We start from the raw sequence: 72,089 nt of genomic DNA, 5'->3' as shown, positions 1-72,089 counted from the left end.
TTAATCTTTAACATAAATAAGATCCTCCATTTTTCCTTTCCATATGTGATAATTGGAACCATTAAGATTAATCATTCTACTAATATTTACTTCCATAACTCAAACTGCTTGATAATTTGTCAACCTGGCTCTGATACCACTTTGTTGGGAGAGATACCAACAAACAACCACAGCGGAATAATTCTTCTCCCTATATGCAAGCAAATGTAGTGTATCTCTACTTTTATACGTGTTGAAAATAATAAAAAAAAAAATAATCAATCACACCAAATCACAAGAACACAAGCAATTTTTTATGCAGAAAACTTCCTCAGTGTGAGGAAAAAAAATCATGGGGCCTAGTTCAGTTAAAACCTCCACTATCAACCAAATAATGGGTACACCAAGTCTTCTCTAATCGCAATTAGAGATTACAAATATATCTCATCAAGATATCAACAATCTTGACAAATACAAAGAGAATTGAAGAGAATATACCAAAATTGTGGTTACTGTTCATGGGAAAAAATCCCAACCCCAAAGCTCAAAATTCAATCTCCACCGTCCAAATTATAGCTCCTTGAGTCATGAACCTCTCCTCCAAATTTCAGTTCGATCGGACCACAGACGAAGCGAGATCGGGGTCTTGATGAAAGTTGGGTAGCATGAGAAAAATCATGTTTTTCTCTCTTTCTTTTGAGAAGTGATGGCTCCTCCCTTCTCCCTTATCTTTTTATAACTTCCATTAAGTTATCATACTAAAGGGCCGGACTTTGGGCTTTTAATAAAGTCTACTTGGGCTTTCCTCCACATGGAAGGAAATAACCCAACAATTATGTGGGTGGATTTAATAGAGGTGTAAATTCATATGAAGTGTAAGATATTTTAATGAGAGCATTTGAGATTAAGTAGAGAAGTATATCATGATCTCATATCGAATGTATGTTAAGGAAATTTCGATAATATAAAATGGTTTGGACAACCTCTTGTAAGTTGGTGCCTTTTATGGAAGAAAATTGGGTCAAAGCAGATAACATCTCTACATGAAAATTTAAATTTTATAGATGTGAATGAAAAATATTAAAATAATATAAAACTCTTTCAAATTTCTCTAAATGCTTGTTTCTTGTATTTGAATTATTCAAAATCTACACACTCCTTTATTTTGCATTGATTTTTCTCTTGGGCAAATCTGGGAAAATTTGGGTTTGTTTAAGCTCAGTACATACTTTGTAGTATATATCAGTTACAAGTAGCTAGAGGAAGAGTGGAGATGTTCATTCCACTTGTAAGTTTGTTGCACATTGAAAAAATAGAAAGGAGGATGCATGCTTACATACATGGTTGGGTCTAAGACCCAATAAATTTATAATTTTGGGTAAAGTTGGTGCTTACCCATATATATCAAGTCCATTTGTGGATTTTCTTGGTGTTAACAAATGGTATCAAAGTCAATGGTTCATAACTTTGGACAATTGACATTGTAAAGTTGAGGTGTGAAACTAATTTTTCTAATGTGCTAATAGTTAGATGATTAAGTGTGTGACCAGGGCTAGTAAGAATCATCCAAACTTAGAAAATGAATTCAAATGGGGTTATGACGTACGAGGTAGAATTGGTTTGGAGGCATATGGAATGTAATTCAAGGCATGCAAAGCGAGACAATTTTTTCTAAAGGGAAAGAGTTTGAGTTGGGTTCGAGTGTTCATGTAAATGTTCTTGTGAATGTAGGCAAGTGGAAGAGGAGTGGTGATGAGTGAACTTTCATGGTTTCATGCTGTAAAGACCCGAAAAATTATAGAAATTAAGTAAATAAAAAAATGAGAGAAAAATGATTTTTCACGCTAACCTCGGGATTCCAACGTGAAATTTTGCATGAAATCCTCTCTCTCTCTAAACCTCATCTCCTCTACCTTCTCTCTTCATTTTCGGCTTCGATTCTTATCGGTTTGATGATCAGAAGCCACCACGTTACTCTTGGGAAGATTCTCTACAAGTCTACTAGAGTAGTTTGTTGGTTAGGCCAACTTGGGCACCAACCTAAAATCTAGGTAAGTTGGACATTTTAAGTTTTATAAGGTATTTAGTGTTTTTGGACTAAGGAAAATGTTTTTAGTAGGATAATGTTGAAGTTTTGTTGGGAAAATTTTAATTTCAGAGTGTTGAGTTGGGAACACCACATGAGTAGGTTTGGTTAAGTTTTTAGACTTTTCAGTAAGTCAGGTAAGGGGATAAATTAAGTCAACCTTTTTCATGAAATTATTTATTATTATACAAAATTTATTTTTTGGAAAATATGTATGTTATAGAACTATGTCTGGGAATACTGTTGTTGAATAGGGAAATGATTTTAACATATTTTATAAGAAAATATGATTTCAAAACAAATTATGAGTTTATGAGGCTACTTACATTTGTGTGGCATGAGTATAATATTTCCATGAAAATTATGTTATATTGAAATATTATGATTTTTCTAAGATAAACATGTTATAGCAGTTTTCAGAAAAACCATAAAAACAATACAAAAACTATGGTTTTAAGAATATTATGTTAACAAGTGCAAGAATTTCATGTACAAGTACGTCATGTCATGTCAGCGCCAGTGTTATGATTTTTACGTTATGATATGACGACATAAAATGCCGTAATTATGCATGTTATGTTAAGATTCAAGAAAATATTATTATGTCATGTTTTACTCTGAAATATGAAACTGTTATGTTCAATATTATGAAATGTATTATATGTTTTCACAATCCGGATAGCTTAGTTTAGTTTCACGAAGCACGGTACCGTAACTGTATGTTCACGTTTACATTAGTGCTACCACACATCTTATGTAGAGTGTGTAAGATGGCAGTTGATGTGACTTTATGGGAGTGTTGTAGTTCCTCTAGTAGTCCGAAACAGGTGGAACAGACCCATCGTACTTACACACCTATGTTTGACTTAACATGGTCCGCCAACCATTGTTAGGTCCCGCCGATAGCTAATTATCTATCTATCTTGGGTAATAATCAAGTATGATATGGTTATATAAGATGATTTTTCCAGTACAGGAAATTAGTATGTTAAACTATGTTATGTTAAATCATATTTTATTCAAATATGATACAATTGTTTATACCGGATATAAATTATGTACTATTTATATATATATATATATATATATATATCACGAAAAATACTCATGTTGCCACACACTGATATTAGTTTATCTCCTTTACTGAGAGGTGTCTCACCCCAGCCATACAAATATTTCAGAAAATCCAAGTAAGAGGGCGGACTGAGCTCTACAGCAGTAGAGATTGGCTGAGCTACCCTATCTGTAGGGTAAGTGGGTGAGCTAGGATCAGATGGATTTTTGGGTTATGATCCTAGGATACTTTTTGGTCTTTTTGGGATGTATATATATATGCATATGATAGATTTAGTAAAACTCTAGTATTGTGACTAGTTGGACGGTATGTATGTAATTTATGTTTTCCATTGTATAGGTATCAGAGATGTATGCCAGGTATTTCATCGATACCCACAGGTCCGAGTTGATCATGATTAGGGCTATTATGTATGTTGTTATATATGAAAAAAAACAATAAAAAAATAGGCAAGTTGTTACACATCCCTTTTCTATAATCATGATAAGTAATGACTTCCGTTCAAAAGGGACTATTTGAAACTCACAAGTGAGGGAGAGATTATTGATAATTTTAATTGTAAATTTTTTCCTAATTGAAAAAATAGAATAGAGGATGGATGCTTATAAATAAGGTTGGATCCTAACCCCAATATACTTAATCTTTTAAAGCCAAATTGATACTTATCTATGTATATCAAGCTAACAATGCGGACTTCTAAAATCTTTGCAATTGTGTGGGAGAAATGTAATGCTTGTACATAGTTTTTTTTAGCGAAGAAGATCACTTGTTTTGCTGTAGAAAAAAATTACTACTTGCTTCTCTCTCTCATGTCTTGCAGTGAGTTTTCTTAAAGGGGAGTCCTTTTATGGTTTCTTATTTTTCCCATTGGAGGATCTTATTCTCCTCTTGCTACATTCTTTCCTCTTTAACTATACTTCTTCTCTATCAAAAAACTAATTTAGTAAAATTCTTTCTTGGGTTCCTAAATGAAAGAATTCATTTGAGAGAGAGAGAGAGAGAGAGAGAGAGAGAGAGAGAGAGAGAGAGAGAGAGAGAGAGAGAGAGAGAGTTAAAAAAAAAAAAGATACGAAAAATACTCAAAAGTTGAAAAGTAAATTGTACATATAAATAGTTTGTGAGAATTATTATAATGTTATAGAAGTAAAAAGTGCAGAATTTGAAACATTATATAATTGTCCCATGAGGGACATATCATAGTTAATTGTGTGGTAATTTTATGCTGAAGGTCTTAGGGTGAAGGGAAGGAGTATGGAGTGAGAGGCTGGTAAATTATTTCATATTGTATAGTTCAATACAATATTCACTTCTAAAGGATTATGAAAAAAAGGAGATAGAAAGAGTTATTTGATATTTTGAACAAAGTCAAAGGAAAGGCGGAAGAAATGAAATGAAAAATGCAAGAGTTGGATATATATATATATATATATATATATATATATATATATATATATTAAAAGAGTCAAAAGATGTAATATATTTCAAAGCAAAAGATGGAAGACCGTAATTTTATAGTCATAAAAAATTAAAGGGCAAAAGACACTTATAGGTTTGACAAAAAGTCAAGAACTTTTCCTAAACCTCAAGAAAAGTTCCTAAAATTCTTAAAACCTTATTTTTAAAATCTTAGGAGAGATTCTTAAAATTTTTGAAACCTTAGGAAATGTCAGTGTCTTTTTATCAAATCTCAGTGGAGTCCAATGTATTTTGCCCAAAATTTAAATTGATTTAAACTTAAAAATAAAAAATAAAAAAAGTTAAGGAAAAACTATGTAAGATAAGCATGTTTCAACCTTAGCCACATATACATAAGCAATCACAACTTCGTGTTACATAAAAAAAAAAAAAAACTACATGGTGATTCTACACATTATAAATTTCTCTTTTAATTATACTATTGCTAAACTTTCATCCACCATTTATTTATATATGATGATATGTTGATCACCTCCAAATATCCAATTGAAAATTCGTATGTGGTTTAGAATAGCTCGACATGCAAAATGTGGGCACGCCATTCAAAACTCACTTGAAACTTTCAACATCTTAATGCTCCGAGCTATCTTTTGATATGTGTCAAATTTTTATTCTATTGACCTAACCCAAGAAGGAAGGAATGAATTGATGTTTTATATGATTGGAATTTAACAATTTAATCAAAAGCAAAATGCGGAAATAAAAATAATTAAACTAATCAAATGCACAACTACACAAATTCATAGTGGTTTAGTCTTTTCTTATGTTCACTCCTCAAGCAAACACATTGTATATTTTAGTATGCCAAACGAAGCATATACTCGTGCACATATGGACTCACAGTCCAGAAATCACAATTCAATTACTAAAGCTAAAATAGCTTTTGGATAATTGTACACAAATCCAACGATCCAATAACTAATAACAAGATCTAAGTAAATAATTATAATATGCATAACTTACATCGCAAGCTTTTATATAATTAACTCAAAATAGTATTTTTAATTAAATTCAATTGATGGGTGAAAAAGTGCATCTTTCAAACCTATTGAAATAAAGTAAAGAAGAATGAAAGTGTAAAAGAATGCTTTTAAGCTTGCCTTCAAAATAACTCACTCTATTTTTGCTCTTGAATGTGAAAAGACTTGGCAAAGCACACTCATATTTTTCTCTTTTTCTTGTATGTTGAAGTACAAGAATAGTGCAATAGTTGTGTGCTATGTTGTTCCAACAAAGAGAAATAGACAAGGCTCCTCTAGCATCTCTCTTATGGAACCTAAAAAGAAAGTTAGTGAGAAGATGTGCACAAAACATCTTACATTCAATCAAGGATTTAATCAATTGATTTGATAATCTAGTTTTCGATTAGATACAAAGGTGAGCGTCACCATATAAGAGAGAATAAAAAGATAAGCGGATTTGAATTTGAGGGAAGAAAATAAAATTTGATTGATGAAGTTTCCTTACAATAACTCCATTTCAAAATTTCAATTCTCTTTCCTAAATACAGTGAAAGATATAAAGATCTTCAATGCAAAGCGATAAGGTAAGTCCAATAAATAGCAAATATATTCATGAGTTCATATTTGAAATTTGTCTAATAAGAATTAAAAGACCGATTGAAGATAAATCATAATATATTAACAATAGAGAATAAATTTAAGAAAATAAAAATCCAACTATAGTTGTAAAAATATTTCAAGGTACTAATGTAATTGCAAAGACAAAACTCATAACAATTCGGCTAGCTTGCATAAGACTCTTAACAAATTGTTTTATTATCATCTTATGACTTGAAATCATTATACCTATATTTATCTTGTGTTTCTAAAACAATATAGCCAATATTTTCGTACATAGAATGTCAGTTTGTGTTTCAAGAATCATCAAAATATGAATATGAAATATATTGAAGCTTTGATAATTCATATTTTAACACATGTTTTTGTGTTGTTGGCAAATTGGTGGCATTACATTATAGGGGTGTAATTGGTTCTAAGTTCGGCTATTGGCAAAACTGATTAAACATTTATGAATTTAAGTATAAATAGGTCTTCAAATTAATATATTGTGATTTGTGACTCATTTCTTGAAATGATTAACGTACACAAGGAGAAGAACATAGTGCAGCATAGAAACATGCTCTCGGTATCACAAACTGTTGACGATTTCAGGAAATATCAGGAAAACCATCTACGATTTTGTTTGTGGGCAGCGAGATTGAAATTCAAAATTTGAATTTGAACATTAAGTTAGTTGGTTTTTTGGGGGAACCTCCGAAGGGAAGTCTATATATTCTGGTCTGAGTGTATTGTGAGACAACATAAATCATTTTGATAAGTGTATTGTGTACCCAAAAATTTCTTAGTGAAATTCTCCTCCGATTGCTCCTGTGAATGTAAGTATTTCCGAACCACGTAAATTCTCGTATTGTTGTTCTTGTTGTTTCTCATTTACTGGTTGTGTTAGATTGTTTGTTGCGTTTTACTTATTTCGTTGTGCTTCCTATATCCGATCAATTTACAACATAATATTATATAAAATTATAGCATACGTATAAGGTTATTTAATTTGTTTATCAATTTGGCACTTTGATTTTCAACTCAAGTCAAAACTAAAAACTGAAAAAAGCAAATTTTTGATAATTTTTGTACCCTCCTAATTATGCACTCATGTTTGTTCTAGCCCCACTTACTGGAGTGGAAAAATATATGACTAATGTAGGAAAGGAGCATTTCCAAGTAGTGAAATGGACTTCTTTGATATTTAGGGGTTACTACAAATGTTTGATTACAGTTTGGGAAGAGTGCCAGTAGAGTGGTTGGTTTCGAAACATTAGTTTGTGTAATCTATAGCCGAAGTGTTATTGGACCACATGTAAACTGTTCCGTGAGAAGAAAGATGTTTACTTTGATGTCTAAGTTATGCAATTAGTGTAGGATGTCTTTTGAAAAACAATCAGGTGTTGAATATTTTTTGAGTAAGAGTTTCCTTCATGATTTGCAAGTGTAATTCAGGCTTTGAGACATGAAAGTATTACGCAATTTGATATCTCAAGACTCTATTCATAATGGATTTCAAGACATGAGTGTGCTTATCAAATTTTTGCTTTTCAAGACTATCATTTTCCATTGAATCATTCAACACCTCATCTTGCCATACCATATATTGTCAAATGTTACAAATGCATAGATTATTTATATGCCGAGCTTAACCATGCATTTATAAAATTTGTTTAACATGCATCACGTTTTCTCATACCTATATGCAGTTATACTACTAAAAGCTCATCAGAGTTAAAGGAAAAAGAGAAAGATCCTCTCCACCCCTACCCCTATCTCTCTATACTCCAAATACATAGCCTATGATTAATTCGTAGGATGAGCTTTTTAGTTCTAGTGTACGTGGGAGGTGGCTACTGCGGCAGAGATGAGGTCGTGGCTGGGATGCCGAGTGTAGAGATTCGAAGAGTTATAGTATTTTAAATAATAAAAGAAGGGTTTGTTGACGAAATCATCGGCAGATTCATTGTACGCCACGTGTCTCGTCGACGAGAAATTACCGAGATGGCTGTTGCAGGGCCTAAAATTCGTCGACGATAAGTAAATGTTCATCAACGAACTCTCCTCTTGGCCTCATTGACGAGGTGACGTGTCTCATCGACAAAGGCTAGTGTATAAATAGGCTCAAATCCATTTCTGTGAGGAAATTTCATGCAAAAACCCTTCTCTCTGTCGCTCTCTCTCTCTCTCTCTCAACTTCGGCTCCCTCTCCTTCTCTCTTCGATTCCGGCTCCATCTTCCGCCGATTCAACGATCCAAAGCTACCACGCTACTCTTGGGAAGATTCTCTTCACATCTACTGGAGTGGATCGTTGATTAGGCATACTTGGGAATCATCCCAAATTTTGGGTAAATTGATTATTTTAATATTTATTAGGGTATTTAGTATTTCTGGGTTGAGGAAGGTATTGGATTGGGTTTATCTTGAAATTTTGTTGGGAGAAATGCAAATTTCAGGGTGTTGAGCTGGGGAACACACAGGTGTGATTTTGGAGTAATTCATAGGTTTTTCGTAAGTCAGGTAAGGGGATAACTAAGTCAGTTTTCTTATGAAAATATATTTATTATTTTATTGCATTTAATATCAGGTAAATATGTATATTGTAAAATTATGTTGGAAATAATGTTGTTGATCAGAAATATAGTTTTCAAGTATAATATCAGAAATATGGTTTTAGAACAGATTTTATGTTTTGAATGTTACCCCTTTTTGTGTGGCATGAGTAACATTTACCATGGGAACTATGATGAAATATTATGTTTTCAGAATAAGCATGATATTACTATTTACAGGAAAATATTAAAAATGATAGAGGGATTTTCAAACTATGAATGTTATATGATATGTTGGTGTAAGGGTCGTGGATTTTATATGATATGCCGGCATAAGGGCCATAGACTTTATATGATATGCCGGCGTAAGGGTTGTGGATTTATATAATATGTTATGTTGGCGTAAGAGCCATGAATTTTACAAGATATGCTCTGCGAGAATTCATGAAAATATTATCCTTATAGATATTATTATGAAACAGTTATGTATCATCATTTGAGATATACTATATGTTATCTGAACCCGGATGGCTTGGTTTAGGCTTTCATGAAGTACGGTACCGTAACTATATGATAACGATCATGTATATGTTAGTGCTACCACTTGTCGTAAGGGGCAGTGGGAGATTGGCAATCGATGTGTTTTTATGGTAGTGCAGGCATCCCTCTAGTGTTCGGACCAAGATGAGCAAACCCATCGTACTTACAGACTTATATTGATATAGCGTGGTCAGCCAGCCATTGCTAGGTCCCTCCTTTGGACCACACAACCCAGTCATGTGGGGTTAAGACATGACACCAGCTAACTATCCATCTAGGGCATTATTTCATGTACAGTTATATGAGATGATTTTTATATATAGAAATTTAGTATTTTTATCATGTTATGATAAATTATGTTTTTTCCAAATATGATGCAAAAAGTTTCATTAAATATGATTTATGTACTGTTATATATATAATACAAAAATACTCATGCTGTCACACACTGATATTAGTTTATTTCTCTTACTAAGAGATGTCTCATTCTAGCTATATAAACATTTCAAGAGCCCAAATAGAAGAGTGGATAGAGCTCTGCAGCGTTAGAGTTCGACTGTTCTACCCAATTCTGAAGGGTAAGTCTTTTTGCTAGGGTTTGACGGATTTTTGGGTGGTGAACCTAGGGCACTTTTTGGATATTTTGGGATATGTGTATGTATATGACAGTTGTAGTAAAACTCTGGTATTGTGTTGGATGGATGATTTGATATGTCTATGATTTTATGTTTCCCATTACTTAGGTATCAGTATTGTATTTCAGGTATATCTCTTATACCTATGAGTTCAAGTTGATTATGATTTGTTAGGATTATGATATTGATTATTATTATGGAAAAAAAAAATTTATGGTAAATTAGGTAGGCCGTTACACCGAGGCTCTAGTACTTGGATAGCTCGGACATGGCGGAGGAGAGGTCGTGCTGGAGCAGGTGGAGCTAGTGTTGCAGGAGGGAGATGACGCTGACGCAGCCGTACATGGGGTCGCGGAGGCGTATGTCTGCCTTGTACCCAAGAGAGTTGAAGGCGTCCTCCCGTTGATGGGGGTGGAGCTTGTTCAGCAGTTTGGTGACATGGCTGGCGTCCAACACTTTGTGGATGTTCGTGAACTTTTGTGGCTGGTTGGGGGGAAAGTACGGCACGAATACGCATTTCGGGTGGCACTTCCGCCAGAGAAACTTAGAGGTGACGCATGAAGAGGTTGAGGGCGACGCCATTCTCACTCTGCAAAGCAAGTTCAAGGGAGGATTGAACTTTCAGCCTATAAGAGCTAGGGTAAACTCGTTAGTTGTGCTAGCTACCTTTTTTGCCTATGATTAATTCGTAGGATTTACAGGGGCTAAACTAGCTAGAGTTCTCTTGATAAGTCCCTGTCACTTGGGTTAAAAATTCTGATAGAGTTATTTCTTGCCTTAGACTTTTCTGCCATAGGCTGGGCTTGCATGTACTAGACCACCTATATTAGTTTGCACATCCTAATGAATTAATGTAGAGCAGTCCATCTACAATACATGGATAAGCTCAGCATATAAACATGGTTAGACACATGTTTACTTGCATAAGTTATGCAATTAGTGTAGGATGTCTTTTGAAAAACCATCAAGTGTAAGATTTTTTGAGTGAGAGTTTCCTTCATGATTTGAAAGTGTAATTCTGTCTTTGAGACATGAAAGTATTATGCAACTTGATCTCTCAAGACTCTCCATTCACAATGGATTTCAAGACATGATAACACACTTATCAAATTTTTGCATTTCAAGACTGTCATTTTCCATTGAATCGTTCCACACCTCATCTTGTAATGCCATATATTGTTAAATGTTACAAATGCATAGATTATTTATATGCTGAGTGTCACGGGCCGCCAATTTCAACCTAACTAACGAGTCGCACGACACTCATCGAGGCTCACCCTCGATAGAGTCAGCCAATAACACACATTCAATACGATTGTCATGAACACGCAAGAGGTTTTTGAAAGCCATCATAAGCATGAAAAATCAGTTCCAACAATAATGAATTCATGAAGACAAGTGACCTTTATACTTGATGACATATGGAACTAGATGTTATATTCAATCACCAAGACAACCAAACAAACCATCATCCGAGTAATTCAACATCTAGTATAAAAATCACTGGTGAGAGCAAGTGAAGAAATCTCTCCTCCCCATTTAACCGAGGTCACACTATCAACCCCTAACATTCTCCCCCACTCACTCTATCAACGACCTCATCGATGTATTTGTAAGAAGACTTCCTACTTTTGTTGTTGATGACCTTCGTCATTGACTACATGTATGCTAGGTTATACCCTACATATTTTATCTTGACTCTGTACAACTCATCCATGGCATAAAAGAAATACAACCCCCGACTTGTAAAGAACTAAAAAAGGGACACAACTCTACCCACTATGTGAAATAACTACTACAAAACTAGTAAAGAATTGAAAAAGGATGGGACTCATTGATTGTGTAAGATAACTACGACAACAAACAATTAAGGATCTGAAAAATGATATGACTCATCAATTATGTGAAGTATCTACAACTACCGACTAGTAAAGAAATGAAAAGGGTGTACGACTCATCCATTCCAGTTGGTGTCTTTTGGGTATTGAAATCTATCGAATCTCGCATCAAATCATCGTTCAAGTCATCAGAGGCTTGCAATTATCTATCCTAACTTGGTCAGAGCGAGCAGCGTTCACCCTGCCTACCCCTTTTTGCGCATATGGCGTGTCACCCTGCCTACTCTCCTAGTTACTTGGTGGGAACCATTATCCTATCTCTGCCATACCAACCGAAGCATGCATCATTTACCCTGCCAACCCTTTTGTGCTTGGTGTGACACTGTACCTACTTTCTCGGGCGCTTGGTGTGAACCATTACCCTTTCTCTACCATGTTGACTTACAGAGCGTGCAACATTCACGTTACCTTCCCTTTTGCACTTTTTGGTGGCACCTTGCCTACTTTATTGCGTGCTTGGTGTGAATCATTGCCTTCTCTCTGTAGTCTTACTGGAGGTCCTCTACTCACTTACCCATCAAATTGAAATGGATTCTCTTCCCATACTTTGTATGGGCAATATAGCAACGATCTCAATTAACTTTCGTAGGGTGGCTTCAAACTCTATTGGCACAAACCCATGGGATTCTAGATTGCATTCGACCTTGATGTATTTCAGCCCATTCAAGGCTTCCGATAGCTCAATATTCTCAGATAGACCTCAAACTCTATTAGTCTGTTTCTCGTAGGGAGGCCTCAAGCTCTTTTGGCTCTACCCTTTGGAACCATGGATGGCATCACACCCTCGATAAGTTTCAGTCTACTTAAGGCTTCCAATAACTCAATATTCTTTGGCAGACCTCAAGCTCTATTGGCATTACCCTTAGGGATTATGTATGTCATAGCACCCTCGCTAAGTTTCCAACTGCCCAATCCTCCTTTGAATTCCGCAAGCTCTGTTTGTCTTTCTCTTTCACGATATGAGAGATGGCATCATGCCCTTGATGTATTTCAACCTATCCTCGAGGCTTACAACTACTCCATACCATGGATTTTCATACATGGAGTGACTTATTCTAGTTCCATGATTGTATTTCAAAACCAATTTTCTCTTGAGTCATCCCTTGCCTTACATGCCTTCACATTGTTTTGTTTTACAAAATTTTAAATTCTCATTTTCCAACTCATAGTGTTCACGCCCACCGACCTCACGCAAACCATGCTCTGATACCAATTGTCACGAACCGCCAATTTAAACCCAATTAATGGGCCGCGCGACACTCATTAAGGCTCACCCTCGACAAAGTCAACCAATAACACACATTCAATCCGGTTGTCATGAACACGCAAGAGGTTTCCGAAAGCCATCATAGGCATAAAATATTAGTTCCAACAATAATGAATTCATGAAGACAAGCGACCTTCATACTCAATGACATGTGGAACTAGTTGTTATATTCAATCACCAAGACAACCACACAAGCCATCATCCGAGTAATTCAATATCCAGCGAGATTTAAATGGCAACCCAATCGAGTGTTGACGCATGGCAAGCAAATCTCGTTGCTTAGTCGAGAGAGATTTCCCTAGGAAATAAGCTGGTCCTGACGTGTGGAAAATCTCGCTAGACCAAGTAGCAAGATTATGTGAGCGTCATTCTGGGAATAATTTTTTCGAACAGAGTATTATTTAATATATTATTATAAATTAATAATAAACTGGAAAAAAACTCCAAAAAAGCCCCTCTTTCTCCCTCACATCATTTCACCCACAGTTATTAGTCTCTCTCTCTCTCTCTCTCTCTCTCTCTCTCTCTCTCTCTCTCTCTCTCTCTCTCTCTCTCTCTCTCTCTCTCTAAGCTTTTGGTGCTTCCACAACAGTCATGGGAAGTTGTGGAATTGGAACACTAATGGCAAAAGTAGGCACAGACCCGTTGTTTATTTCATTCTTCCACAGTTCATGATCATGAGTACTGTCATTATTTGCAGCTTCAATGTCGATGTCTTCAATCATGATCGGCATCAACGTCGACCACCCCATCTCTCCGCCACTCTATCTCACTGGTTTTGACATCACTTCGACTTCCTTCTCTTTGTACTCCTTGTATTTTCCCCATAGCACCAAGTATAGTCCTACTAATATTATAACATAGTAATGTGTGTGTGTGTGTGTGTGTGTGTGTGTGAGAGAGAGAGAGAGAGAGAGAGAGAGAGAGAGAGAGAGAGTAAAAGAATCTTCTCATTAATCTTGAATTTACAATCTGATATTCTCTGTATATATAACCAAAGAATGGAAAAGAAAAAAGAAAAAAGAAAAACAGAAACCATGATCTGAACAACAGACTTAACTATAAATAAAGAACAAACTAACTAAACTAACTATGAGCTGTAATAGTCCCCCTCAAGATGATGTGTAAATGTTATGCACATTCATTTTGGACAAAAGATTATTGAATGACTTAGAACCCAACAGAAGATACATGTAAAGTAGTAATCAGGCCCTCGTGCAAATTCTCACGCACTAATTGGCAATCTATTTCAATGTGCTTAGTGCATTCATGGTATACTGGGTAACGACTAGCTCAATTTTTTTTTAAAAAAAAATATAAACTAAAGTTCACACTGCTCTGATACCTGCTAATTTAATTCTAACTACAGCCTAAGCAGCGAGAAGCTAAATTCACATAATCCACAACCACATATATACAATACAATACCAGAGTGCTAGATTATTCTCAAATTACACGTATATAACTGAATTAGGCTACACAACAGTACTCCCTTCCCCAAAAAGACTCACCCTACTGATAGGCTTGCACTGTAACCCCCTCTATCTGCGAGCCTGATCTACTCGCTTACCTGGATCACCAGAAAAATATCAATTTATTGGGATGAGTCGATGCTCAGTAAGACGAAATATGCTATTGCTGGTGTGTGGCAAGTGAGCTACATGCTAGTAAAATCTAACTTAGAAAATACCATAAATAACAAAGTTGAGTCAAACCTGTATACCTGTTGCAATATAAATCATACCTATGTTACTTAACATAAACTAATTTTCCTGAATATTTATTCATAATACTACTAATATCTATAGGTATGACTATTTTCTATAAATCTGATCATACATATATATAATAACTGAAAAGATTACCTGGATGGATAACTGAAAGTCATGATTTAACCCCTCATGACAGGGTTGTGCGGCCCGAAGGCAAGACCTAACTTGGCTGGCCGACCAGGGTAAGTCAACTGAAAGTCCGATAGTCAAATCAGCCCCCTCAACCCATATATGATGGGGAGCCTGTCCACAACATAGACACAATCGACTTCTGAATACCATATACTATCTGAGTAGTGGTTGCACTCTGAATTGAATATAACTACGGTACCGTGCTCTACTGGCTGAATATGGTCCATCAGGGTCTGATACTATATATAAATAACTGATATTTCTAAAATACTGTTTTTACCATGATTTTGTAACAACTAAAATAACCATAACATTATATAAACTGATCTGAATAAACTATAATAACTAAATATCTAAGGTATCTGCATAACTAAATAACTGAAATATCTTATTAATTGCGATAACTGAATGTTATGGTTTTGAAATTGGTATATCATAATATTCTGAGAATGCTGTAAAATACAGGTTTCTGTATATATACTATAAATCATGGTATTCTAAAAATTATATAAACCCTGTGCTGATCTAATATTAAATTCATGCCACACAACTAAATATCAATATTATCAGGCTCTGAAAACTGTATATATGGTCTGAATAATATTTTGCTAAAACATATGATTTGTACTGAATCATAATTGAATTACCTAGCATAACATATTTCTCTTACCTGATTCTTGCTAAAATCCCCTACTGTGACGGATTCTACTCCCGCAGGGTTCCCCACTCAACACCCTAAAAACAATATTTACCAGAAAAAAATATCACTATTTCTTTGACTACTACATTTCCTACAACTGCTGGAAAGCCAAATATTGTATAAAAGACCTTACCCTGAATTTGGGATGAAATTCAATTTCGTCCCACCAACGATCTGCTATGGCAGACTTGGAGAGAACTTTCCGAGGAGCGTCGCGGTGGCCTCAGATCGCCGATCTGGTGACTAACGCAGCTAGAATCAAAGAGAGAAGAGGGAAGAACCGTGGAGGAGAGAGAGAGAGAGAAGGTTTCGCTGATAATTTTGCATAAAATCCAAGTTTAATACTATTTATACGTTGGGCTTCATCGACGAGGTCAAGAAGGAGATTCGTCGACGAATGCCTTCTCCTCATCAACGAAATTCAAAACTTGGAAAAGCAGTCACTTGGTATTTCCTCATCGACAAAGCATGTCTTCGTCGACGAGATCCTCTATACCCTCGTCAATGAGTCCCCTGTATTCATCGACGAGGTCTTGATTAAATTCCTTGGGTTATTACATACTGGGTTGGCTACAATGTGAAGAGCAGCTCAGTTATCACATAATAAGAGAGTTGGTTGGGGATGATGTTGATGCAAATTAGTAAGGAGAGCTTTAATCCAAATAATTTCACAAATGAGAAGACCATTGATCTATACTCAGCCTTAGCTGAAGATCTTGATACTGTGTGCTTCTTCTTGGATTTCCATGAAACAAGAGAATCTCCAATAAAAATACAATAACCATTGATTAATCTGTGAGTATCCATACAGCTAGCCCAATCAAAATCTGAGAAGGCTTTGATATGAACCGTCGATGAGGATGGGAAAAATAAACCTTGGCCAAGAGCAGATTTGAGATAATGCAAAATTCTCATAGCAGCTTGTAAATGAGGCATTCGAGGACTATCTAAGAATTGGAAAAGATGATGGATAGCAAATGTAATGTCAGGTCTAGTGTGAGTCGAGTATAATAACCTACCAATTAACCTTCTATAAGCTGAAACATCATCCACTAATGCACCATCATCTTTAGATAACTTCGTATGAGTATCCATAGGAAAAGAAACTGGCTTAGGAGCAAGTAAACTAGAATCTTAAATAAGCTCTAAGCAATATTTTATTTGAGACAAAGAGATGCCCTTTTTTGATCAGGCTATTTCATACCAAGAAAAAACTTTGCTGGTCCCAAATCCTTCAACTGAAATTCAGTACTCAAAGAACTTTTAATACTTTCAATGGCAGATATATCACTACTAGCTAGTAGGATGTCATCAACAAATAACAACGAGACAACAAAAGTGCTACCTTCTTTCTTAGTAAACAATGAATAGTCAGCCTAGGATTTTGAAAAACCCATGGCAAACAGCACAGAGATAAATTTCGAATTCCATTGTCTTAAAGTTTGCTTCAAGCCATATAAAGACCTTTACAATTTACATACTCTTGTGTCCCCTTTAATAATATAACCTGGAGGAAGTTTCATATAAACTTCTTTATCTAATTCTCCATACAAGAAAGCATTGTTAACATCAAGATGAAGAATATGCCAATTGTATATGGCAGCAAGTGACAGGACACACCTCACAGTAACCATCTTTGCAACAGGTGAAAAAGTCTCAAAAAAATCTAAGCCTTCCATTTGAGTATACCCTTTCGCAACAAGTCTTGCCTTGTGTCTCTCTATGGAACCATCAGAGTTGTATTTAATTTTATAGACCCACTTACAACCTATAGCAATTTTATGAGATGATAATGGAGTAAGGATCCAATTATCATTCTTTTCTAATGCAGATAATTCTGCAAACATAGAAGCTCTCCAATGAGCATGCTTGACAGCTTGATGATAAAAGGAAGGTTCTAAATCAGAATAAATAGCAGCTGAGAAAGCTTTATGTGATTCAAATAATTTGGAATAAGAAAGAACATCAGATATGCTATATTTTGTACCTGAATTAAGAATAGGATCTCTGTTAGATGATTGAGAAGCAGAAGTTGCTAAGTTGCAATGATAATGTTGCAAATAACCAAGCCTCTTGTGCTGTCGAGTTGATTTTCTCAAAGAAGGAAATTGATTGGTATCATGTAATGATAAATCTGAAGGAGGTTCAAATTGTAATGGTACAGAATAGCTAACATTTTCAGTGGAATCTGAGATTGGTTTAGGAAGAATTGCAATAGAATTTTCTGAAATGAAATTTGACTGAAATGAATTATCAGTCATAGAATATGGATCCAAAGAGAATAATAAAAGAAATAAGGATTCATGAAATGTGACATCTTTGGAGATAAAAAAAAAAATTTCTATTCCAAATCATAAAGTTAATTTGTAACCCTTTATACCAAAAGGATATCCTACAAACATGCATTTTCTTGCTCTTGGGGAAAATTTGGATCTGTTTTTGGCAAGAGTGGATGCATAACATAAACACCCAAAGACCTTTAAATGATGATATGTGGGGATTGAATGATACAAAACTTCATATGGAGATTTGTTACTCAAAATTAAAGATAAAATTCTATTGATAAGATATGTTGCAGCAAGTATGCATTCTCCCCAAAAAATCAAAGGTATGTTGGATTGAAATCGTAAGGCTCTTGTTACATTTAAAAGATGTTGGTGTTTTCTTTTAACTATAGAATTTTGTTGAGGTGTCTCTACATATGACACTTGATGTAAAATTCCTTTTGAATGAAAAAAATTTGTCATTTTGAATTCTAAACCATTGTCAGATCTCGGGCATTTTATTTTTGTGCCAAACTGTGTTTCAACCAGATTATAAAAGGTAATGAAAATATTTTTGACTTCAGACTTTGTTTTCATTAAGTCCAAGTAAATCTTGAATGATCATCCACCAAGGTTAGAAAGTAGTTAGAACCATTATGAGTTGAAATAGAAAAAGGTCCCCATATATCAGCATGAATAAGATTGAAAGAAGGACTTTTATTATAAGAATGAGTCTCAAAAGGAAACCTTTTATGTTTGGCAAGATGACAAATTGTACTATGACTATCAGGTTTGTCTGAAAAAATTATATTTGGTACATTCCGTGAAAGAAAATACAATCGAGATATGGAAGGATGGCCTAATCTGCTATGGCAAATTTTGGAAGTTGTGACAAAATTCACAGTGGTTGATGTTTATGGAGACTCAACAGCATAAGCACCTGATTGTTACAAAATGTATAGCACAGCAGTCTTTCTTGCAATCCCAATCATCCTCCATGGGGTAAATTCCTGAATAAAACAAACATTGGGTAAGAATATGAAAATGCATTGCTGAGATGAAGTAAATTTGTTAAATGAAAGCAAATCGTATGAAAAAGATGGTACACAAAGTACATCTTTAAGAATTAATCTTTTAGATAAATTTACTGTTCCAAGATGAGTAACTGGTACATTGTTGCCATTGGGAAGCATAACAGAAGTGTTTGAGAACTTTGTTATGGACATAAAAAAATCATTGGAATGAATTATATGGTTTGTAGCACCAGTATCTATTATCCAATTATTCTGAGATATTGAAGATACTGAATGGCTCGGAGGAAAGCTGGAAAGAATCATACCTTGAGTTTTTTGTGAAGGAATGTTAGAAACAATATTGGCTGCTTGGTGAGTGATTGGTTTCATTTGATTGAGAGTGGATTAAAGCTAACAACTTCTGACAATCCTCATGAGAGAAAGGTAATTGATTTACAGACTCAAAGGGTGTATCAAGAGGTTGGCTTATAACTTTATTTGCTGATGAAGACTTTCCTTTTTTGTCGAGGGTTGTTAAACTTGAATCATGGAGGATAGCCATGTATTTTGTAGCATTTAACAAATGTATGATTATTTAATCCACAATGAATACAAACCAATTTTGTTTTCCTTTGTTGCTAATTTCCAGAAGTAAATTTTTGGCCTGAAGAATTTGAGTCTTGCATTTTACTCAAAAAAACCATAGTATCAGTTGCTCCAGTTCTGCCAATTTCCCTCTATTTCTCTTCTTGAACAATTAAAGAAAATACTTTGTTGATCTCTGGTAGAGGTTCCATCATCAGAATTTGACCTCTAACATGAGAAAAATATTCATTCAATCTTATCAAGAATTGAATAACATGTTGTCTATCTTGATATTTCAAGAACTGCTGAATGGCATCACATGTGCAAGTTCTTAAAATTCCACAAGAACATGTGGAAATCTGATTGTCATCAGCCAATTCATCCCACCAAGATTTGAATTTTGTATAGTAATCCCTTACCGACATATGCTCTTGAACCAGCATTGATAAATCTTTCTGAAGTTGAAAAATTCTGGGTCCATTTCCTTGTATAAACCTGTTCTTGAGGTCTTGCCACATATCTTTTGTAGTATGTGAGCAGATGATACTTGCTCCATTTTCTCTTGACACAGAACTGATAATCCAAGAGCATACCATATTGTTGCATCTTTCCCATAAAGCAATCAAAGGATCTATTGAAGGTGGTTGAACAATTGATCCATCTACAAAACCAATTTTGTTTTTCACCTTCAAGGTCATCATCATCGACCTGCTCCATGTATGATAATTTTCACCATGATGAATCACCATTCTGTAAATGGTATGGCCTATTCTCTACATTTGTGTTGGACATAGAAGTAATGCAGAGGAAGGAGGGATGGACATTGTGGCATACCCTTCTTAAGATCATTTCTCTGATACCATGTAACAAGTAATGAGAGAACAATAGAGAGAGAGAGAAGAAGAATAATATTCTCAAATTTACAATCTGATATTCTCTGTATATATAACAAGAGAATGGAAGAAAACAGAAATCATGAGGTGAACAACAGACTTAACTTAAAATAAAGAACAAACTAACTAAACTAACTATGACCTGTAATAACAATCACGACGGCGCCCCACCTACCTTCTCCTGTGCCATGAGCAACATGCTTCCTGCAATGACATTCCTGATGGCAGTTCTGTGCAAAATGGAGAAGGTTGGCATCAAGAAGGTGAGATGTCAAGCGAAGGTGGTGGGAACAGTGGTGACGGTAGGCGGAGCCATGCTGATGACTCTGTACAAGGGAGACGTGGTGAACATGGTGTGGTCTAGCCACATCCATCCTCCTACATCACATTCACCGACGACTGTTGCTGCCGCCGGTAATACAGACAGAGACTGGCTTAAGGCTCCATTCTCTTCATCATTGCCACCCTCGCATGGGCTTCTTTCTTCATCCTTCATGCCATGACGCTGAGGAGGTACTCTGCTCAGTTCTCCCTCACTGCCCTCGTCTGCTTTACGGGCACCCTGCAGTCCATTGCTGTAGTATAGAATATAGTGTTTAATATTGACCCACAGAAGCAGAGACCTACCCCCACCTCATAAAAGTTATATAAAGAAAAAACAGAGGTGATTGAGATTGAATATTGATTTCTGAGGACAAAAAATTGGGGGAAATATAAAATGAAATACCTGTTCTTTTTTCTTTTCGTTCCGGCGAAGCCTATCATCTGGCTCGCGTTATCTACCTTCTGTTCCACAAGAAATAATAAGAGGAAAATCAATAACTCATGTGACACAAAGGTGACAGAGTCTCTGTTCTGGGTCAATTTTCCCTTTGTTTTTTTTGTTTTCTTATGAAACAAAGAAATCACTTATACACAGATTCAGAATGGGAGAATGAATTATTCATTCGATTAAACAGGGATATGCTCTCTAAAGATCAGGAAGAAAAAACCAAGAAATTGACATACCCTTTTGTGCGAGATGCTTATCTTGGAGTGACTCGGATGGTGTTCAGACTCTTTGGAGGGGAACAAGAGCGGCGTATCAGGGCTGGTACGGGTGGACTCGGCGGCCGTCGACGGAGTCGATGAAGTGTTGGCACTGGCACGCAAGGCGGATCTCGGCTTCTTGCCGCCCCACGAGAAGGATGCGGCGTCGTCAAATTCCAAAATTCGGTGAGTGATTTCCAGCAATATGCTGGCGACAGCGAGAAATCACTCTCCGGATTTTGGGATTTGACGACGCCGTATCCTTCTCGTGGGGCGGCAAGAAGCCGAGATCCGCCTTGCGTGCCGGTACCAACACTTCATCGTCTCCGTCGACGGCCGCCGAGTCCACCCAGAGTGACAGCCATGGACTGCAGGGTGCCCGTAAAGCAGACGAGGGCAGTGAGGGAGAGCTGAGCAGAGTACCTCCTCAGCGTAATGGCCTGAAGGATGAAGTTTAAATCTTGAATTTGATTTGTGCGGATGCGATGGGTGAGAGCATTAAAGACTGAGCGCAGATTGCAGAAGAAAGGATGGAGGGATTCAAACGTAGTAAAAAACAATGCATGGCAACGATGACGTACAATGATGGCAGGCAGAAGAGAGCAAAACAGAAGAGACGGTCTCTCCTTCGCCATGGTCCCCGCCCTGTTGTCGGGACATTGCGTTTTTGACTTTTCACTTTCCTTCCGTGAAACCACTGTGCGACGGGAGTAGCTGTGTGTATCTCATCTTGGCGATGAGGTATGTTTTGCTTTCGGTTCATTTATTGTTTAGGGCAACAAGAAATCAGACATACTTTATTTACGCATTTGGATTTAAAAAAAGAAACTTATTTTTTATTATATTTTTTCCTTTGTATAAAATACTATTTAAAAAAAGAGAATTTTTTTTATTCAAAATTGAGGAAAATTGAAAGTAAATAGTGTATAAAATCAAATTTTTGTCCGCTTGAAATATTTTTTTATTTTTTATTTTTTGTTTCCTTGATAACAAAACATGAGAAATTGGATTCCTTTATATTTTTCATGTTCAATATAAATATTTTCATCATTTTCTATACACTTTCCATCATCTCATAATAGTACATATCATATTTCACGAATTTTCATATTTCTCAAAATACTCATATCAGTAATTTGTACAATCTCATTTTTCATGCAAATAATTTCTATTCACGTATAAATATCACATTTTATTATTTTCTACTAATCACATCAATCATTCTCATTTCAATATTTTCTTAGAAAATACATATCGTTATATTTCATATTTTTCAACACATGTCATGTGTCACACAATTTTCATCTAATATTTATAATATATTAATTTTATACTGCAAAGCATCACAATTTAGTATTACTCAAATGTCACACAATTTATCTAATATTTATATCATAATAGCTTTCAGGTAAAATATCATATACTCATTTTCACATATTAATTTAAACAGTAATTCTAAAAATGCTACTATAATTTATTTCCCTTACCTGGCTTACTGAGAGTCTTGTTAGAACCCCAAATCCTACGCGCTTGGCGCCCGAAACTCAAATCCTACAATTTACATTTTTCCATATTAATTAATTTATTTTCCTAAAATACTACCCATCTAACCTTCTCTAGGCCTCATGTACTCCAAATTAACATTTAAACTAATATTTGATACCCCCACTTAATTTTCTGAATTTTGCCTGCGAGTCCCAAAATTACACCCGCGGCGCTCACTCAGGTCCTAAATTTCAAAAATTTTACTTCAACTCCAGATGCTCAACATTTTAGTATTTCTAAATTAATCCTAATTAATTAAAAATAAACCCCTTATAACCTTCGTACCCCAAATTTAGGGTTTTACCCACGACGACCCCATGAGAATTCCGTCCCACTAGACTTGTAGAGAATCATCCCTAAATTCTCGTGGTGGTGTTCGTTCGTCAATCGGACTTATAATTTGCAAGAAATGAGGTAAAAAGGGAGATTTGGCTTATCCCATGAGATACGTCTACGCCGCTCCTACCACCGATCCGCTCTGGTAGAAATTACGGCAGCGGGGAATGGAGTTCAACGGTATCTACTAATTCTCGAATCGGCCGAGAATCCGTCATGTAACTGAGGAGAGAGGGAGAGAGAGAGACTGCGCAGGTCTCTGGAATGAAGAAGAAGAAGAAGAAGAAGCTTCAGGATAATAATAATAATAATAATAATAATAATAATAATAATATATTTTATTAATAAAATAAAAAAATTAATTATTTTATTTTATTTTTCTTTTCTTTTTTAAATTTAATTAATTATTATTTTTATTTTTTTTTGAAATCACTCCACTAATCTTCTATAACTCTTTTTAGGGTTATTACAAAATATGTACTTAAAAAAAATTTCGTCAAATTATTTTAAGTAATCAAATAAGATTACAAAAAAAAAGACTATTTTTTCCTGATGCACATGAATTGGTATTACAGTGATTGATCAGTCTACACTTTTATAAGGAGATTACATGTTTATTATCTAGATATTTGGCTAATATTTATGCTATTTTATGTGTACCTTGGGCAAAATATTCAGTTTTTTGAATTTAAATTGGCTATTTATGCTATTTAATTGACGATAGGGCTATAAGTATACCAAAAAACGTATATTAAGGATGAGAAATTATACAGGGGACCTCCCCCTTCACATGTCTATGTGCCTATTTCCTTAATTATATACTTACTGAAAATGGGTCCCTCTTTGATATTAATGAATGTATAACTAATTTGTCACATGTCTAATATTAAGAAAACAGACACGCAGACACGTGGAGAGAAAGGTCCCTTGTATAATTTATCCATATGAAGAAAAGCATATTGAATTTTAAAAATCTCAAAACGAGTGCATGTCTTTTTAGCAAAACTAAGAGTGGTTATATAGTGTTTTTGCTTTTAGTTATTTTTATGAATTTATTTTATAAAAAATGTATTCTAAGGTTGAAATATGATTTGTTCTTATTTAATCAAATTTTTCCTGGTATACATACACATAATGTAAGAAAATATTGGCATTAATCAATTAATTTGATACTGTAGTTTTCGATTAGATGCAAAGATGAGTGTCGCCGTACAAGAGAGGGTAAAAAGATAAGCTGATTCAAATTTGAGAGAAGAAAATGAAAATTGATTGATGAAGTTTCCTTACCATAACTCCATTTCAAAATTTCAAATCTCCTTCCTAAATACAGCGAAAGATATAAAGATCTTCAATTCAAAGCGATAAGGTAAGTCCAATCAATAGCAAATATATTCATGAGTTCATATTTGAAATTTGTCTAATAAGAATTAAAGGACCGATTGAAGATAAATCATAATATCTTAACAATAGAGAATAAATTTAAGAATATAAAAATCCAACTATAGTTGTAAAAATATTTCAAGGTACTAATGTAATTGCAAAGACAAAACTCATAACAATTCGGCTAGCATGCATAAGGCTCTTAACAAATCGTTTTATTATCATCCTATGACTTGAAATCATTATACCTATATTTATCTTGCATTTCTAAAACAATATAGCCAATATTTTCATACATAGAATGTCAATTTGTGTTTCAAGAATCATCAAAATATGAATATGAAATATATTGAAGCTTTGATAATTCATATTTTAACACATGCTTTAATTTGTGTTGTTGGCAAATTGATAGCATTACATTACAGGGGTGTAATTGGTTCTTAGTTCGGCTATTGGCAAAACCGATTAAACATTTATGAATTTAAGTATACAATGTCTTCAAATTAATATTATATAAAATTATAACATACATATAAGGTTATTTAATCTGCGATTTGTTTTTTTCAACTCAAGCCAAAACTAAAAACTAAAAAAAAAAGTAAATTTTCTCTAATTTTTGTACACCAAATTATGCACCCATGTTTGCTCTAGCCCCACTTAGTGTAGTGGAAAAATATATGATTAATGTAGGACAGGAGCATTTCCAAAGTAGTGAAATGAACTTCTTTGATATTAATGAACTTCTTTGATATTTAGGGGTTACTACAAATGTTTGATTACAGTTTGGGAAGAGTACTAGTAGAGTGGTTGGTTTTGAAACATCAGTTTGGATCATCTATAGCGCGAAGTGCTATTGGACCATATGTCAATTGTTCCACGAGGGGACAGATGTTTTACTTTGATGCCGGAGTTATGCAATTAGAATAGGATGTCTTTTGAATAACCATCGGGTGTTGAAGATTTTTTGAATGAGTTCCCTTCATGATCTGCTAGTGTAATTCAGGTTTTGAGACATGAAAGTATTATGCAATTTGATCTCCCAAAGACTCTCAATTCACAATGGATTTCAAGACATGATAACACATTTATCAATTTTTTGCATTTCAAGACTCATTTTCCATTGAATCATTCCACACCTCATCTTGCAGTACCATGGTCTACAATCTACATTCATTACAATTCATTTTTGGGTATCCTGTTAACCAAATTCAAGAAATCAAAATTCAAGTCTCTCTCTCTCTCTCTCTCTCTCTCTCTCACACACACACATACATATATATATATATATATATATATATATATATAATGCCAATAATTTTACCTTACAAGCAATCTTTGCAATAGTAATATGCATTATAGTCATTAAGAAAAAATGGTACGTAAAGACATTCTTGTTTCTACTTCATAAATTTTTTTTTTTTTTTCCAAATTTCTTAGTTATTGCCTTTTCTTATGGTTCTTTCAATTTTCTATTTAAGATGGTGTAGTGATAAGCACGAATCACTGAGCAATGTAACCCCATTTTAGTTCACATGGTACAATTTTAGTGGAGGACAGTACCCAACGACGCCTAATGGTGCCTATGATGTATTTGTGTTGGTTTTTTATTTCTGATTTCTTAGAATATGAAATCACAGTGCAGAAATGCGTGTAGTTGTATTTGATTTGGGCGGATGCGATAGGTGAGAGCATTAAAGGCTGAGAGTAAAATAGGCATTGCAGAAAAGAAGATGGGCATTGCAGAAAAGAAGAAAGGATTCAAACGTAGTAAAAAATAATGCATGGTCCCCGCCCTGTTGTAGGGACGTGTGCATGATATGGATATGCATGACATTGACAATCATCTTTTCCCCTTGCGTTTTTGACTTTTCACTTTTCAGATGAAACCACTGTGCGACAGGAGTAATTGTTTTTATCGGTTCATTTATTTGATTTCCTAACAGACTAATAATAAAATTACAATACAAAATCTAAATGCTTTCTTCCAGATGGTAACATCATGAAATAATAATAATAATAATAATAACAGAAACAAACTATTGGAAAACAATTCATTAGAACTCCTATGGATACGGTTGTTTTTACAGTGGCCATCCACAGGCCTCTATATGGTGCGGGCCACAAGAGTATTGTCTCATTAGGAGAATGCAGGGATGTAGCCTTCTGAAAATCTATAAGGACGGGCTTCCCACTAATGCAAGGAAAAGCACAGGAGGCAGCTTCAACGCGCAACAGGAATAGGAAAATGTTCAGCAGAGCATCCCAAGTAGGATTATCCCAATGTCTTCATGAACTCACATATGAACAGGAGAAAATATTAGAGCTGATAACAATCAGAAACTCTGAAATTGGTTTCTTCCTGTGCACATTCCCAACCACAAGGAAAGTTCCCAGAGAGCATCAATGTTTGAAATAGGATAGTAGCTTCAAACTAAGTGGGAAAAAAAAAAAAAAAAAAAGGAGCATAGTGGCTTCAAATATCAGCTTTGGACATATATTTGTATTTGCATATTTCAGTTTTTTTTTTTAAATAAGAATAATAAAGTTTACTTTAAGGAATATTCAGTAAGATTAGAGCATTTAATCTATACAAAAAAAAACTATACAATGATTCCCTGAAGTTTGAAAATAAAATCTCACCAGCGCAAGATGGCCACAGTTTTCAAATAGATGGATCTACTGCAGTTCATATCGTGATACCAACTTTCAAATGTGGCCACTTGTACTGCCAGTTGATTACTTCTTGAGAAAATACATTCCATCTCTGAATTCCAACTTCTCTTCTGAGACGAGACCTGATAAGAAGCTTTGCAGCTGTTGGAGTGATTTGTCATAAGTAGGATCCGCCACACAATAAATCTGCAGCAATAAGTAGTCTTCATTAAGTATTTGAGCAGTCTTGGTACCTCATTAATCATGATTACGGAGCACAATGAAATGATATTACCTTGAGAGTGTTATGAATCTTTTTCAATGCCATGCTTCCATAATTGGTAAGCATCCCCAAGATAAATTTCTACAATTAAACCAAAATGAAATCAGTCAGCACCGCCAGATGAATTTCCACAGAAAAACCAAGTGCCATTAGGAATCCAAATGAGGAACAGAACCGTCATTTAGCATTCACATAACCAGCAATTTTTCTTGGGAGGAAAAGTGGAGCAATTACATAGATACCAGCAAATTATATGCCTGAATATGATTTTTCTAACAGCGCACACATGAACAGCACTGCGGGTGGTGGTGGAATGATTACATTTTAGCTCTTAAACACTTTTTTTTTTTTTGGGGGGGGGGGGGGGGGTGGGTGGTGGAAGGATGCAATTTTTTTGTGCTCTCCAACTGATAAAAGAGGATCACGTTCAAACTCAGAAATTCCAAGCCTGACCTGACTCCACCCAGAGTGAGCCTTTACCAGGAAATCATCAAACCAATTGAATCATTTGATTGGCACTTGGTGATGAACTGCTTATAGTTTGTGTTTTTGCTATTTTATTCTCCTTTGTTTTTTATGTCCACTATCATCAGTCACAGAGGCGGACAAACTCCAGCCGAAATTTTTTTTGATAAACCTCCAGCAGGAAATTTAAAGTTGACAAGATAGAATGACAGCACTTGATACATGTTGCCAACTGATCACCAATAAAAAGAAGCCGAACTTCAATTATTCAATTGTGTAAAAAAATAACTTAGATCACAAAAATACAGTGAAAAAAGCCATTAAAGTAAATTTTAATTGATCATAAACAAAATAATTAGCCTTAAAAAGTTCTGCTTTGTAAAAACATACCTCATATACAGTCATCTCTTTATGTAATTGATCCTCAACAGAGGCTACAGATCTCTCTCTTTCCTCATCACCTGCCAGTAGCTCCTCACAGCTTGCGTCATTAGCAACATTTTTGTTAGCATCAATCATGCCATCCACAAGGGTGAATATGTGGTTACTGGAATCTGCCCCAAGTGATTCTGCAACAATTCCCTGGGCAAAACAAAGATGCATGGTGGCCATAAGATTAGTATAATGTTCCTTAAACTCTAGCTTGAAAAGACTTCTGCATCAGAAACTAAAACTGCAAAGGAATCTATTTTGAACAAAATTTATACCTATTTGAATAATTTGAACTAGTCCTTGCAAATAAAAAGATAGTCAAAATTTGAACCATTAATTGTGCAAATATTATGCAAGTGAATAAATCAAGACCATCGCCAATGTGGCTCTGCAATAAAGAAGCAAATAAGAATATATAAATCATCAAATTGGCAATGGTTTGACTGCTCTAGAGAGGGTGCCAAATGCTAACTTGAACCAAGTGCTGAACTCTAAAACCAGTAAACAAATGGTATTATGGTACAATATCCTTCAACAATATATGAGCAACCACAATAAGGGTTCGTCTAACTATAAAAGAATGCGTCAAGCGAACATGATTCTCTCTCAATTTAAAAATAAATCATCTGAACAAAGTGTAAAAGTAAAACCAAAAAATTTTTGAGAGTTGGCTAAATATACCTTGCTTATCCAGAAATTTATCCTACGGTTGAGTGTGTCCACGGGTACCCCAACAGCAGATGCAAGATTTTGGGAGGTCCAACTGCAAGCAAAAAACATTAACTGTTGTTACAATGAGTTAGAATAACAATATATAAAGATACTTTTTTAGGTTACCTTTTTTGATCTTGAAACTGCATAATAATTGCTGCATGCACAGGAGCCACTGTGAACTGCACTGATCTATCTTCAAATTGCAACTCCAACTAAAACAGATGGACATGACACAAAATTACATGTTTATCAAGTGGGGTAGGGATATTAGAAATAGAAAATTAAACAGAGAGACCCTGAGAAAACTTAAATGAATATTCATGAGCAGAAAAGGCCATGGAATACATAGTACAAATTTTTGAAGTGACAAACCTTGACAGTACCGAGATTTTTCTTCCATAGGAGCTTACGAGGGGTTTTAATTTCATTAAACCTTCTTGCATAGTCAGAAAGCAGGTTGTCCACAGGCCCAGTTATGTTAAGGTCCTCATCCTGCAATTTCTCTTCAGGGTCATTTAAGGCACAGTACAAGCTTGTCACTAAGAAGCAAACTACTCTGAAAAATATTTTGAGCAGGAAATATAGAGAGGGTCCGAGGACCATAGTTATAGAGTAGTCAATAATAACAGGATCTACTAGTTCCACATGAATTTTCAACTTCATTCAAAACTAAACCAAGCCCAACTAGCTGAAACCACAAAAACAAGTGGTAAATGTGAGTGCGTGCGTCTACATCTTTCAGGCAAATAGGAGAAAATTAAAATTCTGTAAAAAATTATGCAACATATTTAAGATAATCTAGGAAGCACCAACACTCATTTAAACTCCCAAGTGTCAGCATCCAACACGTGTTGGAAATTAAGAGGTCGTTTGATATTGTTGCTGTTTTTTGTTTTTTGTTTCTGTTTTTGCAGTGAAGAAACATATTATAAAAATGCATTTGTTTACATTGACACTTGACAGTTTTTCTATTTCTATTATTAGTTTTCAGTTCGCAAAAAAACTGAAAACCAGATTTTATGGTATGGTTTTCGGTTGTTTTGGCAACCTGTTGCTAGAAATTTAAATATTCAGAAATAAATTTTTTTTTTCAGATTAAATCATTCATTTTATACACTTTTAAATTAAAATTAAAATTAAACGATCATATGAATTTAAATATAATTAAAATAAAAATATACATACATTTTAAAAATGATGGAAAATAAAGCCAATTTAAAATATTTTTACTATTTTTTAATTTTCATGCACAATAAAATTTATTTCTATTATAAAAAAAATTTTAATACATATTCTTCTGCAATTTTATCATTTTAACCATGTTTTTATAATATTATTTGATTTAAAGACGAAAATGAGCACTTTTTAATTAAGCTTATAATTTGTTTTAGTTTTATAAATAATAACCAAATAGGCTGTTGGTTTCTGGTTTTTACTTTATGTTTTGGGTTTTTGGTTTTCATTTCTGATTTTTGTTTTCATAATTTTTTATAGTGATACCAAACGGCCCCTAATTTTATTGTTTTCATTTTTCGACACATTTGATACGTGGTTGGAACGTGTCTTGAACGTAAATGGTTGCATTTTGTCCTCTCTTCAACACAGTAGGTGTAACCTGAGGTAAAAAAAAATTGAGTTGAGAGATGTAGTCGATAGAGTTTGAGCCCTAGCTCCTTGCACCATTGGGCCTCCCAAGCTTCCGTTGCACCACTGGACCAGCAACAACAAGAGTAGAAGCGACGGACCAAAGGCAAAGGAATTTGTTAGAAGAAGCCTTCCCTTCTTCAGTTCAAGCCAACTACTATGTTGGGCTTCTCTTTTTTCCCTCCCTCCCTCCCTCGTTCCCTTTCCACTCACAACCCTCTCCCCTCCCAACACCCTCCAACACCCCCCCCCCCCCCCGCCTCCCCCCTCAAAAAGAAAAAAAAAAAATCCAGCCATTAGCTGCTTTTTGTTTATTTATTAAAATTTCTTGATAAGCCATTGCCTACCATTAGCTATGTGAGACAAATCAAAGCCTCTCGGCTATCATCAGCTATGTGAGAAAGAACAGAGCCTCTTGGCTATCTGCCCGATTGTTTCTCTATGTTCCTTATCTTTTTTCTTTTCTTCCCCCTTCCCTTGGATCCAGGTTTCAATGTTGATTATTCTCTACTATGAATGTAGCTAATGAATGTATAATCGTAGTTTGCACATGGAATTTATTTGTAGAATGTGCATGAATGATTCTTGAAAATCACCTCAATACTTTTCATTCAAAAGGAAAAACATACCTAAACATACATAATATCACATTGATTGATTAACATGCACAGCTGTGTCTTACTGCATTTTTTTCCCCCAAAATCTTTGCCATCTCTATAATGTATCATGTCGTATATGCTCGCATGTTGGTAACGCTGCTTCTTCTAAGTAAATAAATTTTCTTGTCGATGAGTTATATAATAGACCAAAAACCTTTAGTTATTCCAATCCTTTGTAATGCAACAGGGTTTTGAGGAGATATAAACTTCTTGAAGCCACCTAAAAAGTAGAAACTGGAAGATAAGGGTCAGCATAAGTTTAGCTAATTTGAATTCTTTTATTAGTTATGCTGGCAAGGCGTTCTCTCAACAGTGTCTTCCTCAAGACTCCAACTCGAGGCATAAAGAGCCAGTTACCAGGTGTCATCAACTATCCATCTTCTAACTAGAGTTGGCACGCTTTGCCCTCTTCCACTAGCTTTAGAAGGTTTTAGGCAACTAGATCTTTGGTAAGATTCTCCTTAATGTGCCCCAGCATTGTTGTGGTAACCTTACTTATTGTTGAGTGTGTTATTGTTTGTAAGGCCACAAGCTCAGCCTTTCTACTTAGTGTATCTGCGACTTGGTTCATCCACCCCGACTTGTGCTCAAATAAGAAATCTAACTCCACTAGGAATTCTTGCCAACAAGCCTTTTTTGGTAATAACTTTGGTTGTGTAAAGAAGTGCCTAACAGTCGAGTTATCTGTTTTCACCATAAACTTTGACCCAATTAGGTAACGCCACCACACTAAAAGCAATGTATCATTGTTATCATCTCCTTCTCTTCAACTATGTACTTCCACTCCGCTTCATTAAGCTTGTGGTTCCCATACGTAACAGGATGCCCCACCTATGACAAGACTCCCCCAAGGGCATAGTCTGATACATCTATATGTACCTCAAATGATGTAGGACGGTTCTAAGTAACCCTAGTCCTACGGTTGACCCTCTTTGTAGCGCACACACAATATCACAATCTATGGGAAGAATTGAACTAACCAAGCATGAACATCACAAACATATTCTAATGATCACAAGTTGTTAAGATTTTGAAAACGTATATGATTTGGTTTAAAAGCCCTTAGTTGATCATTTCATTCAAGTAATCAAGTTCACTTTAAAAGATGTTATATTAGAAGTCCTAGATCAAAAGTCCTAGCATACAAATCATATATCCCTAAGCACAGTACTAGCAAGCATGTTCATGTTGAAAATCTAGGAAGAGTCAAAGAGAATGAACAAGGTTTTTCAATCAAGGATTCGGGTAGAGTTTCAAGGCTTACAAGGTACTTTTAGGGGCTCACAAACAAGGAATTGAAATGAGCTTACCAAAAGGTTCGTAATGACAAACACCCAAGACACACGAGTACTCGATCACACCACAAACAAGCTTGTTGATCTTTAGGAATCTAGAGACAAGGATGAAACTTGAGGGGGGTTGTGGCTATGAGCTATAAAAGAGGAGTAGGTGTATAGTGTTGATGATGACGTTGATGTTTTCGTGGTCTCTCACCACCCAATCTTCGGGGAGACGTCACAGTACTCACTCACAAGGGGAGGAACAAGATTCGCAAGTTCAAGCAAAGGCTTCCTTTTCAATTGAAAATGCAAAGATCCCTTTTACAATACAAGTAATGGTATATTATAGACTTACATGAGCATGCGCATGACTTGCACATGGCAAGAAAATAAAAAAGTAAAATAAAACATTTAAAACAAAGGTAATGAGGTTCCTAGGAAATAGTTTGTCATAGGAAATAGGTGCCTAGGAACTTAAAACTAAATAAATACTTTTTGAAAAACCAAGACTCTTTAACTTGCAAGTTGTCATTCTCTTTCCAAACTAGCTTCCAAGAGAAGCTTCACTTGTTGTAAATAAAGTTCACATCCAATGATGGACCTTGGATGGTCGTCCACATGTCACAATATCCGTGAAAGATACTCGAAGTGCATGTCGATCCCCATCATCAATGGGTTTCATGATGTCCAAAAAAGCAAGCATTGAATCTTGCACATTGGCACCCTTCAAGTTGTCAAAGGCTCCTTGGCACTTCTCTATCCAGTTCTACCTATGACCGTTCTTCAATAGTTCTGTTAAGGGGCAGTTCTCCTTGCGTACCCCTCCACAAACTCTCAATAATAGTTGGCAAGTCCAAGAAAGGCACATAGCTCCTTCATTGTTGTTGGGATCTTCCAATCTTGAATAGCTCCTTCTTTAAGGAATTTGATGCTCCACTGAGCGAAAGAGCACTTCTCTCTTCACATAAAAGGTTGTTCTCCTTTAGTCTATTGAACACCTTCTACAGATACTCTTTATGTTACTTAAAAGTAGAACTGTATACAACAGTGTCATCTAACTATACCATGGGTACTCATGAAATACCTAGTTCATCAAGGTGCAAAATGTCACTGGCACATTTGTTGACTCGAAAGGCATCACCAAGAAATTCATATACCCTATACCGTGTCAGACAAGTAGTCTTCGACTCATCACCATCTACTATCCTTACCTAATAGCAGCCTAACCACAAGTCAAGTTTGGTGAAGTACTTGGCAGGATTTGGCTAATCAAACAAATCAATAATCAACGGAATGGGATACTTTTTGCACATAGTCACCGTATTGAGCGCACAATAGTCCACACACATCTGCATGCTCCCATTATGTTTCCTCCGAAACAATAGCGGTGCTCTAAACGATGTTTTGGAATGATGTATATAACTCAATTCCACTAACTAATCAAGTTGCTTTATTAAATCTACTAACTTTGGAGACACTATCCAATATGGCCCTTTAGTGAGTAGCTTCATCCATGGTAACAACTGGATTTCATGCTCCACATCTGGTCGTGGTGGTAAGTTATAAGGTAGTTTATCTAGCATCACAACTTTATACTCATCCAGCACAACTTGGATAGTAGTAAGCACCCACTCTACCACCAGTGCGGCATGTCTGTTCACCCCTTCTCAAACCCTTCTTGAGTTGCATGGCTGAGAGGAACTTCTTATCGTCCCCTTTCTTCGCAATGACTTGCACCAAGCAAGGGTGGTCACCCAGCAAACAAAGGGAACTAGAAAATGACATCAATACTAACTTAGACTCCCTTAAGAATTCTATTCCAAGTATCACTTGGAAATCATCCATCGACACTACTGTGAAATTCGCATGTCTCGCCCATTGTTCAAACTTCATAATGACTTGCTTGGCTACTCCCAAAGTAGGCTGAGCTACAAAGTTAACCGTTTTCATATGTCCTGAATCCTCTAAGTTCAAATTGAGTATTTGCACTTCTTCCTATGAGACAAAGTTATGGGTAGCTCCAATATCAACTATAGCACATATGCTCTTGTTGATCCTTAGATCCACATACATCAACCCTTTAGCTTGGATAATTTTTGATTCTTTCGTCTACCTCTCCAATGCATTGAGTAACCACATTGCACCCATCCTCAAGATTTTCTCATCCTCATCATCTTGCAGTGCCCCCTCTACAATGGAAGCTTGTAAGACTTATAAGGGCATTTAGCAACTTTATGAGGGCCTTGACATAAGAAGCATGTCATCTTACCCTCACCACTGGGCATGTTAAATGATTGAGAAGACAAAACTTCCTTTGAAGTTGATGTCTTGGTGTCAGCTTTCCCATTTTTGAGTTTGACTTTCTTAAAAGACTTTCCGTTGTTTCCACCCATGCCACTCTCTTTGAACATTGTGGAACCCTCGCAAGTGCAGTTAGTCAAGTGTTTCACAGCAGCTTGTGCAGCAAACAAGTCTAAAACTTTTTGTCAGTGAAGTTCTGCCATTGCCCATAGTTTCGATCCCTCAAGAAAATAAAACAACTTTTCCTTCTCTAACATGTCCTAGGTATCTAACATCAAAGCAAAGAATTGTTTGACATACTCCTTGATTGTATCAATGTGCTTAAGTTATTACAACTTACATTGAACATTGTATTCAACATTCTCAAGAAAGAATTGGGCGTTGAGCTCTCTTCAAGTCTGCCCAACAATCATTATACAATGTCCATTTTCTATCTCATCATACTTGGTACACCACCACAGCTTAGTGTCACCTCTCAAATACATTGTTGCCATGGATACTTTCTCCTGCTCTAAGTCAATCCTCATTGCACAAAAGTATTGCTCCATGTCAAATAAGTTCTCCAACTCCTTAGCATCATAGGCAGCCCCATATGTTCTAGGTTTTGGCACATTTGTTCTTCCATACTCCATTTCAGTAGTGCCGGAATTTCCTATAATAGTAGCCATCAAGCTCATCTTTGCATTCAGATCAGCCATCTGGGCTTGTAAAGTTTCTACTATCGCATGGAGGTCCTCTCACATCTCCACCATAGCAACCTATTGATGTTTTTGTGATCCCTTCAATGCATCAATTTGTCAACAAATTCAAACATGTCCATGGACATGTTATTGGTTGTCTAAGCCTGCACCTCTAGTGCCTCAATTCTCTCGATATTGGTTGCATAGTCTTCTATTGAAGCTTCACACAATCCCACTATATGAAGCAATTGAATTCACATAGCAATTAACCAAGCTCTGATACCAACTATCATGCACCAAACACTTCACATCTTGTGCAGGGCCATGCAACACTAACTAAAGCACTCCTATTTAACTAGTCAGCTGAAGTATACCACAGTTTACCACAAGACTCTCACATCAATTGAATGGAAAGTAAGCGGAAGTAGTAAGCAATTCATGGAAGCAAATGACAAGCATGCGGTAAACACTAAAGCAACGTAATTCATTAACACCACCTTTGTAGGCAACGTGTGTTTAAGGAGGGAGGTAAGTAGATTAAATATGTTTACAGAAGCTAGTGAGTTTTACAAGAATGATGGATGCTCATCCTCATCTAAAGATCTTTATATGCTACTTTAGCTTTGGCACTAGGAAACATCAAAATGTCCTAGGAGTCGTACTCCCATTAGACACAAAGGCATTGACACACTTTCATTTAAAAACCTATACTAGTATTTACATGATGATAACTCATCCCATGCACACAAGACTAGGGGTGTGCATAATTCGGTGAAAACCGAATTAATTGAAATAACTGACTAAATTTGGTTGATTCGGTTTGGTTTTATATTTGGGTAAAATAGGTTATTTGGTTTTCAGTTTGTGATGGAGAAATGTAATTTCAATTAACCAATTTAACCAATTTATATAACTAATTAATAATTAAATATAAATTATATACTTTATTGTTAAGTTAAACATTTTAACAGTTTAAGTTTAAGTGTTTAACCGATAACCCAGTTAACTTAACCCAAGTTACCAACCTACCCACTCCACAGCCCACACTCGATAGTCGGCACTCCACTCTTGCTCATTCCAGTTCCACAAACAACAATCCACATTCAAAATCCACGATACCAGTTCCAATGTTCCACACTTTGCCTTGGGGAATCAGGGTTCCCAACTTCCCATTTGGCCATTCCAAATTTCCAAGTTCTAGGCTTCCAACCTCCAGTAGTCCATCCTCCTGTAGTCCAGCCTCCAGGTTTCCACCCACCAAACTCCAATCCAGCCGTCCAACGTTCATCACTCCATCGAGTCTTCGAGAATCGAGACTTCGAGCCATCAGAGTCCAGGCCCTCCACCCTCTAGCATCCAACCATCCAGCTCTGGCTAGCATCCACGCGATCGCTGACCAACCAGCTTCCGCCCTCCAGCAAGTCAACGACCACACCAACCAGCCAACCTCCGGCCCTTCAAATCCAACTTCAGCAACCACTCTGTCAATCCATTGTGCTCACTACTCACCCCTACTCCAAATCCAAACTTCCATCTCACCGTTCGACTAATTGGCTTCGATATTGAGAGTAGAAACTTCGAGAGTTTGAGTCGCCTCGCCCTTGGCCCCTCGTCGTCGCCAATCACCATGTTGTTGCCCTAGCCCTAGCCGTGAGCTCGTGACCGTTGCCCTAGCCCTTGTTATGGCCGTCACCTGAGCGCCTCTCAGACTCGGAGTTTCGAGTTGTTACAAGTCATTAGATTTGAGATTTATGCCATTTCTGCATTCTGTATAATTAATCTTTGTCGCATATGGATAACCTAAGAACTGGTAGTTGTGATTTTTGAATCTTGTGCTGATTTTTGTTTCAAGCTGCTTTAATATTTGTTATCCTAGTTGGATGAAAAGTTTCAAGTATACTTTAGTAGTGTTTTGAATTATGTGTGATTTGTGTGAACACTGGTTGTTGTTTAGTAGCTGCACTAAGTCTAATGACAAAGAAGAGCACTGTGAATTGTGATAATCTAAAAAATTTCCAATACATCAAGGGTTTGTTTTAAATCTTCCCCTCATGTGTAGTTATAATTGAGTTCAAGGGAGCTGTCTCAAGAATTTAGCATCCATCCTTGCACAAAAGTGGCTACAATCTTTCCCATTAGGAAGTTAATCTTTTTAGAATTTTTGAAATCAAGATCTAGAGTTAACTTGGCTTGTAAGAGAATATTTGGGATGATAATCTTGGGATAGAGTTTCTCATGAAAACTAGTGGAGATTCATATCATGGATTTCACCCATTTTCTTTCTCTATATTGAGTATAAGGAGTGGCTCTTGGTCCTCTTGGATTCATTTTTTGACTTAATTTTTGGGTTGGAGAATATTGTTTTTTGCGCTAAATTCCTTCTTATAAGGATTGTTTTTATTAGGTTTTCACTTTTGCTCGCACCACAATGATATGGGGTGCAAAAGAGCTTTCTTTGCTTCTTAATTTGTTAGATCCTTTTTAACCTTTGTACGAAGTGGAGGTTAGCATCTAGACTTTGGATGTCTTTGTCTTATTGTCCCATAAATTTTTTATTCTCATTTGCTTTGTTCTCCATATCATTTTTCTCTTACTAAGTGTTTGCAAAAACCGGAAAATACCAACTACAATCAAGGTTTTTGTATAAATTATTATTCTTATTGAGGTAAACAATCTACTGTGAACTTAAAGGACTTACAAGGCTTTATATGCAATCAAGGTTTTGTATGAATTAGCATCCATAGTGATTGTACTTAGCACTCTTCTTTTTCATTAGACTTAGTGCAGCTAAGTCAATTTGAATTTGATTTTGTTTTAACCCATTTGAGAGTTCTTATTTATGATTGCGCTTTACTTTTTTTCTTTTTTTTTTTTCCAGATATTATATCAAAGGAAAAATGAGTAATGACTTGCCTATGGAGGTGGAGGTGTTAGAGGATGCAAAAACTACACAAGAGGCTTCCCAACATCAACCTTCAAATCCAAGCATGACAAGTGATAGTGATACTAATCATCCCACTGAATCTAATCAAAAAATGAGGAAGTGAATGAGACCAAGATTTGAAGTGTGGGATCACTTCACTAAATTTGTGACCGAGTCCGGAGAAACTAAGGGTAAGTGTCATTATTGTCATATTGATTACTGTGTTGATCCTAAAAAGAATGGTACGTGCACACTTAGATATCATATGGTTAGATGTCCACAAAATCCATATTTTGAAGAAAAAAAACAGACAACTAAATTATCAACTAGCCTCAAAAAATGCAGAGGGCTCAGAGGCAACTCTTACAAATTGGAAGTTTGACCAAGAAGCAATTCGAAAGGCATTATCTTATATGGTTATTGCTGATGAATTGCCATTTAAATTTGCAGAGAATATGGAGTTCAAACATCATATGAAAGTAACATGCCCTCGTTTTCAAATTCCATCAAGATGGATAATTTCTAGGGAATGTTATGACCTTTACATGGAAAAGGGGTTAAAGTTGAAAAAAATTTTGAAATCCTCCTCTCAAAGGGTTAGTTTCACAACTAACACATGGACTTCCTTGCAAAAGATGAATTATATGTGTTTGACCGCACACTTCATAGATGATGACTAGAAATTAAACAAAAAACCCCTTAACTTTCATCCAATTTCTAGTCATAGAGGCAAGGAGATAGGTATGGCTATTGAAAGGTGTTTGCTTGACTGGGGAGTTGACAATGTGTTTACTTTGACAGTAGATAATGCAAGTTCAAATGATGGTACAGTAGCCTACATAAATAAATAAAAAATCAAAATTGGAGAAAAGACATTCTAGGGGGAAAATTCATTCACATGAGATGCATTGCACATGTAATTAACCTAGTTGTGCAAGATGGTTTGAAAGAAATGGGGGATTCAGTTGCTCATGTTAGGGATGCAGTCAAATATGTTAGGCATTCACCAGCTAGGTCGAAAAATTTCAAGCATTGTGAAAATAGAAAAAGTAGAATGCAAAAAGATGTTATGCCTAGATGTTAGCACTCTATGGAATTCTACTTATATGATGCTAGACACAGCTCAAAGATATGAAATAGCTTTTGATAGGTTTAGGGATGAAGATCCATTTTTTAGAACTGAGCTTGAGGCTAGAGCACACCAAGTAGATTTGATTGGGAAAAAGTTTGAAAGTTTGTCATGTTTTTGGAACACTTCTATGACCTCACTTTACGAGTTTCAAGTTCTTTGTATGTTACAATAATACATTTTTTTATGAAATTAGTGGGATTGATTGTCTTCTAAAAGAGTGGGAAAGCAATGATGACTTGGAGTTGAGTTTAATGAGTACAAAAATGAAGGAAAAATACAACAAGTACTGGGGAAACATTTATAAAATGAATAGGTTAATTTTTGTTGCATCCATTCTTGACCCTTGAAATTTGTGCAACATGCTCTTTCTATGATGTATGAAGGTGACAAAGGTTTATTGATGGGGAAAAAGGTTAAGGATACCACATTTGAATTGTTTGTTGAGTATAAGAAGTTGTCACAATCTAAAAATGAAGAATCAAACAGAAGTGAAACTTCAAGCTCCACTGGTCAAGGGGAAGCACAACAAAAGTTCAAAGTTTTGTATTAAAAGTTCAAGACTCAAATTGGAGATGGAGATAACACATCAGACTTTGATAGGTATTTAGGGAAGGATTGTGAAAAGGACGTGGAGGGCTTTGATATTTTGGAGTGGTGGAAGGTAAATAGTACAAGGTTTCCCGTCCTTTCACATATGGCTCATGACATCTTAGCAGTACTTATCTCCATAGTTGCTTCAGAGTCTGCTTTCAGCACCGGGGGGCGTGTTCTTGATGCCTTTAGGAGTTCTTTGACTCCTAAAATTCTGCAAGTTCTTATATGCACGCAAGATTGGATCTGGGGTTCATCTAGTCCAATAAAGGTTGAAGAAGACTTAAATGACCTTGGAAATCTAGAAAAAGGTAATATTATATTTATATACATATAAATATATATATATATATATATATATTGTCAAAAATTTTCATTTGTTCATTGAATGATTAGTTATTATAGCATACAAGTGCTTCTATACAATTTTTTAGAGTTGTCAAGGTTGCATTGGAGTCCACAATTGGTGAATAATCAAAGAAAGACAAAGGGTTAGTTTCACATTGAGATTATGCTTAAGTAAGAGTTTTGTCATAGAAATTACATGCTATCAATTATCATTATTGACATAATATAATTTATTATTGTGGTTTATTGTTGAAAACTTGGAATTTTAATGGTTTGTCATTTTCATATATTTATAGCACAGGAGCTGAGGAGTGGGAGTTTGTGAGATAAGAAGCCATGAAGTGGTAGCTGATGTCTGAAGCCATTTCAATTTTTCTTCCAGCTTTTGTTTTAATTTTTCAGAAACAATTTAGAATTCATGTTGTTTTTTGTTTTAATTTGTATAAACATTTTAAATTTCATGTTTGATCTGTAATATAATAGTAGGGACTTTGAACTCTTGAGAGTCGAGCACAATATAGACTTTGGGCCTTCGAGAGTTGAGCACAATATGGACTATGGACTCTAGACCCGCAAGAGTCAAGAGAATTTTATGGATTTATGTTGACAATGCTTGAACTAGGAATATGGATTTATTAAATAATTTATATTTATATGCTCAAAGTCAAGAAGATGATAAACTAGCAACTCAGTAAATTTTTTTCAAAGTGAATTTGAGTGTTTGACGATTTATATGCAGGAGAATTTGAATTTGAGTGAATTTTGGTTGATTTTATTAAATGTTAAAGACTTACATGAGTTACATCTTAGTATCTTGAGTGTTTAGCATGTATTAATAATTGATTGATATAATAAAAGTAAAAATAAATTTTATAAAAAGATAACATGGATGTAATAGAAATGATTTTTGAAAATTATCATGTTGAATTTTGAAAACATACAATCATAATTTTTTTCTCCAACATTAATTGCAATTTGGTTCGGTTAAATTTGGTTAACCGAATTAACCAAAAATTCGATTCAGTCGGGTAACGGTCGGGTAAGAAGGGTAATTCGGTCGGTTCGGTTATGATGAATAGTTAACTGAATTTTTTTCGGTTAATTTGGTTAATCGACCCAATTGGCTAAACTGGCCAATTGCACACCCCTACACAAGACAAATGGTCACAAGCAAGCATATAATGCCTTGAACAAGCATTGCTCATGATAGAAAGCATGTAAGATTTTAGTTATTTTTTAATTTGTAATTGAAGTGAATGTTAATGTTTTTTTCCCTTCTTGTATCTCCTTTCCTTCCTCCTCTTCCTTATCCCTTTCTTCTTCTTCTTCTTTTTCATCGTCTTCTTCTCTTCTTTACTCTTTTTCTCCGAAATTTTCTTCTTGGTTATAATTCCTTTATGCAATTCTGCATCTTCGGCATAAGAGCCTAAATTCCTCATTTCCCCTATCACTTCATTTTTCTTCTTCCTCTTTTCTATGCTCAATTCGAGCTTTTCATTTTTTCCTATGCAGCAATAAAATTCCAGCAGGATTCTTGAACCAAAACTTCTCTTCTTACATCTCTTATTCTCTCCAGTCATCAGCCTCCCTCTCTGTCTATCTCTCATCTCAAAACCGACCATGTAATCAATTAGCAATCCTAATTTCAGCCCTTTTAGAAATCTTCTCTGCTATAAAATTTCAGTCAGGGAAAAAAAAAAACCACCTGCAACTTCCATCCAAAATTACAGTCTTGCCACTCATATTCAAGCCCCACATTGCCGTAAGATTCTCAAGACACCTCCGCCACTACTAGAACCAAAGATTGAGGAATAGCCCTTCCCCAAAAATAGATCACTGTCCGACCATATGTGCAGTCCTACATGCCATCAGAAAACTTTGCAGCCATCAGCCTTCCAAAAACCATAGCTACCTTTGTATTTTTTTTCTTTTCATTGCACCACTGGTCCACCACTACCACTGAACTTGCCACCCTCTGATCTACCACTGTGCCAAATTTCCTCATCAGAAAGTAGCCACCAGTGACTCACGCCTCATGCGCCAGCGACACACATGTGGGAAAAACTTCACTGCTATGCAACTTCCAAAACCGAGCATATTAGCTTCCAGCCATTTTATTTTGATATTTTCCTACAAAACCTGCAGCTTTGTGAAGTTGTTTAATAGAAAGGTTGACTGTTTGAGTTTGGGCCACATTTGAGGGATCCTTCAATTTTCTAAATGAATTGTTCAATTTCTGGATGATATTCAAGGAAAAAGGTGAATTGAAGATAGTTCTTGAGAAATTGGGGTTAAAGTTAATTGTTTTGCACGAGTAGACTGAAACTTGTGGGCAAATTGTGTTAAGGGCTTTTGTTGATACACAGCTGCAGTTTATATATAAATTTATAAATATATATATATATGGAGAGAGAGAGAGATAGAATGCTCTCTCCTATCGTCTCCTTCCTTTGAGCATCCGAAAATACCAGCCTTCTCTGCCCTTATTCTAAACCCCTACCCCTAGAAACCTCTTTTCAATGATTTCCCATTGCTCTACCATCTATATCCATCGCCAATCACTCCATTTTTGTACTAAGTTGTGGCTCGTTCAATGATATTGCAGACGAGTGTAATGGGAGGTCATTCTACCTTCAAAGTTGAAAGGAAGGCGTTCAACCTGAATCATCTTAATCTTTCGATGTTCCGCATCTTGGAATTTACAGGTACGCATGTGTCTTTTGTCATGCTGAAGAAGGATGAATTTTTCTGTCTTTTGAGGATGATAGATGTATTGTGCGAAGGAAACTGACGTCTTGAGGTGTCTTGAGGTTTCTTTTTTTTAGTAGCAAAAGAAGAGACTTCATTAGCAGGAGAAGAATTTACAAAAAGGAGAATAAGACATCTCCCAAAAAAAATTTTTAACAAACCAGAAGGAAAGTACTAAAGACCAACAAAAATAGAAATGGAAAAATCAAGTCAAAGGATTCCTCCAATCTAAATGAACCTCCAGGAAAGCTAGCTCCCTTCAAAAATCCAAACCCAAGGCACCATAAAGAGGCTCAGTAGTGAATCTTTTCCCAAAACAGCTAACAGTTCAATTTTTCCCCCAAAAAGAACCATGCATTACGCCCCAACCATAAACCCCACAACACAGCAAAAAGTCCCCATTTGCATAACACAGCCCTCATCCTTCCTTCTTCCAAAACCCTCAAATGAAGTACCAACAGTTACTCCACTGATACAGGAGAAACCCTATTTTCTCCCGAAACACCAAATAACTCACTCCAAATCCTTAAAGCAAAATCACAGTGCCAAAAGAGAAGCAATGCTGTCTCATAATTCTTATAACAGAGCACACAAACGTATGGAAATAGAGCCTTCAAAGGTCTCATGATCTGCAACAAGTTATTGGCATCGAATTTACTAAGCACAATCAACCAAATTAAAGCCTCAATTTTGGGGGTGCTTTGGCCTTCAAAATAAATGAATGTTGAGGGAAAAAAGAATGGAAACAGATCAAGAACTCATAAATGATTTGCAAGAATAAACCCCCGAATGATCCAAAGACCAAGATTGAACATCCCTCCCTGAGGAGAGATGACAATTATCCAATAAAGACAAGGAGGATGATAACTCCACCAGCTCTCTGTCGTTAAGTGATCTCCTGAAATGAAAATTCCAAGAGACCAAGGGGCCAACTGAATCAACCGCAAGGGGCCAACTGAATCAACCGCACAAGAGGAAATAACACTAATCTGCCCTGGGCTCAATTGGAAGAGATGAGGAAAAGATGCGGATAAGATATAATTCCCCAACCATATGTCTTTATAGAAACAAATTCAAGAACCCCTCCCCACGACAAATTTAGTGAGGAGTGAACAAGGGATAAATCTGAGAGAGAGACCTCCAGAGACTCTCTAAAGAATATCTTAAACTAACACTAGTATACCAACCATTCTCACTCAACCCAAAGTAACATCTAGTAACTCTATGCCAAAGGGAAGAATCTTCTAGGGGAAAACACCACAACCATTTAGCTAAGAGAGTAGCGTTTTTAGACACCAACATTCCAAGACCCAAACCTCCCTCCATTTTAGACCTACAAACCTCTTCCCAACTTACTAAATGATCCCTGAGACGCCCCTGACTCCAGACCACAAGAAGTCTCTCATAATTTTCTTAATCTTACTAGCCATCCTCACAGGACATTAAAAGTAGACAAATAATACAACGGAATACTGAGCAAACAAGCTTGAACAAAGTCTGATTCTACCCCCAAAAGAAAAAGTGCCCCCTTCCAGGTTCTAGCCATCTAAACCCTTTGCTGCACTTTCCCCTACTGGACTCCAAAAGCCTGTGATTTGCAATTAACCCCCTAAGGGTTCCCTAAATAAGTCAAAGGACAATCCAATAATCCACACCCCACATCAAAGGACCACCCACTAGCGTGCTCAATAGGCACATTTATAGTTGCTAAACAAGTTTTGCCCATGTTAATTTTAACCCCTAAGACTCTCAAAAACCTGGAGAATACCAAAATACTCCTGAAAGAAGGGCTTAATCATCTAAAAAGAAACAGTGTCGTTAGCAAACTGAAGATGAGAAATCACCATTCCCTCTCTCCCCATTGGCAACCCTTTCACCAACCCCTGATCCACTACCCTATCCGCCATTCTGCCCAAAACATCAGATACTAGGATAAACGAAAAGAGTGAAAGTGGGTCTCCTTGTCTAATACCTCTCAACGCCTTAAACCATGACTTAGGTTTACCATGCACAAGTACAAAGAACCAAACATTAGACAAGAGCCCCTTATCTTCTGGTGCTAATGCTCAACAAAACCCTTTCTTAAAAAGACTTACTCCAAGAAAGTAAGAAACTCCAACTAACTCTATCATAGGCTTTCTCAAAATCCAATTTCAAAATGAACCCCCCTCTTCTTTCTCCTATGAATATCCTCCACCACCTCATTAGCCACCAAAATAACATCCACTATTTTTCCCCCCCCCCCCCCCCCCCACCCACGCCCCAAATGCACTTTGAGCATTAGATCTAGTCTTATCTAGCACTACACTCTGAGTATTAGCTAGTACTTCGGTGAAAATCTTATAAACACTAAAGACTAGACTAATAGTTCTAAAGTCCTCTACCGTAATAAATCGAGACTTCTTAGGCACCAAAGCTAAAAAAGTGGAATTAATAATCCTGTTCAAAATCCCATTCCCATAAAATTCAATAAAGACTTTAAACAACCACCCTTAACGACATCCTAGCAATCTTTAAGAAAAAAAAAAAGAGATAAAATTTTAGTCATCCGAACATGGATCCTTATCCCTCTCCATCGCAAAAACAAACCCCTCACCTCCTCCTCATCAAAAAGTCTCTCTAACAATCGCAACTAATCTCCATAAATGGGATTCCACTCCAACCCCTCAGCCATCGATCTACAAAAATCCTCCTCAGAATACAAATTATCAAAGAAATTAGTGACCGCAGAGGCAAGCCAACTAGAATCAATGATAATTCCCCTTCCCCCCCCCCCCCCCCCCAAAACCCAATTCCCCAATCAAATCCTTTCTCATTTTCCTATTTGCTAGCCTATGAAAGAAACCAAAATTACAATCACCATCTCCAGCCCATTCAAATTTGGTCTTTTGCCTCCAACTCCTCATTTCCTTTAAAATCACCTCTTCCAATTCATTCTTCAAAGAAATCCATTTTGCCTCACTCTCCGAGAGATTGATCTCCTCTTCCTTTCTATCGAAAGAATACAACTCACTTGAAATGCTGGATTTTCTAATTCTAACATCACCCAATACCTCCTTATTCCATACTTTCAATTTCCCCTTAACACGTTTTAACTTCTTCATGAACTTGAGCCCTTCCCAACCTCTCTCCAACTCCTCTTGCCAAGAACTCCTCACCATTAGCCTAAAAGTCACGGGACCCCAAGAAACCCTTCTTGCTTCCAATATAATAGGGAATTGATCAAAAGTACGTCTTGGGAGAACAGCTTGGGAGATGTTAGAAAATCCGCCCTCCCACTCATTACAGAATCGAAACCTATCAAGCATGCTAGCAACCCCCCCCCCCCCCCTCAGCGGGGGAGGGGGGGGGCTTGGGAACCAAGTAAATATAGCATTCCCCAAAGAGGGATCTCTTATATGGCACTCCCCAAATAAGCAGGTCAACTTGCTGCATACAAGTAGTTAACCCTCCCCATCTTCTCCCCCAAAAACCTCAACGCATTAAAATCTCCAAACACACAATCCACCTAGGGGGAGCAAAAATCATAAACATAATAAAGCTCATCTTAGAAAGAACTCCTAAGGGTTGGTATATAAAGACCATACATGAAGGAGACCCACCATTGACCTCTACCTCTCACTTCAACTAAACCAGAAAAGGGAAATACACATAGGAGAACCCCAAGAAGGTAAAAAGGTCCCATTCCCTACAACGACCACCCCAAATGCTTTTGACAATCCCCTATTTATCATTTCCAATTTAGTTTCTTGGATCAGAACAATATTCAAGGAATACCTAGACAAAACTTCCTTAACAAAGCTCCTCTTCTCCTCTTCCTAACACCACCTAGACCTCGCGTATTCCAACTAATAATCTTCGTAATTTAACATGCACCACCCTTACCATCCTCATAATTAATCGAACGAAACCAGACTTTCTATAGTCTTTTGCATTTTCTTCTTCTTTCTCTCATTAGTTAGAGGGTTTAAACCCAACCTCACCTCCTTACCTATGGGATCTACTAATTTCAAGCCTAGGTCTTCTAGGAGTTCTTGCAAGTCTTTATAGTCTCTCTCAACTCCCCTAGAGCTAAACCCACAGCCCTCCCTCCTAAGAGAATCCTCTTTCTGGCATAAAGTAACATAAGGAAGAAGAAAATGAGCAAGAAGGGGAAGGATAACACTCAAGGAACACGGATCCTCCATAGGAAAGTCTACCTTAATAAAATTAACCCCTCGGACACCCAAAGAAGGTACAACTACATCATCCGCTAAAAGATATTAAGCTCAAGGTCAAAAGGCAAAGACCGCTTATCACTTAAGGCCATCATCTTATCAAAACAGTGATCAAAAAAATCTTACCTGCTTACACAAATTCAGAATTCTAATGTTTACAATCTTTCTCCAACTATTGAGTATTATTTTCAACATTTACATTTTGACCCAAGCCTACCTCATCTTCATCTCCAATCTTCCATTCAAAGAAGTTGTATCAATCTATTCTCTTCTGCAAGTTCAAAAATGTCTCTCCACTAACCAACTAGAAATTCCTTCTCAGACTCACAAATATTGCTCAACTGGCCTTGCAAATTGAAAGAAGAATCGTAGTCTTGTTCCCATTCTGGCAAAGCCTTTTGTTTCTCCTCAAGAACTAAGTGTAAGGGAGAAAAATGATTGATTAAGGTGAAATTGAAATCCCATGGAGCATGCTGAGAGTCCCTACCTAAAATGTTAGTTTCCTCCCCATTGTTTGAAGAAGTGACATTCGTTGGGCACTTAGCATCTGTTTTAACTCCATCAATGGTGACTTTAAACTTCCGTCCAACATTATTATCCAACCTAGTATTAGGAAGGCCTAGAACTCCCCCCTTGGTTTTGCCAATGCCATAGCTTTGATTGGGCTCAAGTCTCAACCCATATGAACTTGGGTTTCTTTAACCCATAAAAAATGGGCTTTTGAGCTAAAGATCCACCAACTCCCAAGCCTTTAAACCACTAGAAGATTTAAAATTTAAAAAACCACCTTCGTTATCTGTTAGCCGCTTTAAACATGGAGTTGTTTAGGAAACAATCCCCTAAATCCTTACGACTACAAGAATTGATCTCCTCTACTTGAGCCAACTTTGTCACCGAAGCACCTCTGAGCACGTCGGCAAAGGAGACACTTGTTGAGAGCCTCTGGAACACCTTTGGCTTGCTGTCACATTCCCTTAACCTTTGTATGTCTGTGGATCCACACTTGAAGCACCTAATCTAACCCTATGGATGTCTACAACTTCATTCTTGGCCATTTGACACGTACAGAAAGGCTACAAGGAAAGCCCTCCACCCCAAGATTTGCTCTCTCATAAAGATGCGCACTTCTTGCCTCCTCCCTTCTATATTGTCCTTCTTCAATCGTCCAAATTTGCCTTTGCAGTTTGAAAGAATCTACAGACTCACAGAGCGAACCTCATCTCTGAAGATAGGAGCCCTTTGACCCCTCAATTCCTCCACTCACTTCGCACAATATCATCACCCAAACAAACTCCTCCTTCCCCGGCACGATGAAGGAAACATGCCTACCTGCAAAAAGAACAAACATCCCCCTCCAAAGAAGATCACAATTATTCAATAAGAAAAAAAGGATGACAACTCCACCAACTCCCTATCGTTAAGAGGTCTCCTGGAATGGAGATTCCAAGAACGAAAGGACTACTCAAATCACCAGCAAAGAAAGAAATGGCTCTATTCTACTCTCAACTCAATCAAAAGATTCAAGGGAAAGATGTGGAAAATGAAGCACTCCCCAACCATGGGTCTTTCCAGAAACGAATCCAAGACCCCCCCCCCCCCCAAAAACCTCAAATTTAGTGCGAGTGTTAAAGGGATAAATAGACCCCCATGGACTCCATAAGAACATCTTAAACTAGCATTGGCTATCCCACCCATTCCCTTCCAACCCAACCTTTCTTATTACTTTATGTCAAAGGGAAGAATCTTATGGGGGAAGCACCATAACCATTCAACTAAAAGAGTAGTGTTTCTAGACACCAACTTACCAACCCCCTCCTTTTTAGACCTACATACCTCTCCCCAACTCACTAAGTGGTCCTATGACCCCCCACATCAAACCACAAGAATTTTCTCATAATTCTCTCGAGCTTACTAGCAATCTCCACTAGAATCTTAAAAACAAACAAGAAAAAAACAAAACGCTAAAAAGACAAGCCTGAATAAGAGTGATTCTTACCCCCAAAAGAGAAAAGAGCCCCCTTCCAACTGTCTAATCTCTGAGTCACCTTTCTCACTACTAGATTCCAAAAATCCACAGCCCTAAGATTCCCCTCTAAAGAACCCCTAAGTAGTCAAAGGCCAACCCAATAAACCAAACCCCAAATCAGAAGCCCACTCACTAGCAGGCTCAACAAGCACATTTATAGATGCTAAACCACTTTTCTCTATATTAATTTTAACCTCAGACACCCTCTTGAATATTTGAAGAATACCTAAGATTCTCCTGAAAGAAAGGCTATGATCATCTAGAAAGAATATAGTGTCATCAACAAACTGAAAATGAAACCATCACTCCCTCTCTCCCCACTTCTAATCCTCTCACCAACCCCCTATCTACCATCCTACTCAATACATTAGCTACTAGGACAAGCAAAAAGGGGGACAAAAGATCCTTGTCTAATGTCCCTCGAAGCACTAAACCAAGTTTTGGGCTCACCATTCATAATCATTGAAAAACACACATTAGACAAACAACCTATAATCCACTGATGCCACCACTCACCAAACCCTTTCTTGCAAAGACTATATCCAAGAAGCTCCAACTGACTCTATCATAAGCTTTCTCAAAATCTAATTTGAAAACAAACCCCCTCTTCCTATTTCTATGAATATCCTCCACCACCTTATTAGCCACCAGAACAACACCCACCATTTGCGTCCCCCACTCAAAGGAAACAAATGAACTTTGAGCACTAGAGATAGTCTCATTAAGCACCATACTCAACCTAATACTAAAACTTCAGAGATAATCTTACAAACACCAAAGGCAAGACTAATATATCTAAAATCCTCTATCTTGATAGATCTGGATTTCTTAAGCACCAACACTTAAAAAAAAAGGAATTAATGCTCTTGCTCAAGATACCATTCCAGTAAAAATCAGTAAAGACTTTCAACAAATCATCCTTAATAACCTCCCAACAGTCTAGGAAGAAACTAATATTAAAATGAGACCTGAGGCTTTATCCCTTTCCATCCCAAAAACCACCCTCTTTACTTCCTCCTCATCGAAAGGTCTCTCTCACCAACCCATTTTTTCTTCGGTTATGGGATTCCACTTTAACCACTCTTATCATCGGTGGACAATAGTCCTCCTCTAAATGCTTTATGAAATAAATTAGTAATCATAGATACAATCTGATAATGGTCATTAATGACTCTCTCAACCCCTACATCCAACTCCATAATCAAGTTTTTACTCTTTTTCCCATTAGTCGGCCTATGAAAAAATTTAAAAAAAAAAAAAAAGCAAAGTTTACAATCACCTTCTTTGACCCATTTATATTTGGTCTTTTGCCTCCAACTCCTCCTTTCCTTAAGATCGCCTCTTCCAGATCATTCTTTAGAGAAACTCTTCTTGCCTCCTTGCTTTTTGAGAGATTAATCTCCTCCTCCGTCCTACTCAAGGAAGAAAACCCACTCAAAAGGCTAGATTTTCTAATTCTAACATCACCAAACACCTCCTTATTCCAAACTTCCAATTTCTCCTTCAAACGCTTCAATTTCCTCATGAATCTAAACCCTTCCCAACCCCTCTTCATTCCCTCTCCCGAAGTATCCCTAACCAAAGGCTTAAGGTCGCATGGTCCAACCACAAATTCTTGAACCTAGAAGGAGTAGGGACCCAAAGACACCTTACTAGATTCCAACAAAATAGGGTAATGATAGGAAGTAGTCCTTGGGAAAACACCTCGGAAAAGATTATGAAATTCATCCTACCACTTCTACAAAACAAGAATCTATCCAATCTGCTAGCTACTGCTCTAGCCCCACTTACAAACCAAGTTAAAGAAGCATTCCCTAAGGGGAGATCTCTCAAACCACAATCCTTCATTAACAAATAAAAATTCTGCACACTAGCAGTAACTCTAACCTCACCACCCCCCCCCCCCCAAAAAAAAAAAAAAACTCAAAAACCTCACGACATTAAAATCACCACCAACAATCCACCTAAGGAGTAAAAACCAAAAACATAATTGAGCCCTTCCAAAAAAAAGCTCCTAAAGGTTGGCTTAGAAGGGACCCATACCCTAAAATGACACACCACTGACACCTCCCCCTCACTTCAACTAACAAGAAAGGGAGAAAAAAAACCCATCAAAGTATATCCACTCCAAAAACAGGCTGAGAATTCCACATGGCAAGGATACCCATTGAGGCTCCTCGCAAGGGTAGGAATTCTCATTTCCTAAAGTAACCACCCAACTGCTCCTAACAACAACACCCCCCCCCCCCCCCCCCCCCTCTCAATTCCAATTTAGTTTCCTAGATAAGGATGATATTATGGGACTACTTGTCCAAGAAATCCTTAATGAAGCTCCTCTTCCTAATACCCCCTAACCCTTTAACATGCCAACTAACTATCATCATAGCTTTACCAAATTTTATGGGAATGGGATTTTGAGCAAGAGTATCAATTCCAACTTTATTGCTTTGGTGCCTAAGAAGTCTAGATCTATTAGAGGACTTTTGACCTATTAGTCTAAGTTCTATTGTATATAAGATTATCACCAAAGTACTAGCTAATAGGTTTTGAGTGTGGTGCTTCAAAATACTATCTCTAGAGCTCAAAATGCATTTGTGGGGGGAAACAAATAGTGGATGCTATCTTAGTAGCTAAGAGATAATGGAGGATATTCGTAGGAGAAAGAAAGAGAGAGTTCACTTTTGAATTGGATTTTGAGAAAGCTTATGAAAAAGGTAGTCGTAGTTTCTTGAATAAAAATTTTGTGAGAAAGGGTTGTGGAAAGACATAGCATAGGTGGATAAGGGATTTTTTGTCTAATGTGTGGTTCTCAATAATTGTGAATGGTGAACCTAAATCTTGATTTAATGCCTCGAGAGGTATAAGCCAACGACACCCACTTTCCCCTTTTTGTTTGTCCTAGTCACTAATGTTTTGAGTAGGATGGTGGATAGGGCAGTGGATCGGGGGTTGGTTAAAGGGTTGGTAGTGGGGAGAGAGGGAGTGGTGGTTTCTTAGCTTCAATTTGCTTATGGCACCATTTTATTTTTAGATGATCATAACCATGCTTTCAAAAATATTTTAGGTATTTTCCATGTTTTTGAGAGAGTGTTTGGGGTTAAAATTAACATGGGGAAAAGTGATTTAACAACAGATAATGTGCATGTTGAGCGCACTAGTGAGTGGTCCTCTGTTGTGGGGGTGGTTTACTGGATAGGCTTTTGACTTATTTAGGGGTCCTTTTGAGGGTAATCCCAAATTTGCAGACTTTTGGAATCTAATCGTGCAAAGGGTGGCAAAGCATTTAGATGGTTGGAAGGGGGCTTTTTTCTCTCTTGGGGGTAGAATCACTTTTGTTTAGGTTTACCTGTCTAGTATCTCATTGTAATACTTGTCTATTTTTAAGATTCCAATGGGGATTGCTAGTAATATTGAGAGAGTATTAGAGATTTCTTATGGCCTAGAGTCAGGGGTCATAGGGATCATTTAGTGAGTTGGGAAGAAGGGTGCAGGTCTAAATTAGAGGATGTGTTGGGTCTTGGAAAGTTGGTATCTAAAAACACTGCTCTCTTAGCTAAATGGCTTTACCATTTTTTCCCTAGAAAATTCTTCCCTTTGTCATAGAGTTATTAGAAGTAAGTTGCGCTGAGTGAGAACAGTTGGGACACCAATTCCAGTTTAAGATGTTCTTCGGAGAGTCCATGGAGATCTATCTCTCATATTTATCCCTTACAATAAATTTGAGGTGGGGAGGGGTTCTTAGATTTGTTTTTGGAAATACATGTGGTTGAGGAATGGTCGCTTATCCAAATCTTTTCCTCGTCTCTTTTTATTAAGCCTAGGGCAAAATAGTTTTTCCTTTCTTTACCAATGATTCAGTTTGTCCTTCGGCTTCTTGGAATTTTCATTTCACTTCAAGAAGTCTCTTGATGATAGAGAGCTAGTGGAGCTATCTTGCTTGTTGACTTTGTAGAATAATGGTCATCTTTTTTCAAGAAAGGGATGTTCGTACCTAGTTTATTCTTGTAAATCATTTTATGAGTTCTTGATTCATTCCAATTCTTTTCTTTTCTTTTTTCTTTTTCCTCTCTATTATATTATTTGGAAGGCCAAAGTAATCCCAAAAATTAAGGCTTTTATTTGGTTGGTCGTGCTTGATAGAATCAATACCAATAACTTGTTACAAATCAAGAGACCTTCGAAGGCTCTTTCTCAAGTGCTATAATAATTTTAAGACAGCATGTCATCTTTTTTGGCATTTTGATTTTTCTTGGGAGGGTTTGGAACAAGAAAGTTGGGTTTGTCCTATATCGGTAGAGGAATTTTTGGCTACTTCACTGTGGGTTTTAGAAGGAGGAAGGATAGGGCTGCCTTATGGAAACGTCGCATCTTTGAGGAGTGTGGGGGTTATGGTTGGAGCATAATGCACAGATCTTTTGGGGGAAGAAGTTGAATTGGATGCTGGCTTTGGAAAAGATTCACTATATGGCCTCTTTGTGGTGTATTGGCTTTGGGTTTTTCAAAGGAGTAAGCTTTCCAAAAGTTCAGCGAGATTGGAGGAATCTATTGTCTTGATTTTTCCTTTTCTTTCTTTGTTGTTTTTTAGTTTTTCCCTTCTTTTTTGTTCCAGATATTTCGGGAGATGTCTTATTCTCCTTTTTAAAAATTCTTCTCCTATTTTATGAAATATTTTCTTTTGCTATCTATATATATATCCAACAACATGGTGACAAATTAATAAGGAATGGCTTTTGTCATACGCAGGGCAAAATATCAAGCCATTTCATACCTTTCTCAATTGTAGAAAAAATGTTTGCAAAATCATCATTGATGGAAGATGCCTTATGAATATGGTTTCAAGAAATGGTGTCACTTGTATGTAGCTTCATCCAAAGCACCACCTAGAGCCTTATGAGATATCTTGGGTTAACACTACATGTTTGTGAAAGATATTCACTTCCTATCCAAATAGGTAATTATTTGATAATGTTTTGGGTGACATCATACCCATAAATATTGGTCACATACTCCTTGGTTTTCCTGGTTGAATGATTTGAGTTTGATTCAAGGACATGAGACACGTCTTCACAATAATGGTGAGAAGATTATTTTGAAGCCCACTCTACCAGCCATCCAAGACAAAGGATTTGACAATAATCATCATATCAGAGTTACTCAACTGAAAGATACTAAAAGCAAGGAAAGGCATGTGTGAAGACATCCAAAGTCTTCAAAACACTCCTATTATAGAGTTTGTCATTCCTGAGGTGTTCATTGATGTCAATTCTCAACTCAACTCTCTTTTTTCTTTGGTGCTACTAAATAAACAAGGTTTCTTGCATCACTTAGGCACTATCAAAGAGGCTAAGTTCATTTCTTCTTAATTTCAATCCTTCAACATTTCAAGATTTGGGCCACATTTTTTCCAACTGGGGGAGATTTGATGTAGGATAAGAAATTTGACTATGGCAGACCTTTGTTGGTGACTAATTCATAAATATCGCATCAAGGGATTGTTGTGTTTAATTAATTAGTTTATTGTATTGTAATTTAATTAGTTGTAGGATAAAGTTTTGGGGGTTTGTTTGTGATATATGCATATCTTAGATATTTATTTTGTAATATTATGTATTTGTTGAATAATTGGGTAAAATGGAAGACCTACCATTGACACGTTTCTCCCTCTATTTATAACATATGTCAAGTACATGCCAATGACCATATACCCTTACTAACATAACTCTAGTGCATACAAATAATGCAAAATGACCAAATAACCATAATCACTCCCCCTCAAGCTGCAGCATCTATATCATATGCTCCTAGCTTGTTACATATATAAATTCCACATGAACACCTCCCAAGGCTGTAGTGAATAAATCAGCAAGCTGAAAATCAGATTTCACATAAGTGGTTGTACTACGCTTCTGTACAAGTTTCTTCCGAACAAAGTGGCAATCAACTTCAATGTACTTTGTAGTTTGTCCACTCATGAAAAACCGAGTTGAAGGCAATATGAATTGCAACTCGATTATCACACATCAACTACATAAGCTGAGAATGTGAAAAACCCAGCTCTTCCAAAATGTTCTTCAACCAAACAAGTTCACATGTAATGTGAGCCATAGATCTATACTCTAACTCAACACTTGACCTAACCTCCACAGTTTGTTTCTTACTCTTCCAAGAAACCAAATTACCACCAACAAAGACACAGTACCCGGTTGTGGATCTTCTAGTAGAAGGCAACCCAGCCCAATCTGCATTTGTATATCCTGAAGAAAGGTGTGACCTCAATCCTAATACAAGAGACCTCTCCCTGGTGCACCTTTTGGGTATCTCAAGATGCGAATTATTGCATCCTAGTGACTTGTTGGAGAAGCAAGAAACTAACTCACAACACTAGTTGCCAAATATATGTCTAATTGAGTGACTAAGATAATTCAACTTCCCAACAAGTCTTCGGTACTATCCTAGATTAGGCAACAAATCACCCATATCTAGCACTAATTGTTAAGATCCATGGGTGTATTAACAAGTTTGGGTCCCAACAACCCAATCTCATCTAAAAGATCAAGAACATACTTTCTTTGTGACAAGACTGTCCCAGACTAGATCTCGACACTTCTACCCAAGAAGTACTTCAATGTCTCGAATCATTGGTCTAAAATTTATTATGTAGGAAAAACTTTTGATCCTAGATGCCTTGATCATCATCTCTAGCAATCACAATATCCACATACTCAATAAGAAAAATCCTGCAAAATGGAGTATGACAATAAAATACAGAGTGATCTACTGCACACTGTCAAAAGCCAAACTCAAGTATTACAATACTAAATCAACCAAACCATGATCTGGAGACTATTTTAGACTATATAATGATTTCTTAAGCAAACATACTAAACCTAACTCCCCCCTGAGCAACAAACCCAAGTGGTTGCTCCATATAGACCTCCTCTTAAAGATCACCATGTAGGAAAGCATTCTTCACAACTAACTGATGTAGAGGAAAATGACAAGCAATGGCTAAGGAGATGAACAAATGCATTGAAGCAAGTTTAGCAACAGGAGTGATTGTGTCTGAATAATCCAAACCATGCACTTGAGTATATCCCTTAGCAACAAAGCGGTCCTTCAATCGAGCCGCAAAACCTTCTAGATTTGATCTTCAAGGTATACACCCAGCGACAACTAACCATAGAATTATCAAAAGGAAGATGTACCAACTCCCAAGTATCACTATCATATAGTGCATGCAACTCTTCAATCATTACATTCCTCCACCCATAATGGGACAAGGCTTCAGAAATAGATTTTGGAAGAGCAACAAAAGACCAAGTACAAACAAAATAGTGATATAAGGGTGACAAGAAACCATAACAAACAAAATTCGAGATTGGATGTTGGGTACAAATGCGTTTACCTTTCCGAACAGCAATAGGAAGATCAGCATCTTGGGGATTAGGATCATTTGAGGGGGGGAAGTAAAAGCATAGAGGTGGAAGCTAAAGGAGGATCTCCTCCCTTAAGTCATCGTGTGTATACCTACAAGTTGGGATGATCCAAGCAAATCACGATGAGGAGGATTCAAACTGGATGAAGATGTAGGAGGATTGGGCACAAATATTAGGTTAGGATCTAGAAAGCAAGGTGGAGGAAGGGACTCATCAAGGTCAAGAAAACTCAAGAAATCATAGTAGTATTGTGTAGACTCAAAAAAGTGACATCAACAAAGACAAAAAAATCGATGTAAAGTAGCAATATAACATCGATATCCCCTTTGAGTATAGGAATGCCCAAAAAATATATTTGATAGCACAGAGATCCAACAATTTATCCGTTCCAGGAGTTAAATGATGGACAAAAGACACAACCAAACATACAAGGAGGAAGGGAGAACAAAGGAGCCTTAGGGAAGATAACTGAATATGGGATTTTACTGCCAAGGACAGAGGATGGCATTTTATTGATGAGAGAGCAAGTAGGGAGCATGACATCACTCCAAAAAACTTTGGGGACATTCATTTGATTCAACAAGGTACAAGTGACTTCGGGAATGTGTTTGTTAACTCCACTTTGTTGTGGAGTTTGGGCACAAGATGACTACTAGATCATACCATAATTAATCATATAGGCATTGAATTGGGTACTGATGCACTCCTTAACATTATCACTACGAAATATCTTGACCGGCATGTCAAACTAAGTCTTTATTTGAGAACGTAAGGCACAAAAAATATCAAAAAACTCAAAAGATCTTTCACTAAATACAACCAAGTCATCCAAGAGTAGTCATCAACAAATGTGACAAAGTACCAAAACCCCGACACGACTAGGACCCCAAACATCAAAATGGACTAGCATGAAAGGACTAGCGGCCCATTTGTTGACCCGAAAAGCAAAGTGAACACGATGTTGTTTTCCCAACTGATAAGACTAACACTTAATCCTAGACAAAGAACTCAAGGTAGGAACTAGTTGTTTCAACTTCTCCAAGGAAAGATGACCAAGACGACAATGAATTTGAAATGGTGTAGCAGCAGCTGTGCAGGCAATGGGAGGAGAGAGCAACTCAAAGTAGTAAAGTCACAAGCCTCACATCCTACACCAATTGTCTTCCTCGTCTTGAGATCTTTAATAACCATAGAATCAAAAAAGAAGACTACAGAACAATTGAGTGACTTTGTAAGCTTATTAACTAACATGAGACTAAAAGGGGACCTAAGAATGTATAAAATAGAAGAAAGAGAGATGTAGGTAAATTGTTCCTATCCCCTTAACTGTAGCACTGGACCCATTAGAAAGGGTTACTTGAGGTAGATTTTTAGGATACTAGAGGGCAAAAAAGGGGTTGATTACACTTGTCATAAGGTCAATAACAGTAGAGTCAATAATTCGAAGGACTAGTGGGAGAGGTACCAAATGACATATAGACTATAAGATTACCCTTCTGAGCAAAAGTTGTGGATGCCTGATATTGTAGAAACCTTGAATACTCTTCCTCCAAGACAATTATAGCATGTTGTTCACCTAAACAAGTGCCTAATGAGGGAAACACACTTTTGGGATTTGAGGATGCCATCCCAACACACATACAACCTCAATACAGCAGCATATCAGAAATACACAGCGAATATAATGCTCTTGGAATTCCTAAAGTGAGCTTATGGACCAACCAAAACAACCACAAGTGTCAATCATTGATTCAACCATGAATGAATCACTAACAACCTAATATAACACTGCCATAGCCCCCACAAAATCAATATCCACTGCTCTAAGAGACTTGCCATTGGACTTTACTAATACCAAACAGCAACAGCAGATTGCCATGAGTGCATGGTCAAAAAAGGTTGAATTTTTTAACAAAAAAACATGCCCAATAGCTTGATATTATGGTCTGCGAAAGTAATCAAGACATTCTGCAGAAAAAATGCAGAAAAAGGTGTCTGGAAATTGTCTCACATGCCAACACGTGGGGTCAACACTGCCAGCAGTCAGCTGGCTCATGGGGGCGAGTGAAGGTTTCCTGCGGTGTGGTTTTGCAGGTTACAGATCAGAGGGTTATGTTGGTTATATGGTTGGTATTGTGAAATAGGAAAGGGTTTTGAAGGTTCTGGGAAGGGCAACGACAGACAGGGAATTTTTCGGCAATGGCCGAGTTTGTTGCCAATCCCTAGTCTTGTTTCTAGGCTGTAGGAGTGTGGTTGATTCTCCTATACTGACTGATTTGCATAGGATGTCTAGGTTTAGGTTTTGGTTTGGTGGTAGGGTTAGGGTTTGGTGGTGGTGGTAGGGTTTAGGTTGGATCTTGTTCTAATACCATGTTGAATAATTGGGTAAAATGGAAGACCTAACATCAATGATAGGTTTCTCCCTCTATTTATAATATATGTCAAGTACATACCAATGACCATCATACCCTCACTAACCCACACTAACACAACTCTAGCACATACTAATAATGCTAAATGACCAAATAACCATTAACAGTATCTTTAGTGGTTTATGTGTAATTCTGTAATTTAGGCTTCCTTGTAACTAAGGTATGAAAGCAATTTAAGAATTGGTTATTGCGGAATTTGAAATTGAAGTGAACGTGTGTTATTTTACCCCTCTTGTATCTCCTTTTCTTCCTCATCTTCCTTCTTCCTTTCTTCCCTTTCCTCTTCTTTCCCTTTCCATTCCTATATTTCTCATTCTCTCCTTGGCTATAATTCGTTCATGCCATTCTGCATCAACTAACTGCATACTTTTTACCAACTACATCAAGCATGAACAGCTTCACATAGGCACATTGAATATTTGTAGCTCAAACTCAAAAGATGAGGGTACGGTAAATAATCTCATCTAGGTTCCACTAAAATCCTCTCATCTTAGATAGCCCAAGAAGATATTTTAAAATATAATTATGATAAATTTCAATTCCCAACATAAAATGTTTTAATTGATATTGCAGCTTCACAAAGGTTAGTTACCGACGCACCTGTATTGGTGGCCAAAAATTTGAAGATAAGATAGTAGCATCAAGAATATCCAGAGACACCCCAGTCTCTCCTTGGTCAACACCTATGAATATATTCAAAAAAATCCATGGATACGTATTTTATTTAGTACTGATAGAAAGAGGAAAGACAAAAACTGTTTGAGAGGGGCAAAAAGTAATTTCAAACAATACCTGATTGAGGCTTTTGGCTTATTGTTGCTTTTATATTAGTGTTCGTCCTCTTGGAATCAATCAGATCATTGAGCATAATTTCACACTTCTGCATGCTGCTTTCACCAAAATGTATCTGCAAAATAACATCAAAAATAAAAAAATGTAGCATCCAGTGCACAAGACTCCCACACCATCAGAGGATTTGAGGGCAACATATATGCAGTTTTAAAATTAAATTTCTCTTATAAAACACTGACCGAACTTCAGTTCTGAAGTTCAGCCAAAGGAACAGAGGACCAAAACAGCAATAAACATAAAACTCACCTTAAGGAGTTCTATGGTACGTATCTCTGTGTCAATGTCATAATCAGATTTGTTCAGAAGTTTTTCAGCCAACATAACACGATATTCATTCACCAGCTGATCTTTTGAGCCAATTATGCTGACAATCATCCCCAGTATGTCAACCTTCCTTCGAGTTCCACTACCCTTTAATGGGTCAGCTTCAGCAGGATCAGGCTCCCAGCTAAAAAGGCATAATGTATAGATAGAGAGAGATTATGGTGTGCAACAATCTATGCAATGTGATCTCCTCAAAATGTATTGGGGTAACCTCATAACTTACATAATGTCAAATTAAAATATATTTCATCCACACTCATCACAAAATAAACATACCGTTCAGCATTGATCCATGCTTGCTTGTCATCAATGTTTATGTCATCATCAACACCACCATTCTCTTGATTTTCTTCATCTCTATTTAATTCTTCAAGAAGGCTATCCCCAGTATTCCCAGGTCCATTAGGATTCCCACCAGTACCATCTGTAAGCATGGTCACAATGCATTTTACAGTATCTTTTCTTCCTCTTAAATAATCCCTTATCGGTTCACCAACTGCCTCAAGAAAAACGCCTGCTGGGTCTATAGTCCGAAGTGCTTTAATAGTTGAAACATATTGGTGCAATATATCATTGGTTGAGGCACCTGCCGTAAGCAATCGATACCGTAGTGCAGAGATAAATGAATCAACCAGCTTTGAATGTTGACCAGTATATTCAAGACACTGTTTTAAGTCCTCAATTGCAGGAGAGCTGCAAATTCATAACAATTAAATGTTACTCATCTACTTTGCTAGATTACTCATCCACCACGCTAAGAAATGCATTGGATGCCTAGGAGGTGTGTTGCAAAGATCATGAATATTAATGCATTATGTTGTAGTCTCCCCTCGAAATGCCTGCAGAAGACTTTTTTCCTTTGTTTGCTTGGTCAGAAGTTGTTCTGAATTCACAAATGAATTACCTAGAACAGGGTCCTCCAGTTCAATCAAATATTCTATGACAGATGAAGTCAAACCAAAATTAAGTTCTTATTCCCAGATGGAGGAGAAAATGAGTGTGTGATGCCGAAAATATTTGCCATAATAACAACATGTACAGCATGTCAAACACTAAAGCTCATAAATGTCCTGATATACAGGCTCTTACATCTGAACAGATATTGTGCTTTTACATTCATCTTCTCTTAATTTAATTAAAAATGTAGCAAAAAAGAATTACCTGTCAGGATAATCCACAACAATCTCAAAAAGTTTGGCTATCCTTAAATCTTGCAATGTTTCATAAGCAAAATACTCCAGCCGCAACTGCCATCGAATAAGTCCTTCAGAAGGAGCATCAACTCCAGGATAGCATGAAGATGGGCGTGAGGCTAAAGGTGATTTGAGGCCCAAAGAGGGGCTGTCACAACTGACAGACTCGCCTAGATAAGCAAGGAGAGCATAGAAGAATTGGAGAGGCACAGCCTGCATGGTATACATCCCAATATTATAAGTCATCATAACTAAATAATTACACCACTGTAACTATCAGACATAACATGCTGCAACTAAATAATGACACCTGTAACTATCAGACACAACATGCTGCTTAAGAAATAACATACACAATAATCAATATTCATGCAGATATCTCTTTATGAACAAAACTTCAATAATCTCTCAGGTATTCAACAAGGCACTGGTGAGGAAGCTTAAAGCAGTCTTATTAGTGTATACTGATAAAAATTGACATATTGCTAACGTTATAATAACATGTGTTCTTATGATAAAAATTAGATGCCCAGTACAAAGCATGATTAATGTTACCCATATAGAGCAGTCAGCAAATATGGCCAGTACAAACTGCAAAGCATGGTTGATGTTTACCCATATAGAGCAAACAATCATCCATTGTAATTGCTTTAATGGCATAACTGCATTAGACTAAAGGCTTAGTACCAGTTTTAAGCTGTTTCAGGATATCTAGAACAGGAGCAGCAGCGAATTTTGAGAATATAATTACACTATAGCATCGCTAGACTCTAGAATGAACACACACACACACACAATGCATTTCTTAATAGCAGATTTATTCTTTTTTCTATTGTTCTATAGAGATATATTATATTTGTATTATTAATAAAATATATATGCTCGGTTCAACGTAGAATATTAAAATATTGAATATCAACTTAGGTTTTGGGGCATCAAGACTTGGCAGCAGAAAAAAAATGTGAGATACACCCACACACACACACACCCAGAGGTAGAGAGACAGAAAGAGAGAGCTGCACTTCACAACTTCGCTCAAGTTTCAAAGAAAGATTTGAGTTGCAGGGTGACACAAAGACGAAGACAAATATGGATTTCGGACTTCACAGCCTCAGGCACTATTATTCCACTTCTTTCTCCTCCTCTCCCTCTTTTTTCTCTCTCTTCTCCATAAACTCATAATGTCTAACTGTTTTAGTCTAAGACAGAAGTATGAGATGAAAAGAATTGAAGTTTGTAATACGGGCTGGTGTTCTTAAATCAGTGAGCAATAAGGATGGGAAGAAGTTAATCTGCAAATTAATAGAATTGGAACTGCACTGTCAAACTTTGAATTGGCATCGTGAACTAATAACTCTGCACTCTCTGATTCATGAATTGGAGACTAATTCGTACCCCCCTCAATGAATCAGGTATCTTAGAATCATCGTCTTAAATTTCCATGAAACTGTCGACATTCTGTCAAAATTTCTGGTTTCCATTACCCTCGAAATCGAAATGGCAGTCGAATTCCGTCTTACATAATTTCCGTCAAAATCTCAACAAATCATCTAAAATTTATCGAAATCTCAAAATTTTAGCAACACTCATTGAAATTTTAACCATACAATGAAATTTCCTTGGGATTCAAATGAGAGATTTAGGAGTGAAGTGAAATTTCTCTCTTAATTTATTTTATTTATTTTTTATTGAAACAAAAGATTATTACAAGTGCTTTTGAAATTATATGAAAAATAAACTTACAGCAACATTTTATTTAATAATTCATGTCTAAATTATCATTATTTATATAATAAATAATATTTAAATAATTTATGAATTTCATTTTTATTAACTGAATATGTTTAATGTACATTATCTTACAAATATGTTTGATACACATACTATAGTATAACTTTTCCACCTCATACACAAAATAGATGTATTTAACTTATAACATATTAGTCCTAAAACTTACATTACTATGTTTCACAAAGAATTCCATGATTTACTACTGATTTCCGTTATTTTTTTCAAATCGAAATCGAAATTTCCGTACTTTTGGAGCTTCGAAATTTGAGTCGAAATCAAAATTTAAGACCTTGCTTAGAATACACTGAACAGTATAACAGGAAAAACTACACCATCTTGGGTTAAGTTATTAGTGATTGAAATAACCTGTATCCACTCTTTAATGGACTCTAAAACAGAACTTCTGTAATCATCACCAGCCAAATCATGAACTTTGGCCTGCCATATAAAATGGAAATTGATCATGTCAGAAAAAAAGATATTAATAAGTAAATGCACACAATTAGAAAAAAAAACTGGAAAAAGAAGTTAATACATGATACATCAAGTAGCTTTAAGTATGTGATTATGCTCCTAAAAAAAAAAAAGGAAGAAGAAGAAAGTAGCTTTAAATGTCTAGAAGTCAATGGAGGCTGGACTACTAGACTTAATATTGTTAAAGGGAAGAGGCTGTGCAGAAAGGGAATCTCACAAACCAAGCTGCATAAACAATGCTCACCTTCAAAAGCAAAAAAATAGCAGAAGCATATGCATCTTCAGCCATAGATGTAAATCCAAGACTTCTAAGATCACGAACAACCTTTCCAATGTTCTTCACCAAACTGTTATTCTCTGTAAATTTCCGCTGGCAACAGCCATCATCAATATCCATTTCAGCAGTTCTGCAAGAGAGTTTGTTTCTCTCATCTAGATCCATGTCATCTCTGACTTGGGCCTCACTATCATCTTCACACTCAGCAGCCATGATTGTGCTCAACTCTTCTAACCTCTCCTTGAAATACCAATGCAGTATCTCTAAGAACCGTGTAACACATTTGACAACACAGCAATTAACTCGGTGTATGCAAGTACAAGAGCAAAATTTTCACGTAAACTAAAGCTTTTAAAAGACGACCAGTGTTTACAATCAAGTTGAGAGATTGCATGGATCCATTTTATGCACGTCTCAGAGCTAACAGGTACAATCTCAAGAGAATACGTGACAGGCAGAGAGCCCAGAATTCATGAATGAAACATCAAGCCCACCCCGTGTGGGAAGAGCCTTTTTCAATTCATTTTTCCTATTAATATGAGAAACCTAAGATGGCATAACAATACTTTGATTGGAAACCAAAGTGCCTCATGGTCTTTCAGGACATACAAATATAGTGCACAGATATATTTAGTATCCATTGCGGGCATTTGAACAGTTATGCTGTGAACAAGGCAAACTGAATCAAGGATGAGATATCTCAGAGTTGGCTCTAAAATTAAAAGAATTCAAAAAAAAAATTTGGCCCAAAAATTCATTTAATGAACAATCTCAAATAAGTTGTTGAGTGGATCTCAAATACAGCTCATCTTAAAATTTTAGGGTACTCATGAGCCTGCTAAACACCATAGCTTTCAGGCTTGGGGTCAAGACAAGCTCCAAAACTAGATTGAGCTTCCCTTGTTTTTTTCATTAATGATCCCAAACCAACATCCTATCATCTTATGGTCCTCTAAGTCATTAGATTATTTACCAAATGCATGCATGGATTTTAAGGAAGTAAAACGTTACCTATTATTTGATATTACAGCTTCTTTTAGACTTCTTACAAGATCTACTCATGAACTGCACATATACATATTAGCATTGCTGCATAGTGGTACAATCATTGTAGTTTCCCTGAACTAATGATGTTGAGAAAGAAATAAAGCCAAAGGTAAATAAGACTTCGTGAACATATTAAAGCACATAAATACATGCAAAAGAGTTCAAAAGTCAAATTAATATTATAAAATCATAATGGTGACCAAATAATATCCAAAAGACACACAAATTCAATTAATAATTCACACATCTTCAACTGCCATTAATACCCATCACCATGTTTATAGAGCAACCAACTGTCTTGGACAGCAAGACAAAAACAAGAAGTCTCCAAGAAGCTTTTTCTTTATATGCATTGGAGGTAAATTAACAATTTCCATCAACATGCTTTCAATACTAATTTGATATAAAACAAACTGGGACAATTAAAAAAAAACAGCTGAGAACTTTTGTTCTTCAAATTGAATGGGAAATTGAGATAGCAAGCCTGAATAGTATGCACAAATATCCATAAAATATGCAATTTTCATACTTAAAGAACATTACTAGCTAATCACAATATTTATACCGGGAAAATGCCGAGGAAGACCCGCCATGAGTACTGAAGACACTATAAATTGGTATTTGGACAACGGGAAGACTCTTTTAGCTTCTAAATTGTGTCTTCCCTCTGATATCCCATCTTTGCATGACTGTAAAGCATGAATTAGCATCAACAAACAATTCTCCTGATACTGTTTTTCCAAAGATATCTCTTCCAATGCCTTACATAATACTTGCTGAACACCATGATTTGGGACCTGTGTTAATATAGGCACAGATCAAGAAACCAGCTCAAGTAAAAAAGACTGCAAGCTGTTAAGCACCAAACAAGTTAGCAGTAATAACGAAAGCTAAGAGCTTGCTGCAGCATCAGGAAGAACACCAGTTCTTCATTTTCAATGGTTATAGAAGAAGTAATGATTATTCTATAAAGCAACAGAGTTTGGCTCTATAGCAACTACAACAAAAACTACCACAAGCATGCTTATAACAAGAATTTCTAATGCCCTCAAATCATCAGCAACTGAATGGAAATTTCAGCTAAATTGCAAAATACTAATATCTAAAACAAGTTTTTTTTGTATCAGCAATATAACAATCATCCGTCACCTCAAGCTGTAAAACTGCCAAACCATTTTAATCATTGGCCAAGAAATCTGCCAGCAAATTTTCAGCCTCCAAAATAATAGGGTAAAAGCTGGGAATTTGACCTTTCACTTGAACAAAGTAGCATGGATGAATATTCAACCTCCATCATAGGATGGGAAAGAGGTTTATAAAATCAGTTGAATACAAAAGAAAGGAAGGAGGGGGCAAAAGAAAAATAAATTAGCTGGAACAATGAATTGGGCAATAGGGAGAAAAGGGAACCAACAAATAATGCCCCACCACCCTCAAATAACATATTACAAGTAAAATAATATATATATATATATATATATATATATATATATATACCCTAATGAATGAAGAGGAGGAAAGGGAGCAATGACAAGAACCAATACTAAATATCAAGGGAAAAACTCAAATACTAAGATAACAGATACAAAAAATACAACCATCTTCTATGGGCAATAGTTAAAACATGACCATGTTTAGGCATATACTAAATAAATGGGCACACAGATTTAAAACATCTAACCCTATGATAAATACAATCATTAAGGAATGATTTACCATAAGTATGAGATTTTTGTTTTTCCTTGGGGGAAAATATATAATAGTTTAACAGTTATTTTAGTAGCCATATGTCAAATTTATATGGCCTTTTCTCATAATTAACTTAAAGCTCGCGTTTCATAGCAATAATATCAAATTATTAGTGAATTTGAAAAAATGGGTTTGTAGAAGTATCAGGGGTGGGCCTTGGAACAATGGCAAGGTTGTTGCTTTGTAACTGGTTGGTCACATGTTCGAGTCCAAGGAAACAGATTCTCTGCATAAAAAGCAGGAATATGTTTGCGGACACTGTGACAACCCTCTTCCTACCCTCACAAACATCCTACCCTCACAAAGCGGGAAACCTTATGGCTCAAGGACACCCTTTTGGTTTGTAGAAGCATCGAGAAATAAAGCAAGTTATTAAACAAATAAAAATTATCAAAATGTTTAGAAAGACCTTGAGATGTTGCTTTAAAAATGATGCATGTATAGAGCAAAATCTAAGTATAAAAGCGCACATGAAATTCAAAAGATAGTGTAAACACAACACCCAATGTACAAAGCTCCCACGCCATATCAGGGAGGCCATGATGCACGCAGCCATATCTCTACTATTGGAGAGTTTGTTTTCATGACTTGAAATTGTGACCTTATTTGAGTGGAACACCCTTACCATTGGATTAAGGCCCACCTTCCAAAATGTAAGACCTAGTGCACTAGGCTCTCACGCCATTGTATTTCAGGAGAGCAAGATGTAAAAAGACTTATCTCCATGCTTCGAGAGACTGTTTTCATTGAACCTTTGATGTTCAAGTTTGGATATAATACTGGAATACCCTCAACATGGAGTCAAGGCTGGCACTCAAATTTGAAAGACATTGTGAAGGAGTAAAAGAAATTTGAGGGGCATGAAAGTATCTTCATGTGTAATAAATACCTCGTAGCGTTCAAAATTCAAATAAATCAACTAAATTGTAACAACACGCTGATAAAGGGTCAGACTGCCATACGAGGGGTTTATTATTTTCTAGAACTGCAACATCGCTGAGAGCATCAAAATGCCGCCAAAACTTTGATGCGCCATTTTTCTCAAATGCTTCCTGTAATGGAACAATGCGTAATGCCACAAATAAATGCACAACCATATGCAGTCCAAAAATAAAAAATAAATAAGTAAAAATAAATTGAAACGATTAGGCGCATTGGAATATATATTGTTCATAATTCATTAGTGCAAAATAATTCATCCTTAAAAACGCATTTTTAGATGGAAAAATAGTATGTTGCAAAACAGAGTTTCTGCAAGTTCTAATGAAATTGTCCAATATATATATGACCATTTACTTCAATTAATGATAATGAAATAGAACAGCAAGAGCTTTCGCCTTTACCTCCAGTGAACGAAGAAAGTGATCTTGAACTAGAGTCCCCAGACCATACTTGCAGAGAGTGTGGATATAAGAAACAAACTCTGATCCGACAGCAAGGTCACCGTTGCCGCTAACGAGAGTCTCCGTGCCGCCGCAAAAAGCGGCCCAGCTCTCGAGAATTTCTGAGATGGAGCCGTCGTCGACGGTGTCTAAAAGCCCTAGATTGCACCCTGGGAATGATGATGGCGATGATGATGATGGTAGTGCTTCCATTTCCAGATTGAGGAAAGAGTGGAACGAGAGCTTCAGAGACGCGGAGAAATCCCCTAGCTTGCAGGAGGAGGTCCTGCTCTGCTGCGGAGTTGCAGAGTGAGTCGAAGCTCGAACTCGATTATCTTCAAGGTTGCCGCCACTTCTATTAAATCGTGTACAAACAACGATTTCTTCGTGGTGGTTCGCGAATTGCAAAGACGATCTCAAGTTAGATGATTCATTCTTTTATGTTGTATTAAAAAAAAAAAAAATTTTGCATTAAATTTTAGATGTAAGCAAACAAAAACCAAGTTCAAATATAGGATCCTCACTAGTATGATTGTGGATGTAGTTGCTAGAAAAAGAAAATAATAATAACATAATTTGCCTTCAAAAAAGTAGGTGGGTAGGGAAAAATAGAGTTGGACAAAAATAAAAGGTTAGGATTAAAGAAAAATATACGGAATATGTATTGTTACAATCTAAAAAATAGTACTATAAATATTAAAAAATATATGGACAAAATTATAAAAATTAAGATGATCTTAGAATAAAATATAATGTATGTTATTATTGCATAATCAAAAATGATGATTAGTTATCAATTTTCATTGTTTAATTATCCTACCAATGATGACATGGTAGGTTTAATTAAACTAAATTATTAAAATAGATGTAGGTCGCAGCTGGTTTAGTGATCATGAAGTACAAAATAGCGCTTCCATTCATATTTTTTAATTTGATGATTTTAGGGAAAAGAATATTGCAAATGTTAAGCAAAAGCAACACAGTAATCATGAATATTCCAATTATTGATTTTATCATATAAAATTCATGAATAGAAAAGCTCATCTCGAGTTTAGAGAACGAACATTATTTTAAATAACACCTTCTCTTGGCAGCATCAAGTTTAAATTTTATTTTTGAATTTAGACAAAAAATTATGTAGTATAAATTATATTGATGTTTTTTAGTAATTAAATTTAATAAATCTAAATTCAAGTTCTCAAATATATATTTCAAAACATAACCTTTAGATAATATTTTATATTTTTAGTGTGTAGTTTCAAATATGTCACACTTATAGAGGGTCAAATTATTGAGACCAGAAAGAGGAAAGGTGGACAAGTTAAAGTCATTATCTCAAAGCAACTGATGCACCATGTATGTGTTCAGGTGCAATGTCAAATATATGAGGATTTCGTAGATAAGTTAATTTGCTTAAACTAGCTTATGACAAAACAAACTATTGAGATCGACTAGCCAAGAAGTATGGAAGTAGGCCATGTCTAGTTAATTTTTTTTTAACTATTTTTTTTATATTTTGGTAATAAAAAAAAAATTCATTCATCCACATGATAGAATAAAAGTGGTTTGAGATCAATTGTGCCGCTTATTTGATGGTCCAATACCATCTTCTTCTTTTTTTTCTTTTTGCAAGACCCATTTAAATTGAAATTATCCCCAACTTTACTGACACTCTCTACAATTTCAATTTTAATTTTAACTATTATCACCAATTTAAAATCCAAACTTGAAACCCAAATCATTTGCTTCATTACACCAATGATCTACGAAAATGAATCAAATATCTCCTAATCATAATCAAACTAATCTAAGAATTCATTTTATTTTGGTATGCACATTATTTTTTACTAATTAAGAATTAAGTTCGCCTCTTAAACTAAAACTCGCAAAATGAAAAGACTTGAGTTTAGACACCTACTTCTTGACGAGTTGTTGTGTTATGTGGCTCATATGCTTGATGGGATGCATGTACAAGGAAGAAAACATAGCGAAAATCACAAGTTCTGAGGAGTAGCAGGGAAATTGTCGACGATTTGGCTTTGATCGTTAACGGTTTTGCACCAAAATTCAAACAATTTACATTCTGTATGAAATCATTGACGGTTTGACCCAATCCTTCAACTAGGCCCAGCAAAACGGGTTATAACCCGTCGGGTCACCCGGACCCGCCCATTTAAAACAGGTCTGGGTTTGAGAAAGTTAACCCATTTAATAATTGGACGGGTCACGGGTCAACCCGTTTATAAATGGGTTAAGTGGGTTTGGGTGGGTCACCCGGCGGGTGACCCGTTAATTCGCTGTTTCAAATAAACCCCTTCTCAGTTCAGCCCCCCTTCACTTCACTTCACGGTTCACAGAATCACAATCACACAGTCACACTTCAAAAAAAAAACCCTAAGGCTAAGAGTTCCTAACTCCCTGACCCTAACCTGCGCCGCGCCTCTCCAGTCTCCTCGTCTGGGTCGTCACTGACCTCTCGGCTCTCAGCTCTCACTCTCTTTGTCTCTCGGATTGTCAGTCCTCTCCAACTCTCCTCTCTAGTCTCCAGTCTCTAGTCCGGCAGTCCTAAGTCTCCTTTCCTCTCCTCTGGTGACCGGTGCACTACTACGTGCCGGACTTGCCAGTCGTCGTCTCCTGCGAACAATCCACTCGGATCACTCCACACCTTGAGCAGATCGAGTCATTGACTCCTCCAAGCGCCACAGACCACTGCCACAAGCGTCAATCCCCCCTCTGGCCTCCCCTAGCTCCACAGACCACTTCTCCACACCTCCAGGCTCCAACATCCAACCGCTCCACTCAAACCACTCACATCTTATGTTTTTTTTAATTTTATATTTTTTTTAAAATGTATTCATGGGATGTATTATTTTTTTAGTTCTTTTTATTTATAAATTAATAAATATAATGTAGTTTTTTTTTTTTTTTAAATGTCATTTTATGTGAAATTTTGAAAAATTTTAAAATAAAAAATTATATTTTTTAAAACGGGTGACCCGTTACCCGCTCGTTTATTAAACGGGCGGGTTAGGGTTGGCATGTGTGTGATCCATTTAATACCGACCCATTTATGACCCGACCCGTTTATGACCCGGCCCGTTAGTGACCCGCCCAAACCCGGCCCGCCCACCTGTTTTGCCAGGCCTACCGTCAACGGTTTGCCTCAAGAACCTAGTGCAAATTTTTGAATTTTGAATAATGGACGTTAAGTTGGTTGGGGTTTAGAGGGAAACCTCTGGGGAACTTTATATATACACTAGTCTAGGTGTATTTTCATTGTAAGAAGTAAGAAGATCATTGTAAAGTGTCTTTTGACA

General features: G+C 36.4%; 2 protein-coding genes across 7 annotated transcripts; both read right to left on the bottom strand.

Moving 5' to 3' along the window:
- Positions 1-20,372: 20,372 nt before the first annotated feature.
- Positions 20,373-22,094, bottom strand: LOC131143983 (uncharacterized). The gene is made up of 4 exons (XM_058092333.1): positions 21,883-22,094; positions 21,439-21,667; positions 21,158-21,216; positions 20,373-21,005 (listed from the first exon to the last, which is right to left on the bottom strand). The coding sequence occupies exons 1-4, from the start codon at positions 22,092-22,094 to the stop codon at positions 20,702-20,704; spliced, it is 804 nt and encodes a 267-aa protein (XP_057948316.1). The 3' UTR covers positions 20,373-20,701.
- A 4,532-nt stretch (positions 22,095-26,626) lies between these two features.
- On the bottom strand, positions 26,627-69,367 carry LOC131145008 (anaphase-promoting complex subunit 2). Of its 6 annotated transcripts, none has more exons than XR_009133943.1 (18): positions 69,297-69,367; positions 68,734-69,155; positions 68,353-68,442; positions 66,207-66,438; positions 64,562-64,857; positions 64,210-64,281; positions 62,021-62,265; positions 61,136-61,552; positions 60,782-60,983; positions 60,476-60,590; positions 60,284-60,366; positions 29,639-29,758; positions 29,390-29,478; positions 29,234-29,315; positions 28,511-28,702; positions 27,668-27,736; positions 27,361-27,579; positions 26,627-27,151 (listed from the first exon to the last, which is right to left on the bottom strand). XR_009133943.1 is itself a non-coding variant. In XM_058094028.1 (17 exons), exons 1-17 carry the CDS (start codon positions 69,343-69,345, stop codon positions 27,457-27,459), a joined length of 2,898 nt encoding a protein of 965 aa, XP_057950011.1. In that variant the 5' UTR covers positions 69,346-69,367; the 3' UTR covers positions 26,627-27,456. The 6 variants fall into 6 exon arrangements, 2 of the variants coding, with proteins under 2 accessions (XP_057950011.1, XP_057950012.1); XR_009133941.1 differs by having other exon boundaries at positions 26,627-27,079; XR_009133942.1 differs by having other exon boundaries at positions 26,627-27,004.
- Positions 69,368-72,089: the final 2,722 nt, after the last annotated feature.

Source organism: Malania oleifera, chromosome 12 (genome assembly GCF_029873635.1).
Source record: "Malania oleifera isolate guangnan ecotype guangnan chromosome 12, ASM2987363v1, whole genome shotgun sequence".
NCBI lineage: Eukaryota > Viridiplantae > Streptophyta > Magnoliopsida > Santalales > Ximeniaceae > Malania > Malania oleifera.
Note: the sequence above shows the minus strand (reverse complement) of the source record. Positions and strands in the feature narration are given on the sequence as shown.

Coding starts and splice junctions, on each gene's coding strand:
- LOC131143983 (XM_058092333.1), bottom strand. CDS start 22,094: ATGGCGAAGGAGAGACCGTCTCTTCTGTTTTGCTCTCTTCTGCCTGCC. Junction 21,668..21,882: donor CAGGCCATTACGCTGAGGAG/GTACTCTGCTCA, acceptor CGCTGTCGCCAG/CATATTGCTGGAAATCACTC. Junction 21,006..21,157: donor ACGAAAAGAAAAAAGAACAG/GTATTTCATTTT, acceptor TCTATACTACAG/CAATGGACTGCAGGGTGCCC.
- LOC131145008 (XM_058094028.1), bottom strand. CDS start 69,345: ATGTTATTATTATTTTCTTTTTCTAGCAACTACATCCACAATCATACT. Junction 69,156..69,296: donor CTACATCCACAATCATACTA/GTGAGGATCCTA, acceptor ACCACCACGAAG/AAATCGTTGTTTGTACACGA. Junction 68,443..68,733: donor ACTTTCTTCGTTCACTGGAG/GTAAAGGCGAAA, acceptor GTTCCATTACAG/GAAGCATTTGAGAAAAATGG.